Source organism: Amia ocellicauda, chromosome 10 (assembly GCF_036373705.1).
Source record: "Amia ocellicauda isolate fAmiCal2 chromosome 10, fAmiCal2.hap1, whole genome shotgun sequence".
Taxonomy (NCBI): Eukaryota; Metazoa; Chordata; class Actinopteri; order Amiiformes; family Amiidae; genus Amia; species Amia ocellicauda.
This window is the reverse complement of record NC_089859.1, coordinates 35,879,461-35,951,549: the sequence shown is the minus strand read 5'-3', so window position 1 is coordinate 35,951,549 and position 72,089 is coordinate 35,879,461. Positions and strand designations below refer to the sequence as shown.

Here is a 72,089-nt window from a genome sequence, read left to right as displayed (position 1 = left end):
GCATTTGTAAGCATATGGAATGCAGTTGAGCACATCTAACTTTACAGAATGAAGATATTGCAAAACCATCCAAATCAAGCTTCTTTCTGCTTGATATGCTTCCACACTGTACTTAAGGGTATTCTCTATCATAGGTGAAGAGTTTACATGTGTATTTGCAAGTTTACATTACATTTCATCAAACTCTTGAAACCAAGTCAGTTCTGACCTGAAACAACATGAAATGTTGTAAAATTGCATTTGTAAGCATATGTAATGCAGTGGAGCACATCTAACTTTACAAAATGAAGATATTGCAAAACCATCCAAATCAAGCTTCTCTCAGCTTGATATGCTTCCACACTGTACTTAAGGGTATTCTCTATCATTGGTGAAGAGTTAACATGTGTATTTGCAAGTTTACATAACATTTCATCAAACTCTTGAAACCAAGTCAGTTCTGACCTGAAACAACATGAAATGTTGTAAAATTGCATTTGTAAGCATATGGAATGCAGTTGAGCACATCTAACTTTACAGAATGAAGATAATGCAAAACCATCCAAATCAAGCTTCTTTCTGCTTGATATGCTTCCACACTGTACTTAAGGGCATTCTCTGTATAAGGTGAAGAGTTTACATGTGTATTTGCAAGTTTACATTACATTTCATCAAACTCTTGAAACCAAGTCAGTTCTGACCTGAAACAACATGAAATGTTGTAAAATTGCATTTGTAAGCATATGGAATGCAGTTGAGCACATCTAACTTTACAGAATGAAGATATTGCAAAACCATCCAAATCAAGCTTCTTTCGGCTTGATATGCTTCCACACTGTACTTAAGGGTATTCTCTATCTTAGGTGAAGAGTTTACATGTGTATTTGCAAGTTTACATTACATTTCATCAAACTCTTGAAACCAAGTCAGTTCTGACCTGAAACAACATGAAATGTTGTAAAATTGCATTTGTAAGGATATGTAATGCAGTTGAGCACATCTAACTTTACAGAATGAAGATATTGCAAAACCATCCAAATCAAGCTTCTTTCGGCTTGATATGCTTCCACACTGTACTTAAGGGTATTCTCTATCTTAGGTGAAGAGTTTACATGTGTATTTGCAAGTTTACATTACATTTCATCAAACTCTTGAAACCAAGTCAGGTCTGACCTGAAACAACATGAAATGTTGTAAAATTGCATTTGTAAGGATATGTAATGCAGTTGAGCACATCTAACTTTACAGAATGAAGATATTGCAAAACCATCCAAATCAAGCTTCTTTCTGCTTGATATGCTTCCACACTGTACTTAAGGGTATTCTCTATCATAGGTGAAGAGTTTACATGTGTATTTGCAAGTTTACATTACATTTCATCAAACTCTTGAAACCAAGTCAGTTCTGACCTGAAACAACATGAAATGTTGTAAAATTGCATTTGTAAGCATATGTAATGCAGTTGAGCACATCTAACTTTACAGAATGAAGATATTGCAAAACCATCCAAATCAAGCTTCTCTCAGCTTGATATGCTTCCACACTGTACTTAAGGGTATTCTCTATCATTGGTGAAGAGTTAACATGTGTATTTGCAAGTTTACATTACATTTCATCAAACTCTTGAAACCAAGTCAGTTCTGACCTGAAACAACATGAAATGTTGTAAAATTGCATTTGTAAGCATATGGAATGCAGTTGAGCACATCTAACTTTACAGAATGAAGATATTCCAAAACCATCCAAATCAAGCTTCTTTCTGCTTGATATGCTTCCACACTGTACTTAAGGGCATTCTCTGTATAAGGTGAAGAGTTTACATGTGTATTTGCAAGTTTACATTACATTTCATCAAACTCTTGAAACCAAGTCAGTTCTGACCTGAAACAACATGAAATGTTGTAAAATTGCATTTGTAAGCATATGTAATGCAGTTGAGCACATCTAACTTTACAGAATGAAGATATTGCAAAACAATCCAAATCAAGCTTCTTTCTGCTTGATATGCTTCCACACTGTACTTAAGGGCATTCTCTATCTTAGGTGAAGAGTTTACATGTGTATTTGCAAGTTTACATTACATTTCATCAAACTCTTGAAACCAAGTCAGTTCAGACCTGAAACAACATGAAATGTTGTAAAATTGCATTTGTAAGTATATGTAATGCAGTTGAGCACATCTAACTTCACAGAATGAAGATATTGCAAAACCATCCAAATCAAGCTTCTTTCTGCTTGATATGCTTCCACACTGTACTTAAGGGTATTCTCTATCATTGGTGAAGAGTTAACATGTGTATTTGCAAGTTTACATTACATTTCATCAAACTCTTGAAACCAAGTCAGTTCTGACCTGAAACAACATGAAATGTTGTAAAATTGCATTTGTAAGCATATGGAATGCAGTTGAGCACATCTAACTTTACAGAATTAAGTTATTGCAAAACCATCCAAATCAAGCTTCTTTCTGCTTGATATGCTTCCACACTGTACTTAAGGGCATTCTCTATCTTAGGTGAAGAGTTTACATGTGTATTTGCAAGTTTACATTACATTTCATCAAACTCTTGAAACCAAGTCAGTTCTGACCTGAAACAACATGAAATGTTGTAAAATTGCATTTGTAAGCATATGGAATGCAGATGAGCACATCTAACTTCACAGAATGAAGATATTGCAAAACCATCCAAATCAAGCTTCTTTCTGCTTGATATGCTTCCACACTGTACTTAAGGGTATTCTCTATCATTGGTGAAGAGTTAACATGTGTATTTGCAAGTTTACATTACATTTCATCAAACTCTTGAAACCAAGTCAGTTCTGACCTGAAACAACATGAAATGTTGTAAAATTGCATTTGTAAGCATATGGAATGCAGTTGAGCACATCTAACTTTACAGAATTAAGTTATTGCAAAACCATCCAAATCAAGCTTCTTTCTGCTTGATATGCTTCCACACTGTACTTAAGGGCATTCTCTATCTTAGGTGAAGAGTTTACATGTGTATTTGCAAGTTTACATTACATTTCATCAAACTCTTGAAACCAAGTCAGTTCTGACCTGAAACAACATGAAATGTTGTAAAATTGCATTTGTAAGCATATGGAATGCAGTTGAGCACATCTAACTTTACAGAATGAAGATATTGCAAAACCATCCAAATCAAGCTTCTTTCTGCTTGATATGCTTCCACACTGTACTTAATGGTATTCTCTATCATAGGTGAAGAGTTAACATGTGTATTTGCAAGTTTACATTACATTTCATCAAACTCTTGAAACCATGTCAGTTCTGACCTGAAACAACATGAAATGTTGTAAAATTGCATTTGTAAGCATATGTAATGCAGTTGAGCACATCTAACTTTACAGAATGAAGATATTGCATAACCATCCAAATCAAGCTTCTTTCTGCTTGATATGCTTCCACACTGTACTTAAGGGCATTCTCTGTATAAGGTGAAGAGTTTACATGTGTATTTGCAAGTTTACATTACATTTCATCAAACTCTTGAAACCAAGTCAGTTCTGACCTGAAACAACATGAAATGTTGTAAAATTGCATTTGTAAGCATATGTAATGCAGTTGAGCACATCTAACTTTACAGAATGAAGATATTGCAAAACCATCCAAATCAAGCTTCTCTCAGCTTGATATGCTTCCACACTGTACTTAAGGGTATTCTCTATCATTGGTGAAGAGTTAACATGTGTATTTGCAAGTTTACATTACATTTCATCAAACTCTTGAAACCAAGTCAGTTCTGACCTGAAACAACATGAAATGTTGTAAAATTGCATTTGTAAGCATATGGAATGCAGTTGAGCACATCTAACTTTACAGAATGAAGATATTGCAAAACCATCCAAATCAAGCTTCTTTCTGCTTGATATGCTTCCACACTGTACTTAAGGGTATTCTCTATCATAGGTGAAGAGTTTACATGTGTATTTGCAAGTTTACATTACATTTCATCAAACTCTTGAAACCAAGTCAGTTCTGACCTGAAACAACATGAAATGTTGTAAAATTGCATTTGTAAGCATATGTAATGCAGTGGAGCACATCTAACTTTACAGAATGAAGATATTGCAAAACCATCCAAATCAAGCTTCTCTCAGCTTGATATGCTTCCACACTGTACTTAAGGGTATTCTCTATCATTGGTGAAGAGTTAACATGTGTATTTGCAAGTTTACATAACATTTCATCAAACTCTTGAAACCAAGTCAGTTCTGACCTGAAACAACATGAAATGTTGTAAAATTGCATTTGTAAGCATATGGAATGCAGTTGAGCACATCTAACTTTACAGAATGAAGATAATGCAAAACCATCCAAATCAAGCTTCTCTCAGCTTGATATGCTTCCACACTGTACTTAAGGGTATTCTCTATCTTAGGTGAAGAGTTTACATGTGTATTTGCAAGTTTACATTACATTTCATCAAACTCTTGAAACCAAGTCAGTTCTGACCTGAAACAACATGAAATGTTGTAAAATTGCATTTGTAAGCATATGGAATGCAGTTGAGCACATCTAACTTTACAGAATGAAGATATTGCAAAACCATCCAAATCAAGCTTCTTTCGGCTTGATATGCTTCCACACTGTACTTAAGGGTATTCTCTATCTTAGGTGAAGAGTTTACATGTGTATTTGCAAGTTTACATTACATTTCATCAAACTCTTGAAACCAAGTCAGTTCTGACCTGAAACAACATGAAATGTTGTAAAATTGCATTTGTAAGGATATGTAATGCAGTTGAGCACATCTAACTTTACAGAATGAAGATATTGCAAAACCATCCAAATCAAGCTTCTTTCGGCTTGATATGCTTCCACACTGTACTTAAGGGTATTCTCTATCTTAGGTGAAGAGTTTACATGTGTATTTGCAAGTTTACATTACATTTCATCAAACTCTTGAAACCAAGTCAGGTCTGACCTGAAACAACATGAAATGTTGTAAAATTGCATTTGTAAGGATATGTAATGCAGTTGAGCACATCTAACTTTACAGAATGAAGATATTGCAAAACCATCCAAATCAAGCTTCTTTCTGCTTGATATGCTTCCACACTGTACTTAAGGGTATTCTCTATCATAGGTGAAGAGTTTACATGTGTATTTGCAAGTTTACATTACATTTCATCAAACTCTTGAAACCAAGTCAGTTCTGACCTGAAACAACATGAAATGTTGTAAAATTGCATTTGTAAGCATATGTAATGCAGTTGAGCACATCTAACTTTACAGAATGAAGATATTGCAAAACCATCCAAATCAAGCTTCTCTCAGCTTGATATGCTTCCACACTGTACTTAAGGGTATTCTCTATCATTGGTGAAGAGTTAACATGTGTATTAGCAAGTTTACATTACATTTCATCAAACTCTTGAAACCAAGTCAGTTCTGACCTGAAACAACATGAAATGTTGTAAAATTGCATTTGTAAGCATATGGAATGCAGTTGAGCACATCTAACTTTACAGAATGAAGATATTCCAAAACCATCCAAATCAAGCTTCTTTCTGCTTGATATGCTTCCACACTGTACTTAAGGGCATTCTCTATCTTAGGTGAAGAGTTTACATGTGTATTTGCAAGTTTACATTACATTTCATCAAACTCTTGAAACCAAGTCAGTTCTGACCTGAAACAACATGAAATGTTGTAAAATTGCATTTGTAAGCATATGGAATGCAGTTGAGCACATCTAACTTTACAGAATGAAGATATTGCAAAACCATCCAAATCAAGCTTCTTTCTGCTTGATATGCTTCCACACTGTACTTAAGGGTATTCTCTATCATAGGTGAAGAGTTTACATGTGTATTTGCAAGTTTACATTACATTTCATCAAACTCTTGAAACCAAGTCAGTTCTGACCTGAAACAACATGAAATGTTGTAAAATTGCATTTGTAAGCATATGTAATGCAGTTGAGCACATCTAACTTTACAGAATGAAGATATTGCAAAACCATCCAAATCAAGCTTCTCTCAGCTTGATATGCTTCCACACTGTACTTAAGGGTATTCTCTATCATTGGTGAAGTGTTAACATGTGTATTTGCAAGTTTACATTACATTTCATCAAACTCTTGAAACCAAGTCAGTTCTGACCTGAAACAACATGAAATGTTGTAAAATTGCATTTGTAAGTATATGTAATGCAGTTGAGCACATCTAACTTCACAGAATGAAGATATTGCAAAACCATCCAAATCAAGCTTCTTTCTGCTTGATATGCTTCCACACTGTACTTAAGGGTATTCTCTATCATTGGTGAAGAGTTAACATGTGTATTTGCAAGTTTACATTACATTTCATCAAACTCTTGAAACCAAGTCAGTTCTGACCTGAAACAACATGAAATGTTGTAAAATTGCATTTGTAAGCATATGGAATGCAGTTGAGCACATCTAACTTTACAGAATGAAGATATTGCAAAACCATCCAAATCAAGCTTCTCTCAGCTTGATATGCTTCCACACTGTACTTAAGGGTATTCTCTATCATTGGTGAAGAGTTAACATGTGTATTTGCAAGTTTACATAACATTTCATCAAACTCTTGAAACCAAGTCAGTTCTGACCTGAAACAACATGAAATGTTGTAAAATTGCATTTGTAAGCATATGGAATGCAGTTGAGCACATCTAACTTTACAGAATGAAGATAATGCAAAACCATCCAAATCAAGCTTCTCTCAGCTTGATATGCTTCCACACTGTACTTAAGGGTATTCTCTATCTTAGGTGAAGAGTTTACATGTGTATTTGCAAGTTTACATTACATTTCATCAAACTCTTGAAACCAAGTCAGTTCTGACCTGAAACAACATGAAATGTTGTAAAATTGCATTTGTAAGCATATGGAATGCAGTTGAGCACATCTAACTTTACAGAATGAAGATATTGCAAAACCATCCAAATCAAGCTTCTTTCGGCTTGATATGCTTCCACACTGTACTTAAGGGTATTCTCTATCTTAGGTGAAGAGTTTACATGTGTATTTGCAAGTTTACATTACATTTCATCAAACTCTTGAAACCAAGTCAGTTCTGACCTGAAACAACATGAAATGTTGTAAAATTGCATTTGTAAGGATATGTAATGCAGTTGAGCACATCTAACTTTACAGAATGAAGATATTGCAAAACCATCCAAATCAAGCTTCTTTCGGCTTGATATGCTTCCACACTGTACTTAAGGGTATTCTCTATCTTAGGTGAAGAGTTTACATGTGTATTTGCAAGTTTACATTACATTTCATCAAACTCTTGAAACCAAGTCAGGTCTGACCTGAAACAACATGAAATGTTGTAAAATTGCATTTGTAAGGATATGTAATGCAGTTGAGCACATCTAACTTTACAGAATGAAGATATTGCAAAACCATCCAAATCAAGCTTCTTTCTGCTTGATATGCTTCCACACTGTACTTAAGGGTATTCTCTATCATAGGTGAAGAGTTTACATGTGTATTTGCAAGTTTACATTACATTTCATCAAACTCTTGAAACCAAGTCAGTTCTGACCTGAAACAACATGAAATGTTGTAAAATTGCATTTGTAAGCATATGTAATGCAGTTGAGCACATCTAACTTTACAGAATGAAGATATTGCAAAACCATCCAAATCAAGCTTCTCTCAGCTTGATATGCTTCCACACTGTACTTAAGGGTATTCTCTATCATTGGTGAAGAGTTAACATGTGTATTTGCAAGTTTACATTACATTTCATCAAACTCTTGAAACCAAGTCAGTTCTGACCTGAAACAACATGAAATGTTGTAAAATTGCATTTGTAAGCATATGGAATGCAGTTGAGCACATCTAACTTTACAGAATGAAGATATTCCAAAACCATCCAAATCAAGCTTCTTTCTGCTTGATATGCTTCCACACTGTACTTAAGGGCATTCTCTATCTTAGGTGAAGAGTTTACATGTGTATTTGCAAGTTTACATTACATTTCATCAAACTCTTGAAACCAAGTCAGTTCTGACCTGAAACAACATGAAATGTTGTAAAATTGCATTTGTAAGCATATGGAATGCAGTTGAGCACATCTAACTTTACAGAATGAAGATATTGCAAAACCATCCAAATCAAGCTTCTTTCTGCTTGATATGCTTCCACACTGTACGTAAGGGTATTCTCTATCATAGGTGAAGAGTTTACATGTGTATTTGCAAGTTTACATTACATTTCATCAAACTCTTGAAACCAAGTCAGTTCTGACCTGAAACAACATGAAATGTTGTAAAATTGCATTTGTAAGCATATGTAATGCAGTTGAGCACATCTAACTTTACAGAATGAAGATATTGCAAAACCATCCAAATCAAGCTTCTCTCAGCTTGATATGCTTCCACACTGTACTTAAGGGTATTCTCTATCATTGGTGAAGTGTTAACATGTGTATTTGCAAGTTTACATTACATTTCATCAAACTCTTGAAACCAAGTCAGTTCTGACCTGAAACAACATGAAATGTTGTAAAATTGCATTTGTAAGTATATGTAATGCAGTTGAGCACATCTAACTTCACAGAATGAAGATATTGCAAAACCATCCAAATCAAGCTTCTTTCTGCTTGATATGCTTCCACACTGTACTTAAGGGTATTCTCTATCATTGGTGAAGAGTTAACATGTGTATTTGCAAGTTTACATTACATTTCATCAAACTCTTGAAACCAAGTCAGTTCTGACCTGAAACAACATGAAATGTTGTAAAATTGCATTTGTAAGCATATGGAATGCAGTTGAGCACATCTAACTTTACAGAATGAAGATATTGCAAAACCATCCAAATCAAGCTTCTTTCTGCTTGATATGCTTCCACACTGTACTTAAGGGTATTCTCTATCTTAGGTGAAGAGTTTACATGTGTATTTGCAAGTTTACATTACATTTCATCAAACTCTTGAAACCAAGTCAGTTCAGACCTGAAACAACATGAAATGTTGTAAAATTGCATTTGTAAGTATATGTAATGCAGTTGAGCACATCTAACTTCACAGAATGAAGATATTGCAAAACCATCCAAATCAAGCTTCTTTCTGCTTGATATGCTTCCACACTGTACTTAAGGGTATTCTCTATCATTGGTGAAGAGTTAACATGTGTATTTGCAGGTTTACATTACATTTCATCAAACTCTTGAAACCAAGTCAGTTCTGACCTGAAACAACATGAAATGTTGTAAAATTGCATTTGTAAGCATATGGAATGCAGTTGAGCACATCTAACTTTACAGAATGAAGATATTGCAAAACCATCCAAATCAAGCTTCTTTCTGCTTGATATGCTTCCACACTGTACTTAAGGGTATTCTCTATCATAGGTGAAGAGTTTACATGTGTATTTGCAAGTTTACATTACATTTCATCAAACTCTTGAAACCAAGTCAGTTCTGACCTGAAACAACATGAAATGTTGTAAAATTGCATTTGTAAGCATATGTAATGCAGTTGAGCACATCTAACTTTACAGAATGAAGATATTGCAAAACCATCCAAATCAAGCTTCTCTCAGCTTGATATGCTTCCACACTGTACTTAAGGGTATTCTCTATCATTGGTGAAGAGTTAACATGTGTATTTGCAAGTTTACATTACATTTCATCAAACTCTTGAAACCAAGTCAGTTCTGACCTGAAACAACATGAAATGTTGTAAAATTGCATTTGTAAGCATATGGAATGCAGTTGAGCACATCTAACTTTACAGAATGAAGATATTGCAAAACCATCCAAATCAAGCTTCTTTCTGCTTGATATGCTTCCACACTGTACTTAAGGGCATTCTCTATCTTAGGTGAAGAGTTTACATGTGTATTTGCAAGTTTACATTACATTTCATCAAACTCTTGAAACCAAGTCAGTTCTGACCTGAAACAACATGAAATGTTGTAAAATTGCATTTGTAAGCATATGTAATGCAGTTGAGCACATCTAACTTTACAGAATGAAGATATTGCAAAACCATCCAAATCAAGCTTCTTTCTGCTTGATATGCTTCCACACTGTACTTAAGGGTATTCTCTATCATAGGTGAAGAGTTTACATGTGTATTTGCAAGTTTACATTACATTTCATCAAACTCTTGAAACCAAGTCAGTTCTGACCTGAAACAACATGAAATGTTGTAAAATTGCATTTGTAAGCATATGGAATGCAGTTGAGCACATCTAACTTTACAGAATGAAGATATTGCAAAACCATCCAAATCAAGCTTCTTTCTGCTTGATATGCTTCCACACTGTACATAAGGGTATTCTCTATCTTAGGTGAAGAGTTAACATGTGTATTTGCAAGTTTACATTACATTTCATCAAACTCTTGAAACCAAGTCAGTTCTGACCTGAAACAACATGAAATGTTGTAAAATTGCATTAGTAAGCAGGTGTAATGCAGTTGAGCACATCTAACTTTACAGAATGAAGATATTGCAAAACCATCCAAATCAAGCTTCTTTCTGCTTGATATGCTTCCACACTGTACTTAAGGGTATTCTCTATCATTGGTGAAGAGTTTACATGTGTATTTGCAAGTTTACATTACATTTCATCAAACTCTTGAAACCAAGTCAGTTCTGACCTGAAACAACATGAAATGTTGTAAAATTGCATTTGTAAGTATATGTAATGCAGTTGAGCACATCTAACTTCACAGAATGAAGATATTGCAAAACCATCCAAATCAAGCTTCTTTCTGCTTGATATGCTTCCACACTGTACTTAAGGGTATTCTCTATCATTGGTGAAGAGTTAACATGTGTATTTGCAAGTTTACATTACATTTCATCAAACTCTTGAAACCAAGTCAGTTCTGACCTGAAACAACATGAAATGTTGTAAAATTGCATTTGTAAGCATATGGAATGCAGTTGAGCACATCTAACTTTACAGAATGAAGATATTGCAAAACCATCCAAATCAAGCTTCTCTCAGCTTGATATGCTTCCACACTGTACTTAAGGGTATTCTCTATCATTGGTGAAGAGTTTACATGTGTATTTGCATGTTTACATTACATTTCATCAAACTCTTGAAACCAAGTCAGTTCTGACCTGAAACAACATGAAATGTTGTAAAATTGCATTTGTAAGCATATGGAATGCAGTTGAGCACATCTAACTTTACAGAATGAAGATATTGCAAAACCATCCAAATCAAGCTTCTTTCTGCTTGATATGCTTCCACACTGTACTTAAGGGCATTCTCTATCTTAGGTGAAGAGTTAACATGTGTATTTGCAAGTTTACATTACATTTCATCAAACTCTTGAAACCAAGTCAGTTCTGACCTGAAACAACATGAAATGTTGTAAAATTGCATTTGTAAGCATATGGAATGCAGTTGAGCACATCTAACTTTACAGAATGAAGATATTGCAAAACCATCCAAATCAAGCTTCTTTCTGCTTGATATGCTTCCACACTGTACTTAAGGGTATTCTCTATCTTAGGTGAAGAGTTTACATGTGTATTTGCAAGTTTACATTACATTTCATCAAACTCTTGAAACCAAGTCAGTTCTGACCTGAAACAACATGAAATGTTGTAAAATTGCATTTGTAAGCATATGGAATGCAGTTGAGCACATCTAACTTTACAGAATTAAGATATTGCAAAACCATCCAAATCAAGCTTCTTTCTGCTTGATATGCTTCCACACTGTACTTAAGGGTATTCTCTATCATTGGTGAAGAGTTAACATGTGTATTTGCAAGTTTACATTACATTTCATCAAACTCTTGAAACCAAGTCAGTTCTGACCTGAAACAACAAGAAATGTTGTAAAATTGCATTTGTAAGCATATGTAATGCAGTTGAGCACATCTAACTTTACAGAATGAAGATATTGCAAAACCATCCAAATCAAGCTTCTTTCTGCTTGATATGCTTCCACACTGTACTTAAGGGCATTCTCTGTATAAGGTGAAGAGTTTACATGTGTATTTGCAAGTTTACATTACATTTCATCAAACTCTTGAAACCAAGTCAGTTCTGACCTGAAACAACATGAAATGTTGTAAAATTGCATTTGTAAGCATATGGAATGCAGTTGAGCACATCTAACTTTACAGAATTAAGTTATTGCAAAACCATCCAAATCAAGCTTCTTTCTGCTTGATATGCTTCCACACTGTACTTAAGGGCATTCTCTATCTTAGGTGAAGAGTTTACATGTGTATTTGCAAGTTTACATTACATTTCATCAAACTCTTGAAACCAAGTCAGTTCTGACCTGAAACAACATGAAATGTTGTAAAATTGCATTTGTAAGCATATGTAATGCAGTTGAGCACATCTAACTTTACAGAATGAAGATATTGCAAAACCATCCAAATCAAGCTTCTCTCAGCTTGATATGCTTCCACACTGTACTTAAGGGCATTCTCTATCTTAGGTGAAGAGTTTACATGTGTATTTGCAAGTTTACATTACATTTCATCAAACTCTTGAAACCAAGTCAGTTCAGACCTGAAACAACATGAAATGTTGTAAAATTGCATTTGTAAGTATATGTAATGCAGTTGAGCACATCTAACTTCACAGAATGAAGATATTGCAAAACCATCCAAATCAAGCTTCTTTCTGCTTGATATGCTTCCACACTGTACTTAAGGGTATTCTCTATCATTGGTGAAGAGTTAACATGTGTATTTGCAAGTTTACATTACATTTCATCAAACTCTTGAAACCAAGTCAGTTCTGACCTGAAACAACAAGAAATGTTGTAAAATTGCATTTGTAAGCATATGTAATGCAGTTGAGCACATCTAACTTTACAGAATGAAGATATTGCAAAACCATCCAAATCAAGCTTCTTTCTGCTTGATATGCTTCCACACTGTACTTAAGGGCATTCTCTGTATAAGGTGAAGAGTTTACATGTGTATTTGCAAGTTTACATTACATTTCATCAAACTCTTGAAACCAAGTCAGTTCTGACCTGAAACAACATGAAATGTTGTAAAATTGCATTTGTAAGCATATGGAATGCAGTTGAGCACATCTAACTTTACAGAATTAAGTTATTGCAAAACCATCCAAATCAAGCTTCTTTCTGCTTGATATGCTTCCACACTGTACTTAAGGGCATTCTCTATCTTAGGTGAAGAGTTTACATGTGTATTTGCAAGTTTACATTACATTTCATCAAACTCTTGAAACCAAGTCAGTTCTGACCTGAAACAACATGAAATGTTGTAAAATTGCATTTGTAAGCATATGTAATGCAGTTGAGCACATCTAACTTTACAGAATGAAGATATTGCAAAACCATCCAAATCAAGCTTCTCTCAGCTTGATATGCTTCCACACTGTACTTAAGGGCATTCTCTATCTTAGGTGAAGAGTTTACATGTGTATTTGCAAGTTTACATTACATTTCATCAAACTCTTGAAACCAAGTCAGTTCAGACCTGAAACAACATGAAATGTTGTAAAATTGCATTTGTAAGTATATGTAATGCAGTTGAGCACATCTAACTTCACAGAATGAAGATATTGCAAAACCATCCAAATCAAGCTTCTTTCTGCTTGATATGCTTCCACACTGTACTTAAGGGTATTCTCTATCATTGGTGAAGAGTTAACATGTGTATTTGCAAGTTTACATTACATTTCATCAAACTCTTGAAACCAAGTCAGTTCTGACCTGAAACAACATGAAATGTTGTAAAATTGCATTTGTAAGCATATGTAATGCAGTTGAGCACATCTAACTTTACAGAATGAAGATATTGCAAAACCATCCAAATCAAGCTTCTTTCTGCTTGATATGCTTCCACACTGTACTTAAGGGTATTCTCTATCATAGGTGAAGAGTTTACATGTGTATTTGCAAGTTTACATTACATTTCATCAAACTCTTGAAACCAAGTCAGTTCTGACCTGAAACAACATGAAATGTTGTAAAATTGCATTTGTAAGCATATGTAATGCAGTTGAGCACATCTAACTTTACAGAATGAAGATATTGCAAAACCATCCAAATCAAGCTTCTCTCAGCTTGATATGCTTCCACACTGTACTTAAGGGTATTCTCTATCATTGGTGAAGAGTTAACATGTGTATTTGCAAGTTTACATTACATTTCATCAAACTCTTGAAACCAAGTCAGTTCTGACCTGAAACAACATGAAATGTTGTAAAATTGCATTTGTAAGCTTATGTATTGCAGTTGAGCACATCTAACTTTACAGAATGAAGTTATTGCAAAACCATCCAAATCAAGCTTCTCTCAGCCTGATATGCTCCCACACTATATTTAAGGGAATTCTCTGTAATAGGTGAAGACCTAACATGTGTATTTGCATGAAAACATTACAATTCATAAAACACTTGAAACCAAGTCAGTTCTGACCTGAAAGAACAAGAAATGGTGTAAAATTGCATTTGTAAGCAAATGTAATGCATTTAGTTCATCTAACATTACAAAATGATGATTTTGTAAACACAACCAAACCAGGCTTGTCTCAGCCTGTTATGCTTCCACACTATACTTAAGGGCAATCTCTGTCTTAGGTGAAGACCTAACATGTGTTATTGCAAGAAAACATTACAATTCATCAACCTCTTGAAACCAAGTCAGTTCTGACCTGAAAGAACAAGAAATGGTGTAAGATTTCATTTGAAAGCAAATGTAATGCATTTAGTTAATCTAACATTACAAAATGATGATATTGTAAATCCAAAAAAAACAGGCTTGTCTCAGCCTGATATGCTTCCACATTACACTAAAGGGCATTTTCTGTCATAGGTGAATACCTTACATGTGTATTTGCAAGAAAACATTACAATTCATCAAACTCTTGAAACCAAGTCAGTTCTGACCTGAAACAACAAGACATGTTACACATTTGCATTTGTAAGCATATGTCAAAGCAGTTGAGCACATCTAACTTTACAGAATGAAGATTTTGCAATATCATCCAAATCAAGCTTCTCTCAGACTGATATACTCCCACACAATACACAAGTGCATTTTCTTTCATAGGTGAAGACCTTACATGTTAATTTGCAAGAATACATTTAATTCATTAAACTCTTGAAACCAAGTCAGTTCTGACCTGAAAAAACGAGAAATGTTATACAATTGCATTCGTAAGCATATGTAAATGCAGTTGAGCACATCTAACTTTAGAGAATTAAGAAATTGCAAAACCATCCAAATCAAGCTTTTCTCAGACTGATATACTCCCACACTATACTTAAGCGCATTTACTGTCACAGGTGAAGACCTACATGTGTATTTGCAAGAAAACATTACAATTCTTCAAACTCTTGAAATCATGTCAGTTCTGACCTGAAACAACAAGAAATGTTATACAATTGCAATTGAAAGCATATGTAATGCAGTTGAGCACATCTAACTTAACAGAATGAAGATATTGCAAAACCATCCAAATCAAGCTTCTCTCAGACTGATATACTCCTTCAGTATACTTAAGGGCATTCTCTGTCATAGGTGAAGACCTAACATGTGTAATTGCAAGAAAACATTATAATTAATCAAACTCTTGAATCCTAGTCAGTTCTGACCTGAGACAACAAGAAATGCTGTAAAACTGCATTTGTAAGCATATGTATTGCAGTTGAGCACATCTAACTTTACAGAATGAAGTTATTGCAAAACCATCCAAATCAAGCTTCTCTCAGCCTGATATGCTCCCACACTATATTTAAGGGAATTCTCTGTAATAGGTGAAGACCTAACATGTGTATTTGCATGAAAACATTACAATTCATAAAACACTTGAAACCAAGTCAGTTCTGACCTGAAAGAACAAGAAATGGTGTAAAATTGCATTTGTAAGCAAATGTAATGCATTTAGTTCATCTAACATTACAAAATGATGATTTTGTAAACACAACCAAACCAGGCTTGTCTCAGCCTGTTATGCTTCCACATTACACTAAGGGCATTTTCTGTCATACTTGATGACCTTACATGTGTATTTGCATGAAAACATTACAATTCATCAAACTCTTGAAACCAAGTCAGTTCTGACTGGAAACATCAAGAAATGCTGTAAAATTGCATTTGTAAGCATATGTAAATGCAGCTGAGCACATCAAACTTTATAGAATGAAGATATTGCAAATCCATCGAAATCAAGCTTCATTCAGACTGATATGCTCCCACACTATACTTAAGGGCATTCTCTGTCATAGGTGAATTCCTTACATGTGTATTTGCAAGAAAACATTACAATTCATCAAACTCTTGAAACCAAGTCAGTTCTGACCTGAAACAACAAGACATGTTACACATTTGCATTTGTAAGCATATGTCAAAGCAGTTGAGCACATCTAACTTTACACAATGAAGATATTGCAAAACCATCCAAATCAAGCTTCTCTCAGCCTGATATACTCCCACACAATACATAAGTGCATTTTCTTTCATAGATGAAGACCTTACATGTTAATTTGCAAGAATACATTTAATTCATTAAACTCTTGAAACCAAGTCAGTTCTGACCTGAAAAAACGAGAAATGTTATACAATTGCATTCGTAAGCATATGTAAATGCAATTCAGCACATCTAACTTTAGAGAATTAAGAAATTGCAAAACCATCCAAATCAAGCTTTTCTCAGACTGATATACTCCCACACTATACTTAAGCTCATTCACTGTCACAGGTGAAGACCTACATGTGTATTTGCAAGAAAACATTACAAATCTTCAAACTCTTGAAACCACGTCAGTTCTGACCTGAAAAAACGAGAAATGTTATACAATTGCAATTGAAAGCATATATAATGCAGTTAAACACATCTATCTTTACAGAATGAAGATATTGCAAAACCATCCAAATCATGCTGCTCTCAGACTGGTATACTCCCACACTATACTTAAGGGCATTCTCGGTCATAGGTGAAGACCTTACATGTGTGTTTGCAAGAAAACATTACAATTCATCAAACTCTTGAAACCAAGTCAGTTCTGACCTGAAACAACAAGACATGTTACATATTTGCATTTGTAAGCATATGTCAAAGCAGTTGAGCACATCTAACTTTACAGAATGAAGACATTGCAAAACCATCCAAATCAAGCTTCTCTCAGCCTGATTTGCTCCAACACTATAGTTAAGGGAATTCACTGTCACAGGTGAAGACCTACATGTGTGTTTGCAAGAAAACATTACATCAAACAATCCTGCAGATGAAGCAGCCAGATGTGGAGGTCTTGGGCTGGCGTGGTTACACCTGGTCTGTGGGGCTGGTTGGACATACTGCCAACTTCTCTAAATTAACATTAATTTATCTGGCAACAGCTCTGGTGGATATTCCTGCAGTCAGCATTTCAATTGCATGCTCTCTCAGAACATGCCAGTCTTGTGTTGTGTGATAAAACTGTGGGTTTGCACAACCAAAAAATCTGTGCACAAACTGTCAGAAACTATCAAGGAAGCTTTACCAGGGTCTTGACCTGACAGCAGTTCTGGTGGACATTCCTGCAGTCAGCATGTCAATTGCACACTCCTTCAAAACATTAGACTTGAAATGCATAGATTAGGACCTACTGAATTTATTTCAATTGACTGATTTCCTTATATAAACTGTACCTCATGCAACAATTTCAAAGATTTTACCGTTTTTTTGTCCAGTGAAATTCCTCAACAAAAACTGACCATTTCTAAAATTTCAGTTAATACTTAATTAAGGATTCAAAATAGAATGACAGGTGACTGTTTGTATTGTAAAATCCTAATGTATTCAGATCACCAAAGTTGATTTAGCATGAAAATGCAGGTTTGTCAATCATTAGTTACATATAATTCTTAATACATGACATTCAGATGTATTCAAGTCATCCCTCAAATCAACTTTAGATTGAATTACATGAATAAGGTCCTAAGCAAAACAGTTTGACTTGGTTCACCTGACTTGACTTCTCCTGAATAACTTATTAAAAGTCTAGAGGAAGTGCCTACTCTGTGTTCAACTATGTAATCCAAGCCAGAGTGGATTAACAAAATACAGGTCACTGAGCACTTACAAATATATTAAGCTAATTTTGTAACATAGCTAAATCAATTTTAGTCACACTTCATTAAAGCTTTGGAATACATTTGGAAGCTACTGTATATAAACTAGATAAAACCCATTAAACTTCTATAAGGAAACTAACTGGAGTAATGTTACTATCTTTGGGTATTTTGACATTTAAGTTTTTATTCCCTTATATAGCTTAATCTTTCCAATGTCATCAAGCTTTAATATAGTATTATATTCACTGTCCCCACTGTGCACTGAGGGATATGGGGAGTCTGTTATGTTTTCCCAGTAGTGTTTCCATTCACCTTTGCTGTTTGCACCGTATCCATAAACATTCACCTGAATAAGAGGAAAGAGGTATTTAATATGACAAGGACAAGTACACTAAAACAATATAAATTGTGTATAGTCACCCTCACCCTTTCCATGAGGGGTTGGTGGAAAAGTAGCAGCATATGAGTACTGAATTCCCCATGCACCACATCCAATCTAACTCTGGTATTCAACCCATTTGTAGAAGAAGACCTTGTGAAGACCTTACATGTGTATTTGCAAGAAAACATTACAATTCATCAAACTCTTGAAACCAAGTCAGTTCTGACCTGAAACAACAAGAAATGTTATAACATTGCATATGTAATGCAGTTGAGCACCTCTAACTTTACAGAATGACGATAATACAAAACCATCCAAGTCAAGCTTCTCTCAGCCTGATATGTTCCCAAACTATACTTGGGGACTTGATCCAAGTCTTCAAAATCATGAAAGGTATCGACCACATCAAACTAGAGGAGTTTTTCCAGATCAGCAGGGACACACGCACCCGGGGACACAAATGGAAATTGGGCTTCAAGGCATTCAAGGGATGTGATTGTGCGATGTGGTTGAAGCTGAAAGTTTGGGAACATTTAAAAATAGTCTGGATAGGATCCTTGGATCACTTAGATATTAATGAACACCAAACGAGCATGATGGGTCGAATGGCCCCCTCTCGTTTGTAAACTTTCTTATGTTCTTATGTTCTACTGATTTAATTTTACAATAAAAAAAATGGGTAAATACTACCGACTTCTGTACACAGGTACAAGCAAGACACGCCAATACTCGTGGCAAATATGGTAATACAGTAGTGACTTCTAACAATGAGTTCACCTCTATAATACATACAAGGTTAACAGATGTACCAACTACTGTTGAAGAAGTATTCAATGCTGAATTAATAGAAGAAGCCCCTCAAAAGTGTGAGTGATGGGGTGGCCGGGAATTGAGGCTCAAAGACAGAACCACAGGTAACAAAAACACTTGTATTGAAGGAACACAAAGTAAACTGGCACGAAGGCCAAAACAAAAGTGAACAAAACAAACTACACACAGGATGGAAACAGTCTTCACTGTGTTATAACAAAACAACACACTTACTTGTATCCAAACTCTCTAACCCCTGATGCTTTGCGCACACAAGTATGGTCGTCACCTAAAATATATGTTAAAATGTGTGATTCAAAACAGACAATACAATTTGAATTCCATTATCTAACATGTAGGGCAATCAGTCTCCCGAGGTAATTATTGGTCAGTATTAATGAATGACATAAATCATTACATTGTTATGACTGACTATTTGTAAAACTCAAAATTTAGTAACAAGCACTGAAAGCCTGTCTACATATAACATTATATGGATCGTCTTAATTGTACAGCAGCAAAACAACAATGTTACATTAGTTTATTCCCGGCACATTATACATTTCCAAAGATTACTTTTAAGAATATACATTTGAATACTGAAAAAATAAAGTCGGCCTGCACACATGCAAATTTAAAACACCAGACATGAGTTTTTGAATATCATTAAATTAAAGGCTTTTTAAATCAAAAATCTTTCTGCCCATTTCCCTTTAGACGATATGTTTTGTATGAAGCTGTTATTCACATTTGATTAATGTGGAGAAAGACAAACTAAATGTAGCAGTATACGCATGGCTAACACATTGGAAATATGTACCGATGGCTTAGACAATTAGTTGTTTTTAAAATGCATTGACACAACAGATATGGTTTGTAAAAATCGGTATCTCTTTCCATAAAAACTGACATATGTACACATTTGGAGGACAGCACCCTAAACGCTCTCACCAGTATGTAGCCCCGCGACCTCAGTCCATCGGGCGGGAGCTGTGCTGTGAGACAGCAGCCAGTCAGTTCACATTTTATAGTTTATTTTGGTACTTTTATCAAATAAATACATTTAAATTTTCAAATGATTTGAAATACAAAAAACCCTGTGTGATATATAACTGTGTGAGAGAAAATTCTAAAGCCACTTTCATGTAGCTTATGAACTGAGACACGTTAAGCATTTTTACTCTTAGCCCTTTCATCAATGTTTGACCAGATTTTGATATTGCAAATGTCAGAAAAAAATATCACAGGTGATGTGAATGGTATTGCGAATTTATATCAAATATAAAGCTTGGGTATGAACTGCTAATATGTTTGAAAATTAAACCAGTTTTTGCAAGGTGCTGTGAGGTTCTGCACACTTCGTACTGCGTATTTAATGTGCATTTGATATTGATTGTGTTCAGTTAAGTGCCTGCTCTTTTGTACAGGACTGGTAGGTGTGGGTCTTGTCATAAGAAAAGTTAGGATCCAATGATTAGTAGAGTAAACCACGTTAAGCTATTCCAACATTCACTGCATTTAACATTACGCACAATTCACCTTGGTTACAATAGGGATTAACACGTGGTTAAGTTTTAAGTACAGTTAACCACCTTAAGCTCTTTCCACATTAAGCCATATTCACATATATGCAGCGCTTAACGTCATACTCGTATTGTTAATGTTACTTAAATGTGTCCATACTTTATTGATGGCATTAAGAAGTTTCCAAATGTAAACATACAGTTAAAGTACACAGAAAAGTAATGGTCATGTGTAAAGCACATTAAGCTTTTTTCAGCGTTAGGCCTTTTACACTCTCCCATAAATATCACGGCACTACAGTAGGATGCTCTTTAATTTCTAAGTACAGATAATGTTATAATGAATATCGTCTGTGTTGTATTCGACGCTACCATGGCGTGTCGGAGCCTCCGCTGTCCTCCGTATTGTCCGCACAGCAGCAATACAGACTCAGAATGTGCTGCTGCTTTGGTCTGAATCTGTGAGAAACCACGCCCATTCATTTGAATATACCAAATGGAAATGTGCCATTATGAAACAGTGCCATGAAATACTGAAATGTGCCATTATGAAATAGTGCCATGAAATACTGAAATGTGCCATTATGAAAAACATAATTAAAAAAATACTATTTATATATTGACTCATTTATATATTTATTTTTATATTTATATATGTATTGCCTCATTTATTTATTTATTTATTTATTTATTTATTTATTTCATAGCCTTATTTATTTATTTATTTATTTATTTATTTATTTCATATTGACTCAAATGGCATTCCATAAAAAACACGCTTACTTATGTAAATCAAAAAGCATATGGCTACTACACAGCACTGCGGTAGATGCTACACACCTGTTTTTATCACACAGCCTGTCAGGACAATGGCATAGAGGAGTGCCCTACTATTAATTAGGAGGTCTGCATTTGGGATGTGTTCAGACTTGAGTGCACTGCACAGTGTGGACAGATTTCTAATAATATATGTATATGTACAAATAACTGAACGTGAAACATGGCACTCGCCTACATTCAGCCACCTGCAGAGTCCTGTTCCTTTAATACCTTATTAACATATGGTAATGACTCGGTAATTGGAAACATGAGATGCAAATGTCTTCCGGGCTGACATTTAACATAAAGGTTGATACCTAACTGTACAAGGCCAAGACAAATTGACTTTTTTTTAGAATTAAGAGCATAGGGCTTTTTTGACATGTTCATGGAAGGACAACAGGATTAAAAAATATATATACTTTGCTTTGTTTTCAATATATAATGTAAACCAACTAATCAATGCAAACATTAAAAAAATCTTGAGTTTCTATTTTAATTTGAAAAAGTCCAAGATCAATGGACAGTCCTGATACAATGTCTAAATATGATTTCCACATATTGTATATGTTCTTACATATTAATAAAGATTTTCAGTCATGTTAGTCATACATTATTTTACATTTTAAGGCCAGACACCAAAGTCAAAAATTATGATTTTACTTTGATCTGTCAATTTTCAGATTTCAAGGTATTTTGTAACTATAACTTCTATACTTTAATAAAATATATAAATCTTCAATAATTTATAAAAAATATATATTTGTAATAATTTTATACCAACTCCATTAACTACAGCTCACATAACATTAGTCTTTCCTAGCATTGTTAATATAGAAATTTGACTGGTATTTTTAAAACTCTACATATTGAGTCATACATGGTTTGAAAGCTTGATTTCTGGAGCAAAACATTATATATGGTAATTTACTATGTAGTCGTAATGATTTGTGCTGAAAGACAAATATTTCCTGAAATCCAAAAGTACATTGTAATTGCATTTACAGACATTTTCTCAAAATGACATGTTTCCCATGCGCCAAGTCATATTCCTCATCCATCAAGGCAGGCAGATCCACATCATTTCACACACTGGTTCTTAGGTCTTATAGCCAGACATTTATTATTATTATTATTATTATTATTATTATTATTATTTTTATTTCTTGGCAGACGCCCTTATCCAGGGCGACTTACAACATAATCGCAAACAAAGTGCAAAAATACAGAGAAGTACAAGGCATCAATCATTACAAATTCAGTTTGGCTAAAACAGCAATTCAAAATACATTTTACAAATTCCAATTTACAATTTACACAAGTACAGTAAGTGACTTCCTACATCCTGGACAGTGAAAGCTAAGTGCTGTCAAGATGTAGGGTCACAGACAGGGGCTCCGGGAGCAACGATGAAAACAATCAAGAACGCGAGAAGCATAATAAAAACTGTGAAGTGCTATCTAGCAGGGATAGAGGACTAATATTACAGGGGATGTATGGAGAGACGAGTGTCTGAAGGTAGCTTGGTGCAGTGTGGTCGAGACAGCGGTAGGTGAGGGTCAATGTCTTGAACTGAATGCGTGCCGCTATCGGGAGCCAGTGGAGGGAGCGGAGCAGTGGAGTAGCGTGTGCGAATCGTGGCAGAGAGAATACCAGACAGGGCGCAGAGTTCTGGATGAGCTGGAGTGGGCGGGTAGTAGATGCAGGCAGGCCAGCCAGGAGGGAGTTGCAGTAGTCCAGGCGGACTACTTGTAAGTCCAATTTACAGTGGCATTTCTTGATATATTTTGTCATTCTAATTTTAGGTGGCATTTTATCTGTAGATATGTTTTAAAAAATGGGTCTGTCATACATATAAGAAAATAAGAAAGTTGACAAACGAGACGTGGCCATTCGACCCATCGTGCTCGTTTTGGGGGGTGAGTGAGTGGCGATTTATTGAATAAATCCGTAACAAAACTATATTCTGGTAAACTATTCTGTAAAAGTCTGACCATTGGGTGTGTTATCAGAATTAAACAAAAACAAAAAATCGATCTGACTCTTATCAATGTGTTGGAAAATGTATTTCTGTGATATGCAAATCAGAACATATTTAATGATGGTCTGCCTAAGTTGCATTTCAAAATAATATATGTATTTGTAAATGCAAGTACCAGATTTTTTTAATGTATGTATACATTCAACCCATAATATTTCATTGTGATACCAGTAAAGAGAAAAAAGCCTATTTGACTGTGTCTGGACAAAAACATAAACACAACATATAAAGTGTTGGTCCCATGTTTCATGAACTAAAATGAAAGATCCCAGCAATTTTCCATTTGCACAAAGAAATTCTCTCAAATTTTGTGCACACATTTGTTCACATCCCTGTTAGACAGCATTTCTCCTTTGCCAAGATCATCCATCCACCTGACAGGTGTGACATATCAAGAAGCAAATTAAACAGCATGATCATTACACCAGTGCACCTCATGCTTGGGACTATAAAAGACCACATTAAAATGTGCAGTTTCTGTCCATGTGGCTGGTCTCAAACAATCCTGCAGATGAAGCAGCCAGATGTGGAGGTCTTGGGCTGGCGTGGTTACACCTGGTCTGTGGGGCTGGTTGGACATACTGCCAACTTCTCTAAATTAACATTAACTTATCTGGCAACAGCTCTGGTGGATATTCCTGCAGTCAGCATTTCAATTGCATGCTCTCTCAGAACTTGCCAGTCTTGTGTTGTGTGATAAAACTGTGGGTTTGCACAACCAAAAAATCTGTGCACAAACTGTCAGAAACTATCAAGGAAGCTTTACCAGGGTCTTGACCTGACAGCAGTTCTGGTGGACATTCCTGCAGTCAGCATGCCAATTGCACACTCCTTCAAAACATTAGACTTGAAATGCATAGATTAGGACCTACTGAATTTATTTCAATTGACTGATTTCCTTATATAAACTGTACCTCATGCAACAATTTCAAAGATTTTACAGTTTTTTTGTCCAGTGAAATTCCTCAACAAAAACTGACCATTTCTAAAATTTCAGTTAATACTTAATTAAGGATTCAAAATAGAATGACAGGTGACTGTTTGTATTGTAAAATCCTAATGTATTCAGATCACCAAAGTTGATTTAGCATGAAAATGCAGGTTTGTCAATCATTAGTTACATATAATTCTTAATACATGACATTCAGATGTATTCAAGTCATCCCTCAAATCAACTTTAGATTGAATTACATGAATAAGGTCCTAAGCAAAACAGTTTGACTTGGTTCACCTGACTTGACTTCTCCTGAATAACTTATTAAAAGTCTAGAGGAAGTGCCTACTCTGTGTTCAACTATGTAATCCAAGCCAGAGTGGATTAACAAAATACAGGTCACTGAGCACTTACAAATATATTAAGCTAATTTTGTAACATAGCTAAATCAATTTTAGTCACACTTCATTAAAGCTTTGGAATACATTTGGAAGCTACTGTATATAAACTAGATAAAACCCATTAAACTTCTATAAGGAAACTAACTGGAGTAATGTTACTATCTTTGGGTAGTTTGACATTTAAGTTTTTATTCCCTTATATAGCTTAATCTTTCCAATGTCATCAAGCTTTAATATAGTATTATATTCACTGTCCCCACTGTGCACTGAGGGATATGGGGAGTCTGTTATGTTTTCCCAGTAGTGTTTCCATTCACCTTTGCTGTTTGCACCGTATCCATAAACATTCACCTGAATAAGAGGAAAGAGGTATTTAATATGACAAGGACAAGTACACTAAAACAATATAAATTGTGTATAGTCACCCTCACCCTTTCCATGAAGGGTTGGTGGAAAAGTAGGAGCATATGAGTACTGAATTCCCCATGCACCACATCCAATCTAACTCTGGTATTCAACCCATTTGTATACAATTTATAGAACTTATTTGATTTAATCTTCATCCAGGTTGACTGACAAGTGTGACACAAAGCACAGCAGTGTAATAAGTTATTTAAAACAAAAAGTAGTTTACAGTGACGTTCTAGAGTTTAGCACAGTGTACGATACTACATAGAAAAACAAGTGAATAATATTTCAATCTAAATTATAAAGTGCACCATAATAGCATAAAAGAAGTGCATAGCAGAGAATCAGTAGTTATTTGTTTAGCAATGTGAGCTGCAACGAAAATGCCTTAACATTAGCATCCTTTGTAGCAATGTTTTCTGGTCACAACAGCAAAATACAAAATGTATTAAGACTATCTAGCTAGCTAATTTATACAAATTTATACAATTTATACAAATTTTTCTTCTTAACTAAACGATTTACTTGTCCACATTTCCAAACCACACTCAACACGCAGACTGCCGGTCTACATTCAGAAACATACCTGTGTGTTTGAGTTAGAGGGAATAAAAAATCAATAGCAATAGCTGGTTATGTATGTAGCTTAATAATATAAATGTCTAAAATCAGTGGCGATTCTAGAGTCTGTTGGGGCCCTAGGCAAAAATTCCCAGGGGGCCCCTCCAACCAGCGTTCACCACCATTAGGCTATGTTATAAATAACCATGGGGGCCCCCTAAAGGCCTGGGGCCCCTGCCTTGCCTGTTCACAAGCTGTGCGTCTGTCTAAAATCACTGTTTCATGGTCTTACTCCTTAGAAGTAATTATACTTTCCATAGACAACATGAATTGTTACTGTGTCCATGGCGTGCAAGTAAACAATCTAATATTCAAAAGGGAAAAAGCAGCAATCTGCAGAGATCACAGTAAATACTTTTTTGGAGACCCCGATCAGCACCTTAGGAGCTCTCTCTAATATGCATTCAGACTAAAGCTTAAAGCTGTAAGTTCTTGTGGTTGTTTTCTCATAAAAAGCAATCTCAAGAGAGATCTCTTTGGTGTCATTCGGGAATCTCCAAAAATGTATTTACAGTATACTATAATATGAGTATTGGATTTTTTGACAAGGTATTGATCTCCTGCTTGTTTTCAGGTTTATATTTTAATGTCTGTGTTTTCACATATGTCATGCTTTCACATTTGGTGGTTATTACTAACATAATGCATAAATTGAGTGAAACGTATAACCAAATTCTGTTAAGATATAAACAAATTAATTTGTACCTAGGTCATTTTTTGGGTGTGCTTTTGTCATTTCAGTTCTGATAAAACTTGAAAAGCAATAATGATGACTTCAGTCACTCGAATGTAGGGGCAGTGTTTATTTTAAATGACTTTTGTTATTACAAAAGACAAAACTAATTACTTCATACAAATTGTACAGGAACAAGAATGTTAAGTAGCAAACACACACTGTAACATACATTACTGTGCATTAGCCAGTTCTTACAAGCCAGTGTAGGCAAGTAGAAAAGAATGACATTATCTTCACAGTTTTTCCCATAGCCATGGATACAGTGACCCTTCATATTGTCTATGGAAAGTAATTACTATCAAGAAGAAAGACCTTGAAACACTAACACTCGGTTAACTTGAGTCAATTGAGTTGCCATGGGGAAGATAAATCCAGTTGTATTTTAGTTTTTCCGCTATCCAGGGAGTTATGACACAATACATCCTGAAAAACTGAAAGAGCATAAATGCTGGGTATTGATATCGGCCATGATTTGGTAAGTTTAAAGTTTTTAAGTCTTAAAATGTGCTTATATGAAAGAATCGATCTGTAAGACTGGTATGCATCTTACTTATACACTTTAACAACACATAAAGACACATAAAAGCTTGATTTTAGAAAAGGTTATACATACTCTTTAACATTAATATGGCACCCTATCTATTCACCTACAGGGTACACTTCACCTTATTAATCTAAAAACAATTAACCTTCCAAAATGGTTTCAGAATTATCTATATATCACATTACTCACCTCATCACACACATGAAGTGCAAATATTAGCACAAGGAATCCAGTGGAAGGATATCTCCCATGCTTTTCTGTCCATATGTCATAAACATACTTGATGAAGGCTGGATGGTAAACCAAGACCTGCCACAGAAATATAAATAAGATTAAGCACTCATTTTTAGTTTAGTAGTAATATAATACTTTACATACCTGACCAACATATAGAAATAACCTCATATCTTGATAGGAAATTTAGGGTAAGTGAGTGTGGTTAGTGTTCAGCAGAAATCATTGAATCACAGCTCACCTTGGCTTTGTTAAACTCAAGAGTTGAGAGAACAGATTCGTATGTGCTGTGAAATAAAAACAAAAAAATAAGTTAATGATTTCATATGGAAATCTCTATCTATCTATAATTATCAGTTTATTTTCCAATGTGTTTCCACATACATAAGTAACCTGCTGTTGAGAGCCTGCGTGCCCAGCTCTGGTCCTAATGGACTGCAGTGTTTTCATTGTACCCGGGCTCTTAATTACTACTTTATTATTTTCTTAATTGAAGCAGTAACAAGACGTCCCATATCATAATGTGCTGGAATTAGAGAGTGTTAAAAACACAATATATCGTGGTGCTTCAAGACCATAGTTGTGCAATACTGGGTTAGAATATATGTTTCACAAGTTAGTCCCACCCCACAAACCAAATACTAACCTGGAACCTGTTGCTTTTCTCTTATAAGATAAGAACAGGTATAGGTTCACTTACTTCTTAGGTGGTCATTCTAGCTTTCTTTGGCACCAAATTCCATAAACAGTGATTTTAAATAAATATTTTTTCAGCATTGTAAACAGGCTCCTGCACCAGGTTCTCATATATGAAGGGCTTTCATTGAATAAAAGTGACAGCCATTCTTGAAGACAAGAACTAGCAATCTGACCTATTTCATTACAATCAGTGTTGTTAAAATAGGACTTATAGTTTTAAAAAGGAAAATAAGCTTCATGAGACATGAGTGCAGAATCAAACATATGGATGTTTCATTTCATGGTCATTGACTTATACACCGATCAGCCATAACATTATGACTACCTGCCTAATATTGTGTAGGTCCCCCTTTTGCCGCCAAAACAGCCCTGACCCGTCAAGGCATGGACTCCACTAGACCTCTGAAGGTGTGCTGTGGTATCTGGCACCAAGACGTTAGCAGCAGATCCTGTAAGTTGCACATCCCACAGATGCTCAATTGGATTGAGATCTGGGGAATTTGGAGGCCAAGTCAACACCTTGAACTCATGATTCATCAGAACCAGCATTACCTTTTTCAGCAATATGAGCTACAGTAGCTCGTCTGTTGGATGGGACCACACGGGCCAGCCTTCGCCCCCCATGTTCCTTCCTTGGACCACCTGTCAGTGGTCATAATGTTATGGCTGATCGATTTATACTTAAGTAGGCATTGCAGAACAAGACCAAGTAGGATTTTAGCACTAGCTTGGTATGACTGAACTTGTATTATGATTAAATTCCTGATTGTTATATTCTGACTTTTTGTTTACTTACTGATTGACTTTGCTTTTCGTTGCAACACTGATAAGCCACTGGAGATCAATGATTTTGAAAGGAACCAGTACCAGCCTGGTATTGTTTTTTAGGTTTGTGGCACTTTCTGGATACATGAAATGATGAGTTGTTTTAGCCCCTACATCCTTTTCATATCCCTCAGTTTTGCCTCTGTTCACTCTAGAAAAAAGTAATGGAGATGTTAAAATCAATTTGATTTCCATATACATTTGTAGGTGAAAGTATTCACAGTAAAATAACAGTAGATTGGCAAGGACCTTAACTGTTTTCCTGGTTTTTCAGTTATTCGTTGCAGACAGGAGATATACTGAACTAAACACAGACTTGTGAATCGGAAGGTAGATTATTGTTAACCCGATAATTGTTAAAGTCCAAGGCCTGAAATATTCAAGACCCAGAATGTTAAGTTCAAGGCTGAGGCTGAAATATTCAGGTCCTGCCTTTTCATAGAACTGCATTTTGTTCTCTTCAAATTACATTATATAAAATGTAACTGGAATCTTATTTTGGTATATGAATAGACTTAAAACAGTCACATAAACTCAGGGAAATTCTAGGTGAAGTTTAACTCTGGATTTGTTTGTGGTAAGAAGCAGAAACCATGAGACATTGTGTGAGCAGCAAATGCAATTTAGTTTGTGGTGGAATTTAAAGAAGAAAAGTAAACATCAAAGCAAAATAATAGGTTGCGAATGCAACCCCAGTTATCTGACGAGAATAATATACAAATCGACGATGGGAATGATTGCATCACGCATCACTTTTTATGATTAATTCTTGATCAGAGCTGCCGATGAATATTAAAAAGCACTATTCAATCTCTTAAGAGAATGAGTCTTTATCTAAAGCACAATGTTTTGGGAGCTAAAACACTAAATAGAAGAGTTGGAGGGAAGGAGGATTTGGAAGCGTTAGAAATCAAATTCTGCCATGAGAACTGTGTCATTCAAAATAATAGTCTTCCTCTGATACACATTAAAACAATATATAATTTATGCTGAATTGATACAATTTCAATGATTTAGAACACACAAATAAAATTTTCCTTCAATATTCCAAAATACATTTGGCTCAGAATTTCGGCATATACAAACTCGGCCTTGAATGGGTTAGACAATCCTATTTTTGTGGTTTACAGAGGAAAAGATGTATACAAATACACTGCAATAACAGTAACTAGGCATAACCTGCTAAATCTTTAGGGTGTTTTCACTTATTAAAATATTCCAATCATAAGAGGAGTAATACCACATATTATGCTTGTAGGGAACACATTAAAAGATAGCATGACATCTCTATACTAAAAAAATATTGATTGAGCTCTTGAAGGTTATAAAAGAAATCATGCAATCTGACCTTTTTGCCCTTGTGATTTATAAAACAAAATCAGAAACTAACATTGGCAGAATGTTGAATGCTAACTTCACGATCTTCATACTATTGCTATATTGGCAGACGTTCTAGTTATAGTGCTCTGTGCTTTAGTTGGTATTACCTCATCACAAAGTCATGTTCCTCAATCATGGTACCATAATTGGATCCACTGAGGTTATCCGAGTTCCCCACTATAGCACAAGACCTGCAGCGTGAAGGGCTTTGGTCTAGATAATTGTCTTCACTGGGAAAGAGCTCCAACAACCTTTGTATGATGACATCATAGGAAGCGGAGGGGTTTTGAGGCTGCAGTTGCTACACAAATTAAAATGCAATGAAGAGATTTTTTTTATCCATTGACATTATTCATAAAAGCTTTATACATCAGCTAAAAAATAAATAAGTGTTTTGTCTGTTTCAGCTTGCATAGTTTCTCATTCCTACAGGGAAAACAGTTATATGTTGTCATGACCTATAATGAGTTGGGCCCTGCATTTTATGTGAATTAATTTCAACTTCAACTGCTACAGTGAGGGAAAAAAGTATTTGATCCCCTGCTGATTTTGTACGTTTGCCCACTGACAAAGAAATGATCAGTCTATAATTTTAATGGTAGGTGTATTTTAACAGTGAGAGACAGAATAACAACAAAAAAATCCAGAAAAAAAGTTATACATTGATTTGCATGTTAATGAGTGAAATAAGTATTTGATCCCCTATCAATCAGCAAGATTTCTGGCTCCCAGGTGTCTTTTATACAGGTAACGAGCTGAGATTAGGAGCACTCTCTTAAAGGGAGTGCTCCTAATCTCAGCTCGTTACCTGTATAAAAGACACCTGTCCACAGAAGCAATCAATCAATCACATTCCAAACTCTCCACCATGGCCAAGACCAAAGAGCTGTCCAAGGATGTCAGGGACAAGATTGTAGACCTACACAAGGCTGGAATGGGCTACAAGAGCATCGCCAAGCAGCTTGGTGAGAAGGTGACAACAGTTGGTGCGATTATTGACAAATGGAAGAAACACAAAATAACTGTCAGTCTCCCTCGGTCTGGGGCTCCATGCAAGATCTCACCTCGTGGAGTTTCAATGATCATGAGAACGGTGAGGAATCAGCCCAGAACTACACGGGAGGATCTTGTTAATGATCTCAAGGCAGCTGGGACCATAGTCACCAAGAAAACAATTGGTAATACACTACGCCATGAAGGACTGAAATCCTGCAGCGCCCGCAAGGTCCCCCTGCTCAAGAAAGCACATGTACAGGCCCGTCTGAAGTTTGCCAATGAACATCTGAATGATTCAGAGGAGAACTGGGTGAAAGTGTTGTGGTCAGATGAGACCAAAATCGAGCTCTTTGGCATCAACTCAAGTCGCCGTGTTTGGAGGAGGAGGAATGCTGCCTATGACCCCAAGAACACCATCACCACCGTCAAACATGGAGGTGGAAACATTATGCTTTGGGGGTGTTTTTCTGCTAAGGGGTCAGGACAACTGCACCGCATCAAAGGGACGATGGATGGGGCCATATACCGTCAAATATTGGGTGAGAACCTCCTTCCCTCAGCAAGGGCATTGAAAATGGGTCGTGGATGGGTATTCCAGCATGACAATGACCCAAAACACACAGTCAAGGCAACAAAGGAGTGGCTCAAGAAGAAGCACATTAAGGTCCTGGAGTGGCCTAGCCAGTCTCCAGACCTTATTCCCGTAGAAAATCTGTGGAGGGAGCTGAAGGTTCGAGTTGCCAAACGTCAGCCTCGAAACTTTAATGACTTGGAGAGGATCTGCAAAGAGGAGTGGGACAAAATCCCTCCTGAGATGAGTGCAAACCTGGTGGCCAACTACAAGAAACATCTGACCTCTGTGATTGCCAACAAGGGTTTTGCCACCAAGTACTAAGTTGAAGGGGTCAAATACTTATTTCCCTCATTAACATGCAAATCAATTTATAACTTTTTTGAAATGCGTTTTTCTGGATTTTTTTGTTGTTATTCTGTCTCTGACTGTTAAAATACACCTACCATTAAAATTATAGACTGATAATTTCTTTGTCAGTGGGCAAACGTACAAAATCAGCAGGGGATCAAATACTTTTTTCCCTCACTATATGCCCAAGATGTCCCTGCAGTCTCCCAAATTATAGTAAGCAAATTCACATTTAAGAAATCAACAAATTATGCCTTGAATAATTAGAAAAAATAAAACTAGATTATGATAATATAAATGGAAATTTAATAAATGTATGAGTTTAAAGAAACACTGAGAGACCTAAACATGGAGTCAAAAACACCACAGTCAAACAGTAACTGAGCTTATACACGCAACAATATACACCTGATATTTTGTACACTGATAGGTATAATTTATTTTTACATTATTTATGTACACATGCTAACAAACAATATTTAATAACTTATTAGTAGTAAAGGGTCAATTGCAAATAACTGAACATTTTTGTTTTTGACATTGACAACATATTTGTAATTTATGAATAACGGCAAATGTTCAGGTGTACATGGACAAAATTTGTAATAATAATAATAATAATAATATTAATAATAATAATAACCAGTGTACAAATTGTCGGTTGAAAAGTTTTATTAAATACTATGAAATAACAGATAATAAAGGCTATTTAAAGCTCTACAGGAATTATTACCCACCTGGAATTTGAATGCAATATTATATGAATAATACATGAAGGTGTAAATCATATGACCTTATTTACCTGACATATACCTTACTAGCTACAGAACTAGAACTAGGTACAGAACTTAAGGAGACAGCTGTGAAGTTCTGTGTTTTACGACAAGCCTGTTCTCACCAAAGTACGACAGATAAAATATCCATGCTGGAAGGCCCCCCCAAAGTGACAAATGGGCTGCCATGCCCCGTCTCCACAGAGACTAGCATCACATTCCAATTGAAGATTTCTTTTTTGAAACACAGACATTCAAGGTACTTTATATATTCCATAGACCAGAGCAAAAAACCCAAATACAAACTACATGCTGGTAACAGAAGTGTTACACAGCTTTTTTCTCAGTTTGATAACAAACAATGAAATGTGACTTAAAACTAACTTAATGGCACTTAAGTAATTCTACCTCAGAACCAAAACATGAATAAGCCATGTTTAGTCTTAAAAGAAAGAGCATTCGCTAAAACAATCATTGGACCATTTATATTTCACATGCAATGCAAGATTAACATTTGGAAAGAGAATTATTCACACATCCTAATTTATCCTCCATTGACATGGGCATCAGACCAGCCCCCCCTGGAATTCCAAGACGACTCAAATTTAACATCACCGAGAAAGAACACCTGGCTTGTTTGGTATGAACTGTAAGGTCATGCTTTGAGGTACTTGAAAATGTAATTGATAGAACTAAAACCTGACAATATAGAGTTAGAAACTCTAGGTAACATCTGAAACATTGTTCACATTCCTCAAAGCCATCACACCCCCAATACACATTCTGTAGGAATTAAGGCAAAGACTGCTTCGATTTGAATTTCAATTTTATTATCCCAAACCTGACCAATCAGAAGTTTGGAAGGAAAGAGATTAGAATCTCTTTGTCTAAAATGTATAAAAACAGAAAGGTAAAACTAGCAATTTGGAGTGGAACAACCTGGAAGAAGAAACCAAGGAGACGGAATCCATAAGACTGAGCGGAACCAGAACCAGAACTTCTCCACCAAAACCTGAAAGCTTTGCAACCGTCCTCAAGTCGAAGCAGTCTGCCAGCTCTCCCCACTATCGACCGTCTGCATAACTGAATCTCAGTGAACCACACAGGCTGTATATTTTGTGTACTAGTCTAGAATTAGGTAAACCACAATTACATAAAACCTAGTTATGTATGGGATCTAAATTGCAGGAATGTGTAGCGTAATCATAATACTTGTTTGTTATTTTACATGTTTTGTGCCTCGAATAAAAACTCGAGCATTGGACAGATCTCCTCTCACTCTCACTTTTAATATTATCCACCCTGCGTGTCTCTATCCTATCTTTGCAAACACATGTTGTCTATTTACATTTTCAATAAACCTATATCTTGGATTAAACGAAACAGCCTCAAGGTTAATTCATGCAGATCAACCTCACTGCTAATCTGAATTCGTATTAGTTAAAGTACTGTGGTAATTTATCAACCCGGTCTTGTTTTCAGAGGATTTGACCGCTGTGGGTTGCATGTGCGGGGATCACTAGATAATACGACTTTATTGAACAATAATTTTTTCTTCTGATGTTTGATACCAGATACACACAAAAACTCCTGTTTAAAGTCCTAGCCCAATCGAAAGTACTTACTAATAAAACAATAACTGTAATGATAAAACAAATTGTCCATTGCAACACTCTGCCTGTATCTTAACGGATCAGCATCCTTCCATTTCATTAAACAATTTACAGAGGTTTATATAATATTGGGCTGTGTTTAGCCTATATCCCACTTTGTATTTGAGTATATGCCAATATAGTATATTAGTATACTGTGCCCGGGCAGGGCTGGTTCAGCGTTGAGATGCAGCGGAGCGGTGTTGGAGGTGCAGGTCCGAACCACCTGTGCATTACACCCGTTATTTTCTTTAATTTAGTCTAGTCATTCTAGATCACGGACTTGCTGTTTGGTATTATAACAACAAACTTAATCCTTACTACCGTGCAAAAACTGGGCATCAGCTAGTCTCCAACTTTGCTTCAACTCTTTTTTCATTACAATGGGTACTAACTTTAGTACGCAGCTGAGAATGAGCCCGAGATAGTACCGTACTAGCTACTACGCAGCTTAGTACGCAGCTCCATATTAACTCCGCAAGTTCGTTGCAATTGAACCAAAGAGATCCAGGTCCTTTTAAAAGAAGTGAGATCCAGGTCCCTTTAAAAGAAGTCTGTAGCTGCTGCCACTTAACATGCCATTGCGCCAATACTAATTGAGATGAGAGGAGTCATTAGATTATTAATCCACAAATTAAGCAGGCTACATGGATACCTTGCAAGAAAGAAGGTTGCATAAAATGTAGTGCCCAATAATGTGTGGTAGCTTTCTTCGCTAGTTTCTATAATTAAAATTAAAAACAGAAAGAAACAAAATATATATATATATATATAAATTACCATCCAAAATTGGTATTGCTCCTCAGACAGATTGCTGTTTGTCTTGGACAACAAAGGGTGAGCCGTGGAATTGAAACGTTTGTCAAACCATTCTGAAACATTTGGTTTACTTATACAGTGTGTGCAGGCACAGAATCTGTGGTCTGGCACTATTTTGTTCTCGTCTGATTGTATTTTGGGACTATTCGATTCTACTTTGGCACAGTTTAATTCTGCTTTGGGACTAATAGATTCTATTTTGAGACTGTCTAAGGCTGAAGTGTTTGATAGTTTTGTCAAAGTTTCTGATTTTGACTGAGCAATTTTTGAAATGTGATTTAATGCAAATGTATGTAATGGAACTGAATAATGCAAGCAGATGAAAATGGACCCCAGCATTAAAATGAAAAATAAAGTTATGTTGGGTTTCATTCTCAATAAAACTAATTTTGTAGTTATTATAACATTAGTAATACATTATTATAATAATAAATGCTTAATAAGATCATAAGCTGATAGAACCTGTTACAAGTGTTTTCTCTGGAAATTGTGATTTTACATCACATACACTACAGAGTCACGGATATCAGATTTCTGTTTCAGTATTTCATGGTTTCAATGACATATACAAATGAATGGATCTGTTGTTTCAACATTCACATATCAGCATGAATCAGTTTGATTCCCTGTGTCAAATCCAATCCAAAAAGCTGCTTTTCAACTGGAGGCTTAGGAGTGCAAGGAACTGTGGTCATTCCTAGAGAGAGAAAAAGGGGACAGGGGGAGAAGATATTTTAGCAGGCAAATTGTCATGTGATATTAGAGAGACTTCAGCTAGCTGAGCCCTAGTACATGGAGACTCACTAAAAATGGACCAGTCAGGTCCAATTATACAACTTAATCTTGCCAACATCCACTCCAGTCCAAGTTATGTCTTGAGACTGGTAGGGTAGGTTACTCTGAACATATACATGATGTATTTTACCCCACTCAAAACTGAAACCATAAACACCTAAAACATTAATTCACTGTAATCTTAAAGGAAGTGTTTTTTCCCTGTTTGTCCATCTTATTATTTAATTTTAATCTGCAAACTTAAAGGTCTTATTTTTGTATTGATACAAATAAAGGTGAGCACTGGGGGTGCTACAGACCGCTTTGGTTTTCAATATATTACACATATCAACTTCACATGTCTCCCATTCTCAATACATTTTGATTCTGTACATTATCTAATTTCACATGCAGATCATACCTGCATTATCAGCTTCTGGTAAGTACAACAATTAAACTAATTACTAATTGGAATAATAGTAATATTTGCTGTTTATTTTAAATCAACTTTAAATTTACTAAGAGTAGGTCTGCATTTCATGATAGACGCTGTTAGGAACCTTCGACCTTCAAACCTTTCCGGACTCTTCCTTTAATTATCCCCTGAAAAGCGGTGTAACTTTTCCATAGCAGTCCTGCAATCCTGGACTACTTTTCGATTTTTATGTTTGTGTTTGTTTGTTGACACTTACAAAACAAACGCGTCTTGCTCTCCCCTTGTCACAGGAATGAAGGGAAACACCCATCTGATTGTTTCCTTTTGGACTCCGTGATCGCAGTCATTCATTTATAGGAATATGAATGAACAACACGCTCGCATTCATGTTTAGCAAGTAAACTGAACTAGAAACAACAAAACAAGTGCGCTGTTTATTTTCTGCGTCTCTCTCTCTCTATTCCCCAACTGGTACCTTGGTGATAATACAAGTAAACATTCCCCCCCTCCACCGCCTACTTCTTAAAGCGACCGTGTTTTAATTACACCGTCACAACGAGGACGGCATAAATCTTAACTATAATATTTTATAATCGTAATAATACCCTTTTGTATTCTTACCGTTGATGTTTCTGTTCTTTGTTAATTTACGTTTGTGGAAAAGCATCAAAAAAACGAATTTGCCTACTGAATGCTTAGCCTATTAATTCCCAATGTTTCATATACGTCACGTCTTGTAAAAATAAATAGCGAAGCTGAAACTATTAATGTAGCATGTTACTGTCAGTCTAACTTTTTCATGCAGTTAGAGTCAGTTTCAAATAGTCTTTCTAGTTAATCAATTATTTTGCAACCATAACGATCTGATTGGAATAAAAATAACTATTTCATAATATTTGTATATACTTACTGTAGTCTTGAAACGTGGACCTTTTTTCCTGGTTACCAAACACCATGGAAGTATAAAATGATCGAACCAGCTCTGAGATCAATAGAATTAACACTTTATGTATAGATAATATCAATATACAATTGCACAATAGATACAAATAGCAGGTTCAATAGAGACCCATTAGTGTGAGTACAAGTACTTATTGTGGAGATATAATATTGCAGCCAACGCATTAAAGTGCTAATTTCAAATATAACACACAATACAAATCTGAAAAAGCTACATCTATTCAATATAAATCTCACTACAACTCTGTGCACACGTAAATACAACGAAATACAATTACAAATTCCCCGCTACAAATCTACCTACACAGGCTCACGCACAATTTAAAATATACTACCTCTGTCACGGGAGAAGGTGAAGTACATTGTAAAGGCAGGAATTGTCCTACCCGTCTCTGAGGTTTAGTCGCGGCAGGACATTGTCATCTATACTTCAGCACTTTCTGTCCTCACGGATATTCAAAAGTCACAGCATTCCCCTTCTTCTAACTCCCGGTTTGTCTGCTGCCTGGTCTCAACTTCTCGTTGTGACTCACCGGTGACTCACCTAGCAGAGCGCTCTCACAGGTTGTTAAGGGGTCATTTACAATTCTCACAGTATAACAGCCATATGTATATTAATTTAGCTTATGGCATTTATGACTTACATTAAGATTCTAAACCATTCTAAAACGATTCTATTTCTATTTTGTTGTCGTTTCACAGCAGATTTAAGCAAACATATATTTAAATGTCAGAGACTGCACTCACTTGTTTTATACCATATCACAAGAGTAACTATTACTTAATTAATAAGTAACCATTACTTTAAAAACTGAAACAAAAACAACATTAATTTCTGTAGTATACTGTTTTACCCCTGGCAGTGGATAGAAATGGTGTTGTGTTTGGTGGCAAAACTGAGCAGAGAAATGCTGTAAAGTTTATTCTTCATACCATTACGACTTTCTGAGAGAAATCTAGGCACATGAACATGTCTATGGAACATAGGGGGGTGGACAAACATATTGTTGGCCAGGGGTGCACTGCAACACTGCCGAAGGGCACTTTCTTTCTTTCTTTCTTTATATAAACTGAAAACAATTACATTTTACAATTAGAACCCTTTTTTCTGAATAGCAGTTTAGTTGACATTACAATACAGTTGATATATATACTGTTAATATATATATATAGTATTACTGCTTTGCATATATCAAGTTTTGAGGGTTGCAAATTATGTCTTTATCCCTGTAAGCTACACAAAATATGAAGGATATTTGAATTTGCCCAGAAGTTGTAAGACACATTGCTGAGCTGCAAAGTCTAGCGCTAACAGCAGCATCTTTGCTTTAGAATCAATCAATCAATCAATCCACCATCCAACCAATAAACTGGATTTTAAATGTTCATATTAAGTAAATTTCTTGCAAATATGTAGCATAATTGCTATAATTAATTCCGTCATAATAAAAGCATGTTCACGATCACATAATAATGTGTATTAGGTTACATGTAGTGTGATGAAGGGGTTAATAAATCACATATTAACCACAACCTGGCATTGCATTCATCCATGCAGCACATAATTGGCCTTTGTGTAAAGGAACAAGTTACAAATATTTAAACTCGTGATTTACTTAAATTTTTAAACAGACTATTTTGACTCGATGCAAAAAACACACACACAATAAGGACATTTAATTAATATGTACCATTCATAAAGTCTGAGAAAATAAGTACATTGTAATATAACTGATATTTGCTACAGTATATACTGCAAATTAAACTGTTAGCCTGATGATTCCAATAATAATACTACAGTGGCTGTTCTCCTTTAAACATCTGTGAGAAGACAACGAAAAGAACATAGGAAAAATATGAACATACAGAGCACAAACATTTGAATGTAGCTGGGTCATGTGCGGGTATGTTAATTAATTAGACATACCTGTAGCGTAAGGTACACTTATAAATTTCAATTAAAGAAGTGAATTTATAGTATTACCTTATCACAAATCCTGGAATCTTGTAGAACTCAATTTCTGTAATAATTGGACGCAGACACCAATTCCAAAGATATAAATTGTCAAATGTATTCAAAACAAAGACTAAATGTAGCACTACACTAATTATACAAAAGGGAAAAACTAATTAAAATTCAACTCTAGATCAACAAATCAAAGACAAATCACTTCCGTGACCAAATCAAAGACCATGGGATCGCATATGATAATACACAAATCGTTAAACAAAAAAGGTTATAAACACATTGACTACAATACCGGTTAGTAAGACGAAGGTGAGTCTCTCTTTAGTATTATTAGTCAGACATTAAATAACTACGCAGGTTAGTATTTATGTCAGGTAACTTCTCGTTATATATATATCAGTCTCATTTACGTTTAGGTACCGAGAAAGATCCTATCATTACTTGTTACCACAATTTCCCTTAACTGATTATTATTCAATGATTAAGGATAGGCAGGGCCACCAATAATCTAATGTCTATTCACTTGTGTCAATTTCAGACTAAACAGTTAAACAGGAATGAGAAGATATTTCTCGGCGTTGACAGATTTTATTTCTAAAACTATCAACAAAACAGTTTAATGCAACACACATTTCTATTTAAGAAAACTAAATGATATTACACATTCTAGAGTTATGAATCACAGATTAACATTTCTAATTGATTTCTCATATGTCATGAATCACAAACTCCAAACTGTTAAACTTATCTGAACTTCGTCGCAGAGAGGCCTCTCTGGCTTCGGGCTCAGATAACAGCACACGGCACGAGCTCCGTGTGGTTTGGAACAAAGGCAGTCCGGTTCGGCTTTGTCCAAGAACTTCCACTCAGTCGATGCACCTGGAAGTTGGGGTTTCGCGAAAGTAGAGTCGTTTCCAAACAGATTTTCCACTGATTTGAAGGCTCCAAGGTTGTGCACAAAATCTTCTTGGCAAGCAGGGTCTCTCACCTTACTTATTTGAAGACAAAGTCTTTGAGGAAAGCAGGGCCCTGTTTGTTCCAAGGGTCGAGTTTCTTAAGACTCAAATAGCTATTTAAATGACTGACACTTTCGTATACAGTCGACTTAGTTAATTGTCCAGCTGTAAAACTCCACTGATCAGGTGGGCACAGGCGGGCAGCGCAGTCTGTAAAGTTCTTTATTTAATAAAGTCCTTTAAAAGAATTCTTCGTACGGCTCAATCTCCTTCTCCCAGTTTAACTCTTCTGTTGCCGGCAAAGACTTGGTTGGTTTCTGGTTCCGGTTCTGGCAACAGAGCTACAGGTTGAGCTGTGGCAGCGAGTTTCTGGTTCAGGTGAGAGAGAGCGAGAAAGACTGTCTGCTGTTCCTTATAGTCTGTCAGATCAATAGGTGATTGGTCCCTGAGTTCTTGAGATTGGATTTCGGTTTCAGCCCCCAGTGTCCTATTGGAGGGGGGCTTGACTGATGTCAATCCATGCCATCTTTTGGAAATGCCGGTTGGCCTGGGTTCGTAGCTCTATGTCGGGATTTCGGCTCTCATCCACTTCAAAGAGTTTTTATCACCTACAGGCCCCTTTCTCCAGACATCTCATAGCAGAATTCCAAACTATTTGGCCTCTTCTCGGTGCCATCCTCCCCAAAACTGTCACTTTGATGCAAACCAGTTCCAAGCTGATGAGCTAAGGAAATTTGATAACTTTGGGGGGGGAGAGGTCTTCTTTAGATCAGTGCTTCAGCTCAGAGCCCAAATGCTCTTATCCAAATACACCCAACATAACGCTACATACCTCTTCAGAAATTATTCAAAGTCCTTGCAGCTTAAGACAACAGAAACTATTGAAAATTGTACTTGCTGCAGTAATATGCTGAAGAATCCCCTTTTAATTGCTCTCAGAAAAATCAGACTGTAGAGTAGATTGAATCAAACAGAGTCTTTATTCAAGCCGGTTGGAGAAAAATAATACACACAGACACGCATGTCTCTGTTCTTACTTCCCTAAAATCATAGAGCTTACATGATGTTATATACATATTGTGATATCCTGGACAGGGTGAGTTTGAACCAGTAAGGGGGAGACAACTCCCTATCTTATGATATCCTCACTATCTTCCTGATTAAGCTTAAACACAATATTTTCTATTTTATGCCCAAATATGGGGACATATGTGACCATTTCATTATTTATATTCCACACGTATCTAACGCATGTCTAGATAGGCAAAGGGAGGTCATGTGCCCACTTCCCCATCTTCTTGTGGTTTTACAGAATGTACGATCTGTACTAAATTTGTATTGTGTGTCTGCAGAGAGATGCATCTGGTAGAAGCTGGTCTCGTTATGTGCTCTTTGGTGACCCTATGTGGGGTGGTATTTGGGGCCTCTTCAGTCCCTCCAGTCGGAAAGGTCAATCTGGCCACAACTCCACAACCTCAAATATAATTGTGCTTAAGTATGGCTGGGATGTGACACCAATATATATATATATATATATATATATATATATACACTCACCTAAAGGATTATTAGGAACACCCTACTAATACTGTGTTCGACCCCCTTTCGCCTTCAGAACTGCCTTAATTCTACGTGGCATTGATTCAACAAGGTGCTGAAAGCATTCTTTAGAAATGTTGGCCCATATTGATAGGATAGCATCTTGCAGTTGATGGAGATTTGTGGGATGCATATCCAGGGCACGAAGCTCCCGTTCCACCACATCCCAAAGATGCTCTATTGGGTTGAGATCTGGTGACTGTGGGGGCCAGTTTAGTACAGTGAACTCATTGTCATGTTCAAGAAACCAATTTGAAATGATTCGACCTTTGTGACATGGTGCATTATCCTGCTGGAAGTAGCCATCAGAGGATGGGTACATGGTGGTCATAAAGAGATGGACATGGTCAGAAACAATGCTCAGGTAGGCCGTGGCATTTAAACGATGCCCAATTGGCACTAAGGGGCCTAAAGTGTGCCAAGAAAACATCCCCCACACCATTACACCACCACCACCAGCCTGCACAGTGGTAACAAGGCATGATGGATCCATGTTCTCATTCTGTTTACGCCAAATTCTGACTCATCAGACCAGGCAACATTTTTCCAGTCTTCAACTGTCCAATTTTGGTGAGCTTGTGCAAATTGTAGCCTCTTTTTCCTATTTGTAGTGGAGATGAGTGGTACCCGGTGGGGTCTTCTGCTGTTGTAGCCCATCCGCCTCAAGGTTGTACGTGTTGTGGCTTCACAAATGCTTTGCTGCATACCTCGGTTGTAACGAGTGGTTATTTCAGTCAAAGTTGCTCTTCTATCAGCTTGAATCAGTCGGCCCATTCTCCTCTGACCTCTAGCATCAACAAGGCATTTTCGCCCACAGGACTGCCGCATACTGGATGTTTTTCCCTTTTCACACCATTCTTTGTAAACCCTAGAAATGGTTGTGCGTGAAAATCCCAGTAACTGAGCAGATTGTGAAATACTCAGACCGGCCCGTCTGGCACCAACAACCATGCCACGCTCAAAATTGCTTAAATCACCTTTCTTTCCCATTCAGACATTCAGTTTGGAGTTCAGGAGATTGTCTTGACCAGGACCACACCCCTAAATGCATTGAAGCAACTGCCATGTGATTGGTTGGTTAGATAATTGCATTAATGAGAAATTGAACAGGTGTTCCTAATAATCCTTTAGGTGAGTGTATATATATATACACTCACCTAAAGGATTATTAGGAACACCATACTAATACTGTGTTCGACCCCCTTTCGCCTTCAGAACTGCCTTAATTCTATGTGGCATTAATTCAACAAGGTGCTGAAAGCATTCTTTAGAAATGTTGGCCCATATTGATAGGATAGCATCTTGCAGTTGATGGAGATTTGTGGGATGCACATCCAGGGCACGAAGCTCCCCTTCCACCACATCCCAAAGATGCTCTATTGGGTTGAGATCTGGTGACTGTGGGGGCCAGTTTAGTACAGTGAACTCATTGTCATGTTCAAGAAACCAATTTGAAATGATTCGACCTTTGTGACATGGTGCATTATCCTGCTGGAAGTAGCCATCAGAGGATGGGTACATGGTGGTCATAAAGGGATGGACATGGTCAGAAACAATGCTCAGGTAGGCCGTGGCATTTAAACGATGCCCAATTGGCACTAAGGGGCCTAAAGTGTGCCAAGAAAACATCCCTCACACCAATACACCACGACCACCAGCCTGCACAGTGGTAACAAGGCATGATGGATCCATGTTCTCATTCTGTTTACGCCAAATTCTGCCTCTTTTTCCTATTTGTAGTGGAGATGAGTGGTACCCGGTGGGGTCTTCTGCTGTTGTAGCCCATCCGCCTCAAGGTTGTACGTGTTGTGGCCTCACAAATGCTTTGCTGCATACCTCGGTTGTAACGAGTGGTTATTTCAGTCAAAGTTGCTCTTCTATCAGCTTGAATCAGTCGGCCCATTCTCCTCTGACCTCTAGCATCAACAAGGCATTTTTGCCCACAGGACTGCCACATACTGGATGTTTTTCCCTTTTCACACCATTCTTTGTAAACCCTAGAAATGGTTGTGCGTGAAAATCCCAGTAACTGAGCAGATTGTGAAATACTCAGACCGGCCCGTCTGGCACCAACAACCATGCCACGCTCAAAATTGCTTAAATCACCTTTCTTTCCCATTCAGACATTCAGTTTGGAGTTCAGGAGATTGTCTTGTATGTGTATTTACAACTTTTATTTTTCTCATATTATACAATATAACTTTTTCTTATTTTTTTATTTACTAAAACAGTATCAAAAACAAAATAACCTTAAATATGTATGTATTTAAAACTTTTATTATTTTTTAATTTACTAAAACAGTATCATAAAACAATATAACCTTAAAAAAACACAGTTTATGCTATTAAACATTACACCTCCACACCAGCAGGGTGAGGTACCCTTGGACCCTCACCATGATGGATGTCACCCTAACAAAATGGCTACCATCTTACCAGATGACCTATGACCTTACAAATGGCCGATATCATCCAAGATGGCCGATATCACCCAAGATGGCTGACATCCAAGATGGCCGATATCATCCAAGATGGCTGACAAGGGAGGGTCAAAGGGTAATCCTGGGGGTGCTGGGAAGGAGAGAGAAGTTCCGGTTCAAAGGTGGGGTAACCGGAAGGTGAGGTGGGCCTTCCGGTCTATGGTACGTAGGGAGGGCGGGACTTCTGGCTGTCAAAATAAGTGATGCCGCCATCTAGACTACTCATTGGTGGATGGCATTAGGGTATTATAGGTGAAGTTATAATAGAGCATATGTTGGGATTTTATTCTCGTTATATTACGAGCCGAGAACTCCAATAGTGACACAACTACTAAACCCTAGCACTCGCTGGAGGGAAGCGTTTTGACATATACATTCCTCGGAGGGGAGAGAATAGGCCAATTTCAGAGAATACAGTTTCCGGCTTGTTATTTTTAGTCGGCCAAATCCCCATCCCCCCACCGGTCGACTATACCAGGGTTGATTATGGTAATGAGTACAGAGGGAGTCGCTACGATTGTTCTTTTGTCACCATTGTGTGAGATTGGGAGTGGTATCTCCAAAGGTGCACCAATATTGTGAAAACCCACACTCTACGAGTTCTGCCCCTAGCGGGGCACCACTGTCAACCGCTGCAAGTACATGCATACATATCCAACATTTTGATACATTTAATGCTTTCCCAAAAGCTGTAGTAAGTTGGTGAAAGGTGTTCCGTTCTTCTGCAGTGTGATGCATATTGTGGGGATCCTTTGTTATGTAAGTGTTCTGCACCAACCACAAGCTGCAGAAGAATAGTATGAAGAATCCTGAGGGAAGAAGCAGAAGTTACTTTATCACTGTAAAAGACAAATTGTAGGACGATCGCAGCTGCCTCCCTGGGAAGGAAAAGGGATTAGTTATCAGTCTTATCATACAACTTTACTTGTGACCAATGTTTCCACTGATAACCGCCCTCCTGTCCGTCAACACAGACCAAGGAGTCTGTGGCGAGAAGGACAACATGCAGGCCAGACCAACGAGGGCGTAGGCCTGCACGAGGCAGGAGATGGCGAACCATGACACGGGAGCCAACAGGGGGAAGGGAGGGCGGGGCAGAAGATCGGAGACTAAGATCATGAGAGATATTAAATTGCGGGCGTGGCTATGAAGGCCAGATGTGTGCAGAGGGCCTGCACATAGGACCGAAGGTAGTCCTTGAAGGGCGCTGAGGGGTCTGTTGGGCCCCAAAGGTCACTAGGCAATTGCATAGCCCGTCCAGTCATAAGCTCATAGGGAGAAAGCGAGGTTTGACAGGATGGGGCAGCACGCAGCCTTTTCCTGAAGAAAGGAGGGCCTTCGTGAGGCTCTCCTTAAGTGTGCGATTAGTGCGTTCCACAAGACCACTGCTTTGTGGGTGGTGTGGAAGGAAAGTTAGAAATTCTCTCTCTCATATCTATTCTACTCTCTTAAGAAAGATAAGGTCAAGCCAGAAGGACAGGCCAGAAGGTAGCTTGTTTTCTGTTTGTTATTTACGATGAGAATCTTGGAGACAATGTCAAACAGTATGATTGAAGTGCCTGCTCCCTAATCCATGTGTTGACCTATGAACTCTGTCTTATAATTATATACATTCTGCTTAGCTAACTCTCTAAGATAATATAGTAATGACTTTGTGATTGTAACCAGATCTTTGTTTTTTGTGTATAAAAGCCTCTGACTTTTAAATGAAGGCAGAGCGACTTTGGGATCTTCTTGATTCATTGTTCCTCTCCACGCTGCGTGTATTAAAGGCATTGCAACGAACGTTCCAACCTGATTGAAGATTGTTTTTCTTCCACAGTGGTATGGTATGTGAAAGCGTCTGACACCCAAGAGAAGGCAGGCCAATTTCATAACCTTCCCTGTAAAGTGAGTGCCCTGATCAGAATCCATCTGACGCGGCACGCCCCAGCGGGGAATGACCTCAGTGGCCAAAAAACTGACCGCAGTGGTTGCAGAACAATCGCAACAAGGGAAGGCCTCCACCCCGCCAAGGCCTCCACCCCGCCAAGGAGCGGGGGAGGCAGATGGCCTGGGCGAGGGCTTGGATGTAAGAAAAATTCTTAATAGGGAGCCCTGCTGTAGTGACAAAACCCTGGCATTGCCACATGGCCATATAATCATGCACAACACCCCAGGCATAGCGGCTGTCAGTGAAAATATTCACAGCTTGGCCAGATGCAAGGGAGCAGGCTTCTGTTAAGGCCACCACTTCTGCCACTTGAGCAGAGCAATGACCTGGGAGAGAGCCAGACTCCATAACCTGACCGTTTTGAGAGACCACAGCCCAACCGGTATGCGGCACACCATCAGAATAGAAATGGGAACCATCCACGTATAGCTCGCTGTCCGGGAAAGCTAGAGGTTGTTCAGAGAACTGTGAGTAATCGTCGTGGCAGAGGACATCGGGACATGAGTGTAGTGGCCCCTTGGTTAAGATGCCTGAAGCGGGATTACAACGAGTGTCTTTGACAATGTGGATGGACTTATCCCGAGGGAGTAAAACAGCCTCCCAGTGAGCACGGCAGGAATCTGAGACTGAGCGCAACTTACCCGTGTGTAAGAGGGCGACAATGGTATGCTGAGTATGAAGTATTAAATCGGAGCAGAGAACCAAAGGCTCGCTGGCAGACACTGCCCAAGCTGCACAGTCAACAGCGGACATACAGGGGTGCATGCCCGCTGTGGCGGCAGGCTGTTTAGAGGAGAAGTAGGCCACAGGGCGATTGCGACCACCGTGGTCCTGCGTCAGAACTGCCGTGTAAAAGGAGCATCAGCATGAAAGTGTAAGTGAAAGGGGGAAGTATGGTCCGGCTATCCAAGAGCGGGAGCGGACGCCAGGGCCTGTTTGAGAAGACTGTAGGCTTCATTTTGAGGAGGTCTCCAGCAGATGGAGTCCAGCAGCCCAGGACTGTCGTGCAGCAGGTCCTGGATGGGTTGTGAAACCTGTGTGAAATTGGGAATAAAAGAGCGGCAATAGTTTAATAATCCCATTACTTTGTGTACTGCACGGAGATTGTGTGGGACAGGCATCTGAAGAATGTCTTGTTTACGGTCCACGGTCATAGACTTGTGTCCTACAGACAGGAGATGGACCAGATATTGGACTTTGCATGGATTGACTTTATGGGGAAGTGCAGCACAAGACAGCTCCACAACTATCAGCGGGCCACTGTGGGGGAGGCGAAATGTCTGTGGGAGAAATGGCTGATACTAACACACAGTGTATGTGTTAAGCTGTTGTGAGAGCCCATAGGGGTTTTCCAATGTATCTGATTATTCCTTGCATCTACTAAAGCCCCTGCTTCGCTGAGAATGTCAATGCCCAATATAGTTCCTTCAGGGTTTTTGCACACCCAAAAAGAAACAGGGATTAAGAAATCGTCTATCTCTAAAAGCTGGGGGGTGCTTAGAAATGCAACTAAAGCAGCCCCCCCTACACCAGAAATGTGAATTTTCTTTCGTGTGGTCGGAAGAGGAAGGTAGGTTATCGAAATAGAGGCGCCTGTGTCCACTAACATTGTGCATTGCCAGCCTCCTAACAATGCCGTTATGTGTAATCTTGGATCCCCTGTGCTGACCGAGGAGGCCGCGATATCCTATTTATTATTTATTTGGCGTGTCAGATCCTGTATAATTTTCAACAGATCTTCGGTACGTGGCTGCTCAGACATCTGAGGTTGGTTTCTGTTTCTCTGGAAATGGTGGATTGCCACGTCCCGCTATCCAACAGTTATTTTGATGGTGACCCGACTTTCCACAGACTGTACATGTTGGTCTAGCACCACTCGGTGCCTTTGGCTTCTTACAGTTTCGGGACCCGTGGCCTGATAGACCACACCTAAAACACTGCCCAGTCGGGGAGGTGTCAACTGCAGCTATGGGGATTCTCTTGTTACTTTCTGCTGTTTTGTTTGCTTTAGTTTCTACCTCAGCAGCCCACCGCACTAACTCCTGATACGTGTTTCCAACAGATATTCCCATAGCTAGGATGTTTTGATGTGTCTGTGACATGCCATCTTTCAACATTGACAGAAACACAGCTTGGTCTCTGTTGGCTCTGTCGTCTCCAGAGTGTTCCTGATAAGCTGTGAATTTTCTTTCAGCATAATCAATTACTGACTCGCCTTTATTTTGTTTAATGCCTACTACTATTCCCCAATTCCCCTTACTTTGTCCTAAGGCTTGCTTTACGTCTTTGCCAAATGCCTCGATCAAATCTGCGCATTCTTGCATGTCTTTTGTTTCCACACAAGCCCAGTCCCCAGTCCTATGTCGGAGTTTTTCTAATTGAAGCCATACATTGGAAGGGCATTTGGCTTTCACTATGACGTGGACATCTCTAGGGTGAAAAAGATTAATCAACATCTTTTCATTCAGTTTTTCCATTCTGTATTACCTTGATTTATCTTCAATTTAGGTAATGAAGCGCAAATAATTTCCTTTTCCCCTGGCGAAAAGGGAGTATGTACTTGGGTGGTATATTCTGTGGTATTTCTGTCCTTGTCTCTTTTAGTCCGTGTTTTAACCTGCATTGGAGCGGCAGGCACTGTTTTAATGTCTGGCTCTTTATGACCGGGTTGGAAAGGCGACAGGTCTGGATATAATCCCAAAGTACCTGTATTGTATGGCGGGGGTGCAGTGCCAAACCCTCCGCTATTCTTATTTCGCTCATATTCCCATGCTTTGCATTCTAAATCGTCCCAGTTGATTAGTACATTTATTCCATTTGGTTTCACTATCTCTTAGAACTTTGACTTCGAGCTTCAAACTTTCCACTTCTGCCCGTAATTCACACAACTGTTTATGTTGTACTGCTGTCATGGTCTGTATTTTATCCTCTTGATTTTTACTGACTTGGCAGAGAATAATTACTGCCTTTTCAATTTTGTTATTCTTTTGTTTGTTCCACCAGTCTCGGTGTTCCTGAGGGGACCACTCTCTGGTCCATCCATCATCTATCATTGACTTCTCTGTTTTTTATTTTTGTCCCTCAAAAATCCAATAACACTCTGATCTGACATTTTTATATATATATATATATATATATATATATATATATATATATATATATATATATATGTCTAACTGGATCTATTATGTGGGGGTTTAAACAATCTGACCGAAATACACTTAAGTACTCTTTGAGATCCGCCTGGCAGTTCTTTTGTGGCTAACTTAGCACATAACACAGTTATTTGCTGCACACTTAGGCGGAATCTGCCAGTTTGGGCTAGTCTAATGCAAAATAAAATGATCTGTAACAATCTTCGTTTCCTCAGAACGTGCAGGGCATATGTATCCAGTATAAAACAAAACAGTTATTCCAAACACAAATATCTGCACCAGCTAATCCAAACTGTGCAGACCCACTCGGGGGAATGCCCAAAACCGAGTGCACAAAATATCTGCGCCAGACACTCAGGCTGCGCAGATCCGCTCAGGGGATTGCCCAAAACCGAGCACACAAAACACAAAATATCTGCGCCAGACACTCAGGCTACGCAGATCCGCTCAGTGGATTGCCCAAAACCAAGCACACAAAACACAAAATATCTGTGCCAGACACTCAGGCTTCGCAGATCCGCTCAGGGGATTGCCCAAAACTGAGCGCACAAAACACAAAACACAATATCTTGAGATCCCAACCAGTTCTGTAAAAAGCAATCACTCCAACAGCCTGTCTGATGTTTTGGTTTCGTTTTGATATCGCGTCTGTGAGGAATTCCGGGGCCTCCCCAACCACGTCTCTCTTAATCTATATAGGTGGTAAATTAACCTACTCACCCATTTGGAGACGGTCAGTGGGAAACACCCAGTTTTCCAGTGATATCCTGTTCGTGACGCCAACTGAAGAATCCCCTTTTAATTGCTCTCAGAAAAATCAGACTGTAGAGTAGATTGAATCAAACAGAGTCTTTATTCAAGCCGCTTGGAAAAAAGTAATACACACAGACATGCAGGTCTCTGTTCTTACTTCCCTAAAATCATAGAGCTTACATGATGTTATATACATATTGTGATATCCTGGACAGGGTGAGTTTGAACCAATAAGGGGGAGACAACTCCCTATCTTATGATATCCTCACTATCTTCCTGATTAAGCTTAAACACAATATTTTCTATTTTATGCCCAAATATGGGGACATATGTGACCATTTCATTATTTATATTCCACACGTATCTAACGCATGTCTAGATACGCAAAGGGGGGTCATGTGCCCACTTCCCCATCTTCTTGTGGTTTTACAGAATGTACGTTCTGTACTAAATTTGTATTGTGTGTCTCCAGAGAGATGCATCTGGTACAAACCGGTAGAAGCTGGTCTCATTATGTGCTCTTTGATGACCCCATGTACGGGGGAGTGGTATTTGGGGCCTCTTCATATGCCATCACAGATTTTCCTGCTGTCAGAGCATGTGTATTCCTCACCAATAGTAACTCATCAAATAAAACTTGTGGGTGTGTTTAACAGAGCTGATAATATGATTTGTTAATAATTTACAGTGTCTTCACATTTTGTTGTTTAAAAGCTTGCAGTCATGACACATTGCAGTAGAAAATAATTTGATATACACAACTGACTCCACAAATTCAAAACACAAAATAAAATAAGTAAATTGATAATTTATATGAAATAACAATGGAAAAATCATGATTGTATAGAAGTATTCAAATCCTTTGTTGTGGAAAACCAAAATCATAATTATTATTATGTTTTTATATATACAGTTGTGAGCAAAATTATTCAACCCCCATTACAAATCAGGTTTATTGTCAAAATGTCAGCTGTTTGCAATGAACAAATCAAACAAAAGCAATTGAAATAGCTCAACACAATGAATGCTTCAAGTGGTTTCCCTAAATTCAACTGAAAATGCAACTTATAATGACTTTTTTCCACAGGTCTCTGCACACTTATAGGTAAGTAGCTACTTTTCAATTCTTTCCTTAGCTTCCCGATTACACTTAATTCAATAACTTATTTATGCTTTACAATGCCTTTCTGGAAGCCAGCACGCCAAAGTCCAGAGGGGGAGAAGAAAGAGCAGAATAGCATTATTTCATTGCCAATAAAATATTTATACAAAGTACTGCATCTTCTTCCTTTCCACAGCGTAAAATGCACAATAATCATTGTTGATATTTAATGCTTTAAAGTACACATATTGGGTATTCTAAGTTATTTTAAATGTAAGTGTACATTAATGTACAGGGGCATTACAGAATTGGGGGGGACGCATCCCCTATGCCTATGGATCCAGGGATAAAATATTTGGTGGAGACAATTTAATGTTCTCTCCACATTACAACATTTTGTTGCACTGCTAGGGGGCCTCGGCAACACAACTCCAGACAGTAAACTCAGGGGCCCCGTAGGGCCACACCTGAGCCGCCCAGGAGCGAGGACTGTAGTCATGCTCTTACAGGGGAACTGTCTAGAATCATCATATACAGAGGTTAACTCTTACACCCTCTGCAAACAATAGCAAGGCCGGCTGCTCTACTAGTGCATCTAGGAGCGAGGTTGTATCTACTTGCAAAATATCTGGCGCGGGCAATCAAGCAACTTGTGCGGCCTCCATGCATTATCATGGCAGTGGACCCCTGATCCAATAGGAGTGGGGCCACAGACCCAATGAAAAAACACAACATAATACATAGCTGGTAGGGCTGTGCGATATGACGATATATATCGTATGACGGTAGAAAAACGTCTATCGTTTCATATTATGCTATATCGTTTATATCGTGGTGTCGCAAATTGCAAACTTTTTACGGCAGTATTTTTCGTCATTAGGACGCTTTGCGTTCTTCCCGGTTCTTCCACACATGCTGGATGCAGGTAGAATTGAGCATCAGAAACACAGACATGCAGGAGAGTGAACTGACACACAAATAACCAACACAACCAAGAGATACTTTAGTGCACAAGCGCACACGGTCCGCCCCGCTCTCGTCGCTGGGCTAAACTCAATCTGCAAACACCCCCCCTATTAGCTGGCTAACCAACAGAATAACAATATACAATATATACATATTGTGTGACAGCAAGACCTTCATGACCTTCATAATACAGAGTGGAAGAGCTACACTGTGCTGACAAGTTAGATTTCGTATAAACGAACAATATACGCCATGGGGCGTGGGAACAAACTCATGTGCCACCCATGGAACACAGGAGCAATTGACGCCTGCTGGTTAGACCAGCTAATGCAGGGCAACATTTGCTCTACTGTGTTGACAAATTAACTATATACACAGCAGAACATGAGAGCCTGCCCACATGCTTACCACTGAGGACAGCAGCAGCGGTCTCTTTTTCTATGGCACACTGCCAGAGCTGGCCACAGACCTGTTGTTTAACACATATTATATATATATATATATATATATATATATATACATACATATACAGAGTGGGGTACAGGCCAGATGCATGCACCACCACAACACAATGCATAATGAACACACTATATACAGGGCGGCCTCGTAAGGCAATGTACCTGGAGGCCGCAAAACAGACCCTGGGAACACATCGACAGGGCTGTCAGCAAGTTCAGGAGCAGCTTGCGTGGGTGCTCGACTGGAAGGCATAGTCCGGTGGAAGGGAAGACACAGTTCAATAGGCCCATGATGTGGCAACGCCTCGAGTCGAGTTGGCCACCAGGTGTTCAGGCACCGGGGTCCCGGTGGACTCGTAGGTCATGGTAATGGTGTCTACAATCCAATGTGAGAGGCCCTGAAAGCGCCTGGCCCTGTGTCTGCGCTCCATAAGACACAAACAGTTGGTCCAAGTGCCGAATGTCCTTAGTGCTTTCCAAATAGCACCTGAGGGCCCGCACAGGGCTGGGCAGTTGATGCCGACTCTCCTGCTCTGAAGAGAAGGAGGAGGATAGAAAGCCATCAACTCAATAGGCCTGTTGACATGGAATGTTGACAGCACTTTCGGGAGGAACGCAGGGTTAGGCTGCAGCGTGACCCTGGAGCCATCTCCCGCAAAACGGACACACGATGGACAGGGCATGTAACTTGCTCACGTGTTTTGCAGAGGTGATTGCCAGCAAAAACGTAGTCTTAACTGACACCAGCTTCAGCTCAGCTGAGTTCAGTGGCTCAAATGAGCCTTGGGAAAGTGCGTCCAGCACTACATCAAGGCGCCATGCGGGCAGTGAAGGGGTATGAGGAGGCCACAGCCGTCGAGCTCCATTTAAAAACTGCACAGCCAGGAAATGAGACCCAGGGGGCTTGCCATCAATCCAGACATGACAAGCAGAGATGACTGCCAGATCTTTGTCTCTTTGAGCGTGGACGGAGACTTGCCCTGGTCCAACAGCTCTTGTAAAAACTGTAATATGACCCCAATGGGACAATGAATTGGGTCTTGACTGCCATCTTGGCACCAGGTGCTAAACATCTGGCAGCGGTAGGAATACTGCAACCTCATAGAGGGAGCTCTCACTGACTGAATAGTGGCTACTACCACATCTGACAGACCCCAGGCAATCTGGGCCAGGCCCATAGGGAACCAACACATGTCTGTCCCGTAGGACTGGCAGGAAATGAGACAGTCCAAGGAGTACTGCTTGTAACTCCAGGACATTGATATGGAGGGCCCGTGCTGGCTCCGTCCACCTGCCTTGGACTCCACGTCTGTCACAGACTGCTCCCCAACCTTGCTTGGAGGTGTCTGTCGTCATGACTGCTCGGTGGCAGACTGGGCCCAGGGGCACACCAAAGGTCAAATTGTGAGGGCTCCACCACCAATGGAGCGCCTTCCAGCACGCTGGAGTGACTGTGACTCAGCGTGCTCAATTGCGGAGAAGGTGTATCCTGAGAGACCTGAACCACCACTGCAGTGGCTGAGGGGGAGGGTCTGTGATGCAGGCTCTAGGAGGCCCAGCAGCCTCTGGCAAAGGGACACCCTGACACGAGCTCTCAGTCAGAAGAGGGAGAGACACATGTGTATGGAGGCAACTCTCTCTGGCACCAGCGTGGTGAGCATGGCAATGGAATCGAGGTGCAGTCCGAGGAACTGTACCTGCTGAGTTGACCTGGAGGCCCAATTCGAAGAGACAGCCTAGAATCAGGTTCATGTGGTTCTGAACCTGCTCCCTCAAGTGAGAACAAACCAGCCAGTTGTCTAGATGATTGAGGACACGGACCCCCTGGCAATGCAAGGAGGCTAACATGATGTCCATGCACTTGGAGAAAGTGCGTGGGGATAGCGACAGGCCGAAGAGGAGAACAGAAAACTCAAACGCTCGGCCCTCAAAGGTGAATTGGAGAAACTTCCTGTGCGCCTGCACATTGGGGATGCCATTGGCTGCTGGGGGCCAGGGCGGCAAGCCTTGGGGGGTGCCTGCCTGCCAGTGAGATGCTGGTGGAGATCGGCAGGTGGCAGGGCTGTGGCCTGGGCTGTGGTCTGGGAGCCGTGATCGGGGGGTCTCCCTGTTGGTGAACTGCCGCAGGCTGCCTGCGCTGCTAGGCCTGGGGTGCAACGGGATAAACCCGGGCCAGCTACAGCAACTGCTCTCTCTCGGAGGGTGCGCAAAAGCATCTCCTCCACAGAGGGACCAAAGGTGAAGCCCGGCGAAATGGGGGTGTCCATGAGGCGGGTCCTGTCCGCATCAGGAACCCGTTGTGACTGGGACAGCCAGAGCTGGCGGTGCACCACCACAATGGCTGTCAGGGATCGTCCAGTTGCCCTTCCCCCATGACGCATCACCCTCACCAGCTGGTCGGCCGCCACCGCTATCATGCTCTGAGGGCTCTGCCAGCTGGGCCAAATACAGTGTTTCTGAGGCAGGCTGCTTGGGCTCCTGCCTCATACGGCCTTCGGAGCAGCGTCTTTGTCTCGCGACACTGCCCTGTTGGGGCAGGCCAGGTCACGTGGCTCTGCAGACAGCGGAGGTAGGGAGACAAGCACGGCTATGGTGGAATTAACCTGGGGGAAATTCACCAAGCCCTCTTCTGCCACGCCCTGGGTGAGATGGAGGGGCTCGGGGAGAGGCAGAGATCCAGCGCCTCTGAGACCACCCCGTCAGTTGCTGCAGTGGGAGATCGTCGGGCATGGCGGTGAATGCGGCGGTGCCTGATGGAATGGCGGACCTCCGGGCATGCCATAGTGGACCTGGAGCATGGACAGAACAGAGTTGGATTACCTATCAATAATAACTAATGCAGTACAAATAGAGACACAGACACAGTAAATGGTGGTGAACAACACAACCGTGAAGCCAACCAACCGAATAATAATTGTTAAATAACAATAAAGGGTCTAATGCACAGACAAGACACCAGGCGAAATGACAAAAGAGGATGAACCTTCGCTGACATCACGTTTTATAGAACAGGAAGGGGGAAGGGACCTGTTCTGTTTGATGAGCGCAGGGGCCAATGGCAGCTTTTATAGAGTGACATTTCGATCAAGTTCCTACGGAAGTGCGCAGAAACCCCTCCCCCTTGGGCAGTGCTTCCGACTTGAAATATAACTGCATATATTTTTATTTCCTTAAATGTTGTTTTAAGCAGATTATATACAAATTCCGTGTTAAAAATGTTACATGTTGTAATGATCAATGCGTTGTTCAGGTGGTGATTTACCTTGCTGCCTTGCACAGAATGTGTAACAGAAATACACACTCGATGACTCGTATGCAGAGATTAAGGGGCTGTGGCTAAATTGTATACTGAAGCTTAAGTGGAGAGGGATCGTTCAAGATGGGGAAGACGACGATGACGACGACAACTGTTTACAATTGCACTTGTCATTATTTTTTTCTTTACCACTCCTGTTATTATTAGTATAGAGAGGTTGGTGCTAACCTGCAAACTGGAGAAAAGCTCACTTTTCTCTTTAACTCCATTCACACTTTAACAATTGCCATCAATGTCGTTTGTTTTCCGGCAAGGGTCCTAGTCTAATTGCGGGCAATTTGCCGGCAACGTGTCTGTGAGAATGGAGCAGGAAAATGATTGCCGGCACAGCTAACTGACGCAACCAATCAGAGTAGGGGTGCATTTTTGCGACCACAACACAAAGGTTAATTCACCTTTAAACAAGAACTTGTGATCGTAACGGACCGGGTTGTTAGAAATGGCGAAGGTTGAAAATAATATAGTCGGATCAATTCTGAGTGTTAGTGATGAACCAATAGGTTGATGTATGTAATGCTAACTATTGTCACACATTACATACCAATAAATCATACAAAATATATTATCTCTATACAGGCAAACGTGTTACCCCCTCTCACTGGGTTAGTTTCAAATGAAATAGTTTCGGTTCGTTTGCTTTGTATCAGTGTGCTCGCCTTTCACACTTGTCTTTTGTACAAACGTGCTCAGTACGTTTTCGTGATTCACTCTGTGTTTTCTCAGGACTCTAATCATATTGCAATAATCAAGTGAGCTCGGCTCCTTTTGTATTAAAATGCCGGGTATTTGCATTTTACATGATTAGTGCATTAGTGCATATAAGAAATGGCAGCATAATGGGAATAACAAATACATATGACTACATTTGTGTTGTTTACTGTATATTTCCTATACACGTGTGCTAATTTGAATTTGTAAATTGCATTATGCTTTGAACTGTACTGTATTTTTGCACTTTGTATTGCTCTTATTTGTAAGTCGCCCTGGATAGACGTCTGCCAATAAATACATAATAATAATAATGATGAAAATAAAGTTACTACATGCAGTAGTCACTCAAACGTAGTGGACCAAATGAGAGCCATGACCTACACCTCCCTCTAAGCCCCGCCTTCACGATAGTGCGTGATTCAATAAAATGAAATTTTAATAACATAAAAGTGGTCTAAATAACTAATAAGTGAGAGTGCAGCTACAAAATTTAATTTTCTTTATATATTTTTGCCTTATTTGGGCCAGCACCTCATAGAAGTGAAGACGTTATAGTGCACAGATGTTTTTATGTTATATTCCTATATATATATATATATATATATATATATATATAAAAAGTATTTGATCCCCTGCTGATTTTGTACGTTTGCCCACTGACAAAGAAATGATCAGTCTATAATTTTAATGGTAGGTGTATTTTAACAGTGAGAGACAGAATAACAACAAAAAAATCCAGAAAATTTCAAAAAAGTTATAAATTGATTTGCATGTTAATGAGGGAAATAAGTACTTGACCCCTTCGACTTAGTACTTGGTGGCAAAACCCTTGTTGGCAATCACAGAGGTCAGACGTTTCTTGTAGTAGGCCACCAGGTTTGCACACATCTCAGGAGGGATTTTGTCCCACTGCTCTTTGCAGATCCTCTCCAAGTCATTAAGGTTTCGAGGCTGACGTTTGGCAACTCGAACCTTCAGCTCCCTCCACAGATTTTCTGTGGGATTAAGGTCTGGAGACTGGCTAGGCCACTCCAGGACCTTAATGTGCTTCTTCTTGAGCCACTCCTTTGTTGCCTTGGCTGTGTGTTTTGGCTCATTGTCATGCTGGAATATCCATCCACGACCCATTTTCAATGCCCTGGCTGAGGGAGGGAGGTTCTCACCCAAGATTTGATGGTACATGGCCCCGTCCATCGTCCCTTTGATGCACTGCAGCTGTCCTGTCCCCTTAGCAGAAAAACACCCCCAAAGCATAATGTTTCCACCTCCATGTTTGACGGTGGGGATGGTGTTCTTGGGGTCATTCCTCCTCCTCCAAACACGGCGAGTTGAGTTGATGCCAAAGAGCTCGATTTTGGTCTCATTTGACCACAACACTTTCACCCAGTTCTCCTCTGAATCATTCAGATGTTGGCAAACTTCAGACGGGCCTGTACATGTGCTTTCTTGAGCAGGGGGGCCTTGCGGGCGCTGCAGGATTTCAGTCCTTCACAGCGTAGTGTGTTACCAATTGTTTTCTTGGTGACTATGGTCCCAGCTGCCTTGAGATCATTAACAAGATCCTTCCATGTAGTTCTGGGCTGATTCCTCACCGTTCTCATGATCATTGAAACTCCACGAGGTGAGATCTTGCATGGAGCCCCAGACCGAGGAAGACTGACAGTTATTTTGTGTTTCTTCCATTTGCCAATAATCGCACCAACTGTTGTCACCTTCTCACCAAGCTGCTTGGCGATGGTCTTGTAGCCCATTCCAGCCTTGTGTAGTTCTACAATCTTGTCCCTGATATCCTTGGACAGCTCTTTGGTCTTGGCCATGGTGGAGAGTTTGGAATGTGATGAACATGCAAATCAATGTATAACTTTTTTGAAATTTTCTGGATTTTTTTGTTGTTATTCTGTCTCTCACTGTTAAAATACACCTACTGATCATTTCTTTGTCAGTGGGCAAATGTACAAAATCAGCAGGGGATCAAATACTTTTTTCCCTCACTGTATATATATATATATATATATATATATATATATATATATATATATATATATAAATATCTAACTACAAAAAACCACCGAAGATGAGGAACAGCAACTCCCATGGAAAATAAAAAGAATATCTAACTGATTTCATTAAATCCTGGCACTGATATGAGCTGTTGTTGCTTATTTTATATAGTATATAGCAATGTACAGAGTTTGTCGTTATACCCCCTTGAGGGGCCCCTTTGCCTGGGACTTGCACCTGCGCTGCTGGTGGGGCGGGACCAGGGTCTTCAAAATCATTATTCATTTATTTAGTAATTTGTTTAATATACTTTTGGTATTTTATGTCAAACAGTAACAAAACAGCATAAAAATGATTCTGAAATAATTGAAAACAGTTTGTTTAGTTCAATGCTCATCTTTGTTGTTTCAATAAAATAATGACGGGACTGTTTCAATATTTGATTGATGTGTAACCTATCCTATCATTTGGCGAGCTCTGTGTCTGGTTTAGACTCTAGTAACTAGCCAACTAGCTATCGTTAAGTTTGATAATTAAAACAATGGATAGAAAATACAAATAAGGCGCTCTGAAACGTAAGGAACGAGAAAAAAATAAAAATGTAGCTTTAAGACGCTGCGCTTAGAGTGGTGTGTCCTTTGTGGAGTGAGCTTAAAGTGTGTTTTTAACTCCGTTACACTGGCAAGCTGTTTTATATATAAATATAAAAACATATCTCTGCAGCGGACTGCCTGGAGGACCCGCAGTTGTAGGATTTATACAGGGGTGATGCTTAGAGTGAGTCTGCCGCTGTGTAGGGGATATTAAATCAGACTCGGGGAAGACAGCAGCAGCATTGCTTAAGAACTTTCTGATCTCCTTGCTGCTGTAACAACAGGCAACCTTTACTGCTGGAAAAGCCATTTTTGACAAAAAAATAAATACAATACTTTTCCTGGAGCCGCAAAAAAATATGTGAGCCATTTATGCGGGTAACAGCTTATTTAGGCTATATTAGCCCACCACCACTACAGATTGCCTAAATGAGCTGCCGTTCATATGTTTACCACAAGGTGGCTGCACTACGTATGAAATTTATTGAATAATGCCCAGTTTCCACTGGCTAAGCGTCCCGACGCGTCCGTGTTTTGTGGCCAGTTAACTGTCTGCTGCCAGACGTGTCCGTAAACGTCCATCCCCACTGAGGAAATACATCCGCTTCTGAAAGCGAGGTGTGCGCTTGACTTGACAGACAGGGAGGAGATCAGATACATTGGGGAAGAAATTACAGTTTTATTAGTAGCACGGAGTGAAATCCACATACAGAAACAATGACTGCTTACAGTTAATATCCGAGTGCATTAAACACTTGGATTTCACAGGACCGGAGCAGTGCCGTGACTAGTTAAAAATAAACAGAAGGATAGTAATTGGGGCGGTAGCAGCGGATATTAATAATATTTTATGAATAACTGGACAGTGTTTCCTGTGGATGGTGTGCAGGTCTGTTGTATAACAGCCCCGCAGAGACAATCAGTATGAAGGCGAACATGATTCAGTTAATGTGTGTCCATTTACAAGTTAAATTAATTAATAAATAACTACAGCAGATCTGGGTTTCCCTCTAAAACATTAAGGACTGGTTTAATAAATGTGTCCATAAACGCCATGACTGAAACGTGCACACTTTAGTTAAATTATAACCTGATATATTGCATCTGCTGTTACTGTATGATTAAGCATGAAACGTGTGTATTTTGTTTCTACTGTAACTTGCCCTGGTTAAGGACGTCTGAAGTAAATTTATAAATAATACTGCAAAAAGTGTTGTTTGCAGTTACAAATCTGAAGAGTAATACATTAAGTTGTGCCATTTAAAATGCATATTAGCACATATCTTGATGATGATTAAAATAACAATAATAATAAATAGCAAATATTTATAACCTTGGCATGTGTCATATAGATTATGCTAATTGTATTACGAGCAAGTATCCAGCTGTCAGTGAGTGTTGCCGACTCGCCATTATCATTAAAATATACAGATGTTTGGGTCAACACGACACTGTGCACTGTCCATAATAATACTGTAGCGCCCACTGCGCTGGCGTAGTAAAAGCAGAGGCAAACACTGGATATTCAACAACAATGCTCTTTATTGAGGGTGCTTTCACACTGGCAGTTTAGTTCGGAACGGGGCACGGTTCGCATGAAAAATCGCTAATGTGAACGCTGTCATGCGGACCCGGGTGCGCACTGGAGTACCGAACCCGAAACTACCTGGAGGAGGTGGTCTGAGTTCGGTTCCTCCCGAACTGTGGCGCGGTTCACGTGAATGTGAAAGCAACACGGGCTGCGTCCCAAATCGCACACTTGTTCCCTCGTTCCCTTCCCTTGCGGGGCGGATATATTACGGTGGCCATCTTAAGGGCTGTCCCAAACCCTTAGGGAACGAGTGAAGGGAGCCTAATCGAGCCATTTGTGCCCTTCAATGCTCCCTTCAGCGTAGTGTACAAAAGAACATACTTATGCGGAAGTGTTTTAGCGCTGAAGTCCCAGAACTCTTTGCGTTAAAGGCGGAGACACGTCAACTGGGATATAGCAGCGGCGGGTGTATATAAATGTAATGTTAGCTAGACAGTTGTAGAAATTGTTAAATTATGTATCAAGGAAATAATACGTAGATAGATCAAATAAAATGATTATATAATCATGATTTAAATATACGATTAGAAAGTTAAACCAAAACATGTTTTGGAAACTTATCATTTAATTAATTACTGACGTAGTATCCTATAAAACAGGTGATATTAACGAACAGTGTATTTCAAAATTATTATTATTATTATTATTATTTTAATTAAATACAAGAAAAGACTGCGTAGGTACTTTTTCAGACAAAGGCAAAAGCGCTGAATGCTGATGCTGAAGTGTGTCCCATTGAGCGCTTTTAGTTTCACCCTACACCTACACCCTCCTCACTCAAGTGCACACTCTGTGACGTAAGCACAACGTCACGCAAAGTGTACACTTGTCGAAGGGTGTAGGGAGCAAGTGTGCGATTTGGGACGCAGCCAGGGACTCGGGTGCGCACTTGTTCAGGAAGTGAAGCAACCTGCGCATGCGTGACACTGACGATATCATTGTTTCCTCAACACACGAGAACCATGTGTGTGTAGGATGACACTTTACCTTGGATTCGTTCGTGAGTAAGCATGCAGTGTAAAAAAGCTGTCTTCTAAAAAAATATATTTTGCGAGCAGCAGAAACACGCCGTCCCCTGGTTATGTGCTGAATTACGCCATGCCATGAACATAAAACGCAGTTGTCGTTCACTATAGTGTACATAATAGCACCAAAATAACAAAAAAAAAAAAAAAAAAAACTATGCTCATTCGATAGAATCAAGTTGAGTATGAAACCAGACCAACACTGGGGGAGACGCCAGGTACCGCAGCAAACGAGCCCAGTGTGAAACAAACAGTTGGGAATAGGAGGGGGCTCCCCATAGGGTCAGACCGACGTGAACAGACTGGACAACACATAGGTAAGTCACAGTAGTTGAGGGCACACACATAAACAGAAACAGACCCCCAACAACAATAACCCCAAACACAACAAGAAACAGGCAAACAACACAGACAATGCGACTCAAATGTACCGCAATGTATGCTGGGATGCTGCCCCAACAGTTCTCCATTAGTCCTGCAGACGGCCGCAGCAGGAGCGCTACAATACTATAATAAAATACAAAGTTTGACCTTTGCGCTGGGGGCACTAAGACACATTTTGGGGTAGCTGTAGCCCCCGCAAGACCCCCGAGCCGCCACTGCTTGATCCTCTCTATTTTATAATCTGTAGCTCATCTAAACATAAAGTGATGTATGTATGATTGTATTCAGAGAAGACAGGGGTCGCTGTAACCAGTCAAATTATTATATTCACTCAATAATAAATACTTCAGCTGTTTAGTACAGACACATGAAACAACACCCACCAGTTAAAAACTTTTTTATATTTCAAAGCCTTTTTTTAAGAAGAAAATAAAATAAAAATAACACATTTGTCACTTATTTTGACAGTATTTTAAAAATGTGTTATGCTGCATGTACAATATATAGTGTTTAAAAATACTTATTTTACTCTATGCAAAACTGTGGTTAAGCCTTGTATGGGCGAGCCCATAGTCTTGCCTATTCTATTCATCTTCTCATAAACGAGCCTATGATAATGGTAATTTTAATTTCCATACGATTACATAGAGACACAAGAAACGCCCTTTCTAATAAACGGCAACATTATTGACTGAACTGTTTTATGAGAGCCTGGAGTTGTATTTGTTAGAATAGGCGTGTCTGTTCCTATTGGCTAGAAAGACTGTAGTGGGTTTGGCACAGAGCATGATTGACAGCTGGTCTGTCTCGCGGCAGATCAAACATACAGGCAAGCCAGCAGCGTTATTTTTTGTCAAAGCCCGGGGAGCAGCTGAGGAGGGGTTGAAGAGCCGCGGGTTACCGACAACTGATTTAAACTGTTAAAGGTCTATTTCTATTTATTTTATTGTATTATTTATGTATTCTTTTATTTTGCTGTACGTTTGTTGTATGTTTACCACTCCGTAAAGCAGTCTGTGTCTACCATGTGAAGGACGCTATACAAATAAAAATTGATGGATATTTCACATTGTATTTTTCTATTCACCCTCATCACCATTACTGATGTATCTGTATGTACTGAGTGGAAATGCACAGGGTTGTAGATGTTGGGCCAGATTAAATCTAAACTTTGACCCTACAGAACTGTACTCAATTGCAGCTTCATTTTTATTAAGATGCCACTTTCTTCTAATCATAAATTTAAGGGCTATGATGTACGTTGGTATTTTGCTATTATTAGCGGGTGAGTAGAAATTTTGATTTAATCCGGCCCATTGTTTATGTGTCCATTTGGCACTAAGACCACATCGTGCAAAAGACATTTAATGGAGACACTTGCTTTTTTTAATGAATTGTATTTCATTACAAAACATTAGGATTTGTAATACAATGCACTTTAAATAGTAATTAGTTACATTCTTCTACATTTTCACAAGGTTAGGTACAGGTCTTAGAGTGCTAGATTAAGAACCATCATCTTTTACATGTATAGTAACATTGGATGCATAGTGGTTACACAGTAGACTAAAGCTACTTACAGATACATTTATATTTCCAGGTATTCTCATTTTCCTGTGTCTATACATCAAGGCATGACTGAGTAGGCACTGCATAGTAGGCGAATGCAATTGGACTTTTTCTTTACTGTGCATGATTACAATCTGCGGTCTTGTTTTAGATATGGTACCATCCATCATGATTTCATTTGTTCTGTGGAATCTTGCAAAGCGCTTGTGTGCACTACCATAGCTGACAGCAGCAGAGGCTTTGGACTGTTCTAAGTATACATTGTGTCTGAGATTAACACAAAATACAGATGTGGCTTGTCCTTTTGAAGATCTAGTGATCTTAAACATGCGGTATTAATAATGAAAATCAAACATTCATAATGAAAGATCAACAAGAATTTTCTGTCTTAGCACATCAATGGTTATGTAGTTTTCAGTCAGAAAGTATGCAATGGTGAAGTTTTTTCATAGTTTGGGGTACTGAGTTGGCTTATAAATAAAGAACAACAAATTGGGTCCTGTCAGCAGTAAAAGCCTGTAATTTAATTTAAAGGAAAAAGTAGACTTACCAAGATATATCCACAAAGGTTGTGGTCACGTCTTTTTAATTACCCACATCAACAAACATCTTAAATTACCAGCTGGTCTGTAATTATCTTTCTTGGTCTGTTCATAACTCTTTACACAGTGCAGCTAGGGTTGTACTTACTATGACCTTTGGTCTTTCCACATGGTCAAATGCAAAACTGGCTCACGAACCATTACAGAATACAGGTATTTAGCTGTTTACAAGCTACCATACATATAAATGTGTTTATATTCTAACGTATTCAACTGCTTGCATTGACCAACTGCAATTTTAAGCTTTGTCATAACAATACTTATAAAAGATAAAGTTTCTATAAACTTCCATTCTTGTTACTTTTCTTCTCATTCTTCTCGTTTCTGAACACTTTATGTAAATGCATCTGCTACTACAGTTATGAACCTATTATCATAATATTTTGCACACTTACTGCACTATATCTGAAAATAGTTATTATTACTTATGGTGCAGTCCCTGGGTTCCAGATTTTGTGGGGGCCTCCAGGATGCCAAATGTTGCTGTCAGGCCCATCATTATTTTTGAACACTAATAGGAAACCTTATCTTCTATTTCAGAATATGTCAGTTAGGGCTGGGCTATATACCGAGTGATTGGAATATAGCCGATACATTATTTTGTGCAAAATGCTAAATAATTGTATCGCAAGTATCAAGTCTGTTTTGTTTTTATGCAGGTACAGTATGCATAGCTGCAGACCCGGAGAACATGGAATGTGGGAACTGTCAATCTTTTTTTAATCAGCCAAGCTTTGTACAGGAAATGCTTGTCAATATGTTTTTATGCAGCTAATCACCTGTAGAAAATACTTACTGTTTTTATGTGGCCAATCGCCTTCTTCATTAATAAAAGTAAGGTGGGAGAAGAAACAAAGTGGAGGGAGCAAATGTCTCTCAGTGGTGTGTTACTATCGAATAATTGGCTTTGATGTATGTTATTTTTACAATCAGACAAGTTCGTGGAATTACAATGATTTTTAATGTTATACTCGTTATATTAACATTTTTCAAAACCAATGGAAGTTAGCTGTAGGCAAGGCTAGTTTGATAGCACAAACAAACTGCTATGACATTTAACATCCCTGAAAAAGCAGTGTACTAAAAGTACACACAGCATCACAGCATGTTTTCAAATGTTACTATTTTACAGTGCATATATTGTGATTACGCTATTACTTGTGTTGTTTTTGTAAATAATAATAAATAATACTTACATTTTGAGCAGTTTTTTTTTATTACATTTTCTGTGTGCTTCAAGTCTATTCCACAGGCTTGAGTGTATTCTGCACTTTCTTGTCAAAATGTAGTTTGACAGCAATTTAGTATTTTTTTTTTTTACAGGAATACTACAGCCATTTTTTATTGTTATTTTTTTAACAAATTGAATGTACTCATTTAAAGACATCTAAAACAGAATCATATTTACCATGACAACCTGGCAAGTGATATTTTTTATTGTTTGCATATTTAATGATTAACGAAAGACTTGTTTGAATTACAATGTCTTTATCTTATTTTGTAGCTTGTTTGTAGGCAATGTCAATACACCTTTGACCTTTCCAGAACCAGAAAGAAAGACGTCTTCACTTTGAAAGCATATAGTTCTAATTGATCATTAAAAAGAAGCAATGCTTGCAATTAACAAAAAATAAGTTTTCATTATAGGTCTTTATATTGCACAGGAAGGAAAACTAATGTGGGATATTGAGATATGACCTTGAATTTGACATTTGACCTTTCCTTCAAACTCACATTGAGTGTTGCAAATGTCCTTTTCACCTAGAAGCTTGCATCTGACTTCAGAATCTGAAAGAGCATCATGGGTTTAAGAATTGACTCAATAATCCCCACTTTCAACCTCTCAAGGTCAAACTGAGAACTGCCCCATAACTCATAACTCCTTACAGAGTGCCCCTGGGGTTATACTTACTATTGAACATGTATGATCTATATGAAAATACCCTTACCCATGAGCCTTTACCTTTTCAGAATGTAAAATGCAAAACTGGCTTATTACAGTATATAGGTATTAAGCAGCCCCAAATTACATTTTACTCTCATAAAAATGTATGTTGTATATCATACTCCTATATACCTAAAGTATGCAGCATTGCAGTTGATTTCATAGCTTTCTTTATAGCTCAGAGCTCTTTAAGAAGTTGGATGAGTGGGATTACCATTAGCAGACTGATCAAAGAAAGGTGCCTTCTACTCCTAATCAACTCAATTTATCACAGCCAAAATTACTTGTAGTGTATCAAATTCACTTGCTTTCCATTTTCAAATGATGCTGATGCATCGCCTCACTTCTGTGGCTTCACTATTAGAACAGGTCAAGGTCAACATAAGTATAGGCAGTGTTGGCTGCTGAAATAAAATCAGTTTTAAATAATAATGGTACTGTCCACTACCTAATGTTATGAGTAAATCTTTCAATAGATCTTACATTGTTGATAATCACAATCAAGTGTACATTATCTCACTTACTCTGGCATTTCTTTAATTTAAAGTATAGTATTTCAATCTAGAGAACTTAAGAAAAAAACAATAACATCAACAACAACAACAACAACAAACACACCATACACAGTCTGAAATGAGAACTTTCTTGGTTTCGGTATATTTACATAAGAAATGAAAAATACTTGTGTGTGACACTATAGAATGCAGCCTTACTTTTGTAAGTCCTTAATTTAACCATCTTCTCTTTTAGCTCTATTTAAAGCTCTCTTACTACCATCAAATTGTTAGTGTTGTTGCTAAGACTATACACAAACAGTACTCTGTTGAGTCTGTCCTGAACTTACATCTGTGTAAACAAATCGAAGGTTAACAATTTAAGATGCATGTGCTAATTACATGGTATCAAACACTTCCATAATAAACATGGTTAATTCTGTGAATGGACTCCTGAAACTACCACTTGCTACAGGGTAAATGCTAATGTCAAGTGTTTTATCAAGCAAATGAATAAATTCGAGTTTTTGATTAGCTTAATTAATCAAATGCTAAAGTGTAACAAAAAAACAGAGGATTCAATGGTCCACCAGGACTACAGTTGGGAATCATTGAGCTACAGCATCAAATGCACAGTGTTAAAAGTAGGTTGTGTATAGGTACCTTAACTACAGGGAATGTACACGATAACTTTAGGAATTTAAATTATATGATAGAAAATGCTACAAAACCAACACATTCCTAAGGGACAAATTAATCAGAATATTTTCATTATCATTAAAATTGCATTTTTGTTTCTTTGTATGACTAATGTGATACATATTTCATGATTACTAAACAAAATGTAGTAGTACTATCAATGTTACATTTGTAATAAGCTGTTATGCCTATACTTGGTACAAGTGTTGATGGTGTAGTAGATTGAAGCACCTTTTAGACTGAGACCACCTGGGAATTAATTATATCATTGTGTTACACTGCTTAAGTGGATGAATCTGATGTATGATGTATGTTTTAACACTGCTGCATGATTCATTTAGTATTGTTAGTACTTAATTTAAACACACTAAACATGGTTAATTTATATAGAGGTTTGTTATTGCTATATTTCAAAGATCGATCTATTACTGTTTTCTTTTTAATGAAAACTCTTAAAAAAGAAGGATGGCAGAAGGGGTGGAGGATTTCTCTGTGAAATACTAAAACATACAAAATCTAACTCCTTGGTATTCTATTTCAAGAATTAGAAGAAAGGTAGGTAATGGTATATAGTATATACACAGTTATATACAGTTCATATACACAGAAATTATAACACAAAAGGGTCCTTTATAAATGGAAAATCAAATTATAGGCTTGGTTTTGTAACATAAAATACCAATATAGTAAGAAGAAAAAGCAAAGAAAGAGGTCTAGCATTGTACATAAGTATGCTCCTACTGTTAATACAAGATGTCATTTTCATATGTCTAAAACAAAGAATTATAGCAGTTACAGAGATAATGAGGACCCCTACTCCTTCAAACCTATTTGTTGTTTGTTGTTTTGAGAAGAAAAGGTATATAAACATGTTCAAGTACAGTCAAGGCATGCCTCTATGATCCATGCAACACATGCCAGGAAATCTGTCTGCTTGTAATAATAGGGACTGCACTGTATATGGCACAGTAACTGGTACAGTTGATTGTTAAAAAATGAAGGAAAAATACAACAACGATAAGCCTTATCACTGTGAGAGAGGTCCATTAAACACCAATCTCTGCAGGTTAAGATTTGACAGTGACAACATGCCATCTGTAATGCTAACATAGTTGCCCAGCTGCTGCTCTTCATTAAAATGCTAATCTGAATCATCTAGTTATTCACAAGCCTCAGCTCTGTTGTCTCCTTTGTTGTGTCAAGGCCTCTGTGGACCTCTGCCTGAATCGAGGCAGGTTTCTGTGGACCAGAACAGTGTTGTCATGTGATGCAAGAATGAGAGGATCATGTAGGTGGTCTTTCAGTGTCTTCTGAAAAACAAACAAACAAAACAATAAGATGGATACCTCAGGCATTACAGTCTTAAGGACGACAGTGTTGCTTCGATCATTCAGAATTACACATTTAATTAGAAATGTCAACAATGCCAAAACAATTATGTTGTTGAATATTATAAAGAGGCCCGGAAAAGTATTTGCATTCCTCTATAATATTAGAAGTATTTTAGTTGTTTTTATTTTGATTCATATGATAAATTAATATATTATATTAATAGTATAAATATTTATTTTTTTAAGTCCCCATTTGCACGTACACAATCCTTCTGTTATTTAGGCCATACTGATCTTATTTTCTGCCATAATGTTATTAACTATAATGTTTAGATTATTTGTATATTGGCATTGTTAATGAAAAAAAAAACGTGTAAGTTAATTACTAATATAATACATTATTATTATTATTATTATTTATTAATTAATCATGGATATATAACTTACCAATAAGCTATCACTATGGTTAAAGACAACACTTTATTATTATTATTACATATTATTGCACTTCATACTTTGTAAGATGTTGATAGATATTATTACCTTTACTTGAAGAACCATTTTGGTGTTTTCCGGCTTGGGTTATTGAATTCTCATCATCTCCTAGCAATTACAAACAAATAGATCATGGTCATGGGAAACTCAAAGGAAAACATATGCTCACAGGGCCAATTGTTGCCATTAAAGTAAACACTTGGGATGAACTATGACATGTACAGAGAGTAAATTACAGTGCTCTGGTGCATAAAATACACATTTCCTGCCAATTAGCAATATATGTAGTTCATTTAATGGACAAAATACAATTTCACAGATGAAATTAAATGCAACTTAAAATTTTGTGCAAAAAATGTATTTTTCCTTAAATCATTTTGTGGTCATATGCACATTATGTACATTTCATCTACAAAATTACAAACTTCTTGGCACAAGATGACAACGTAAAAGACGACATGTTTGCCATGAAATTACATTTTGCAATTTACGATATGTTATTGTTCTGGTTATTGGTCTTGTGCAATGTGCAACTAATATATAAAAAAAAAAATCCTGCTGTCAAGTTAAGATGTATTAAACTTGATGTAGAGTTGGAAGATCAGACTAAAACTGTGTACAATAATAAAGTGTAGAATGTAGTTATCTTTCAAGTCGGAATCACTGCCCAAGGGGGAGGGGTTTCTGCGCACTTCTGTAGGAACCCGATTGAAACGTCACTCTATCAAAGCTGCCATTGGCCCCTGCGCTCATCACTCAGAACAGGTCCCTTCCACTTCCTGTTCTATAAAATGTGACATCAGCGCAGGTTCGTCCTCCTCTGCCATTTCGCTGGACTCGAGAACGTGAGCTCTCTATGTCTGTGTTTGTAAAAAACATTCAAACTGCGTATTTCGGCTGGCTGGATTCACTTCATAGTGTTGTTCATCACTGTTTTCGCTACACATCGTCTCTGTCTTGTGTGTTTAGTTATTTTATACCTAATCCCGATTCTGTTCCGACCGTGCACTGGAGGTCCAGCTGTGATTTGGGTTTCAGTTTCGTTCACAGGAAGAGCCTTTTAAAATTAATAGTCGTGTTTATATAGTGCCATATATATTCCGACTGCTTGCTGTGTTGTTTTTTTGTCCACAGGGCTTTTTCCTCCACAGCAGGAGCGCTAGCTGTGGCAGTAAAATCCGAGGCCCGGCTGCCCGGCCTGAGCCTCGGTGTGTCGTAAGAGATCTCATCTGCGTGAGGGGCTCCTACGTCGGCTTGTGCCCGCACTACAGCCCGCATCTGCAGCTGTAGGAGATCTCGCTCTCTTAGTTCACGGAGAACATCATTAATATCTAAGTGATCCAAGGATCCTATCCAGACTATTTTTAAATGTTCCCAAACTTTCAGCTTCAACCACATCGCTGGGTAGTTTATTCCAGATTGTGACTACTCTCTGTGTAAAGAAGTGTCTCCTGTTTTCCGTTTTGAATGCCTTGAAGCCCAATTTCCATTTGTGTCCCCAGGTGCATGTGTCCCTGCTGATCTGGAAAAGCTCCTCTGGTTTGATGTGGTCGATGCCTTTCATGATTTTGAAGACTTGGATCAAGTCCCCACGTAGTCTCCTCTGTTCCAGGGTGAAAAGGTTCAGTTCCCTCAGTCTCTCCGAGTAGGACTTTCCCTTCAGACCTGGAATAAGTCTGGTTGCTCTCCTCTGAACTGCCACTAAAGCAGCAATATCCTTCTTGAAGTGTGGTGCCCAGAACCGTACACAGTATTCCAGATGAGGTCTAACTAGCGCATTGTACAGTCTTAACATTACTTCCCTTTAAATTCTACACTTTTGACAATATACCCTAGCATTCTGTTTGCCTTTTTTATTGCTTCCCCACATTGCTTGGATGGAGAAAGTGAGGAGTCCACATAGACTCCTAGGTCTTTCTCATGCATTACTTCATCTAGATCTGTACCTCCCATAGTGTAATTATAGTGGACATTTTTGTTAACTGCATGTATTACCTTGCACTTGTCCACATTGAATTTCATTTGCCAGGTGTCAGCCCACAACTGAATATTATCTAAGTCCCTCTGAATAGCCTGTGTTGCCAAGATTGTATCTGCTGAGCCACCTATTTTAGTATCATCTGCAAATTTGACAAGTTTGCTAACTATCCCAGAGTCCAGATCATTATTATAGATTAGAAAAAGCAAAGGCCCTAGTACTGATCCCTGTGGAACTCCACTAACAACCTCACTCCAGTTAGAAGTGACTCCTCTAATCGACACCCTC

The 72,089-nt window shown here is 38.3% G+C and overlaps 2 protein-coding genes across 6 annotated transcripts in view; both read right to left on the bottom strand.

The window, feature by feature from the left end:
* Positions 1-22,023: 22,023 nt before the first annotated feature.
* LOC136760563 (CMP-N-acetylneuraminate-beta-galactosamide-alpha-2,3-sialyltransferase 1) lies at positions 22,024-38,351 on the bottom strand. Of its 5 annotated transcripts, none has more exons than XM_066716011.1 (8): positions 38,032-38,351; positions 37,647-37,718; positions 35,488-36,223; positions 30,472-30,665; positions 28,956-29,135; positions 27,702-27,747; positions 27,416-27,535; positions 22,024-25,268 (listed from the first exon to the last, which is right to left on the bottom strand). In XM_066716011.1, the coding sequence occupies exons 3-8, from the start codon at positions 35,896-35,898 to the stop codon at positions 25,098-25,100; spliced, it is 1,122 nt and encodes a 373-aa protein (XP_066572108.1). In that variant the 5' UTR covers positions 35,899-36,223; positions 37,647-37,718; positions 38,032-38,351; the 3' UTR covers positions 22,024-25,097. The 5 variants fall into 5 exon arrangements, with proteins under 5 accessions (XP_066572108.1, XP_066572109.1, XP_066572110.1 ...); XM_066716012.1 differs by having other exon boundaries at positions 38,083-38,351; XM_066716013.1 differs by lacking the exon at positions 37,647-37,718.
* A 27,450-nt stretch (positions 38,352-65,801) lies between these two features.
* Positions 65,802-72,089, bottom strand: part of LOC136759576 (plectin) — a 348,280-nt gene continuing 341,992 nt past the window's right edge. Inside the window, exons 77-78 of the mRNA XM_066714579.1 lie at positions 69,872-69,931; positions 65,802-69,307 (exon numbers count right to left, since the gene is read on the bottom strand). Of these exons, the coding sequence (XP_066570676.1) occupies positions 69,282-69,307; positions 69,872-69,931 (86 nt within the window). The 3' untranslated portion in view covers positions 65,802-69,281. The remainder of the gene's footprint in view (positions 69,308-69,871; positions 69,932-72,089) is intronic.

Bases quoted from the DNA above. Each gene is read 5' to 3' on its own strand.
- LOC136760563 (XM_066716011.1), bottom strand. From the start codon at position 35,898: ATGAAACCCAACATAACTTTATTTTTCATTTTAATGCTGGGGTCCATT. The intron at 30,666-35,487 runs GTAATTTATATA...TAATTTGTGTAG, and splicing joins AGCAATACCAATTTTGGATG to CAACTGCAGCCTCAAAACCC. The intron at 27,748-28,955 runs GTAAGTAAACAA...TTTATTTCACAG, and splicing joins ACGAAAAGCAAAGTCAATCA to CACATACGAATCTGTTCTCT.